The sequence below is a fragment of the Salvelinus namaycush genome, chromosome 40, assembly GCF_016432855.1.
Source record: "Salvelinus namaycush isolate Seneca chromosome 40, SaNama_1.0, whole genome shotgun sequence".
NCBI lineage: Eukaryota > Metazoa > Chordata > Actinopteri > Salmoniformes > Salmonidae > Salvelinus > Salvelinus namaycush.
The window spans coordinates 23,124,351-23,196,439 of NC_052346.1; the positions used below are offsets into that span (position 1 = coordinate 23,124,351).

Below are 72,089 nucleotides of genomic sequence, written 5' to 3' on the forward strand. Positions count from 1 at the left end.
CACAATCAGAGCAGTAGTAATGCTTCCCTCCTGTGTGTATACGTTCATGTGATTTTAAGTGAGCCAATCGGGAATAACGTTTTCCACAGTCAGAGCAGGAGTAAGGCTTCTCTCCTGTATGTATATGTTCATGTGATTTTAAGTGACCCGATCGGGAGAAACTCTTCCCACAATCAGAGCAGGAGTAGGGCTTCTCTCCTGTATGTATTTGTTGGTGTGCTTTTAAGCTGCTCATTTGAGAGAAACTCTCCCCACAGTCAGGGCAGTAGTAAGGCTTGTCTCCTGTGTGTATTTTTAGGTGTATTTTTAGCTTTGATAGAAATGGGAAAATCTCCACACAATGTGGGCAGTGGTGAGACCTCTTAGCTCTGTGATCTTCCTGCTGTTGATCTCTGGATGTAGAGCATGTCTCAAAATGGTCTCCTGTGTGAACAACATCAGAAGAACCAGTCAGTTGGTGTGATATACATGTCAGTCAAATGTATATTATGAAGCCCTTTTTACATGAGTAGTTGTCACAAAGTGCTTAACAGAAACCCAGCCTAAAAACCCCAAAGAGCAAGCAATGCAGATGTAGAAGCACAGTGGCCACGAAAAACTCGCTAGGACGGTAGGAACCAGGCTCTGAGGGGTGGCCAGTCCTCTTCTGGCTGTACCGGGTGACATATGAATTCATGTAAGTCGGCTGTACAATTACAGAACGGGAATAAAACTATTCTAAAAGTGGGTAGGAGTCAAAAACTAAAGAGGCAAAAGTCGTGAAAATTATGAGCTATATCATCCTCCACTCAACATCACAAGGGTTAGTAACAACACAGACTCACTTCATAGAACTTAACTACTTCACTTCTTTAGTCTACACTCTGAGCACTCCAGACAGTCCAGTGAATAAAACACATGCTGACAATACTGGTGTCAAACCATGCAAGTGTCAGTAGCATGAAATAACATCTACCTTCTCATTGAAACAGTTCATCATGAAACAGTTCATCATGAAACAATTCTACTGCAACTTTTCATGCACAGTGGGAAGTTTAGAACCTGCTCTTACCATGAGAAACAGATATCCCAATCTTCTCCTCCTCTTCTTCATCTTTAATGTTGACATTCAGCTCCAGTGTTTGACTGCAGTCCTCCAGCTTCACTGATGCCATTTCTGGATCCTGCAGTGCAAACTGGGCTCCACTGTCACAATCAGGACCCAGTGACTGTAGGTTTCTACTCAGTGTGGAAGGAGAGTGGCAGGATGGGTTTGTCCTCACTGTTGATGTTACCGGCCTCAGACTTAATCTGAGTCGACCTGTAGTAATAAAGACAAACGGACACAAAAGTTATTTTCTTGACAGTTCTGGCACTTTATTCTGTAAAAATATTTTCTCTTTTTTCTTGTTCAGTTATCTCATTTCCGTAGATCAGGTAGCTAATCCTTGACAAAACATTCATTCACATTAGACAAAATACACATATTAAATTGCACAACATAAGTGGACTTAATCTATAGTAGATTTCCTAAATTCACATAAATGCATAAATGACTCAAAAACCATTTAGTACAAGGTTGCAGTATGATTTAGGCAGTACTATGTACTATTTTTATGAATAACCTTGTCTTCACTGTATTATTTCACTCACAAAAACCAATTGTATTTCCCATTCACACCATAGTAAGAATTATCAGGGTTCGTACAGTGGCAAGTCAAATTCAAGGACTTTCAAGTACTTTTTCAAGCGCTAATATTTATTTACTTTATGCCCCGTGTGAAAACCCTGAATTATAGATAAATATAGAAACAACTGAATGTGTCTGAATATTAGTACACATGTAAAAAAAACTGATAATCATTACATTCACCTTTAAGGTCCATGTCTGTCTAATTCTGTACTAAGAAAATAAACCAAGAAATCCCTATTAACTTCTACCACACCCTCCTCTTCCCCAAAAACCCTCCCACACCCCCAATAAACTTTATCAATAGATCCCTTTCTGTGTTTGCAAACATTGGGGTCTATATCATGCTGAGACAATCCACCCCCAGGTTATCCAGCTTATCAAAAACCATACCGACAGTAACATCTGTTACCCCCAACAACTCTGCTGCGGTTGTCGTGGAGAATTGTCTCAGAAATATAATACTCTTACAAGAACTTGTGAATTCAATATAGACTTCCATACAAAGTAACAAAAATGAGCCCTTCCATGGAAGGACCCTATTACAAACATAACAGGGGAGAGCCCCTCCATGGAACAGACTAACTTCTTATATCACAGAGTCCTGCCTTTATAGGACTTTTGTCTTTGCCTAACGTATAGAGTCCCCTCCCTCTATGTGAAAATTGCTTCCCTTGATCTTTCTCCATTATTTTCTTTTCATCTCAGAGCTTGCTTGCTAATGCCCACATCTGCTTTCGGTGAGGTTATAATTATGGTGGGACCCTTTCATGTCCTAAGAATGATATATGTACTATGCCTATAGTCCATCTGTTGGTCATTTGGCTGGCACCCTCCTTTGTGTGTCCCTCTGACTTTGGTATGTCCAGCTGTCCTATGCACTTAAGGCCTTGGCCATTATACTTATGTTTGTTCCACTCCATCTAATCTTTGGTATGCTGCCCTTTCCAGAATAGCAAATGCACTTAGGGTGTCGCCTTCTCCTTCTGATGTCACATGTCTTTGCTCCATAGTATTATATCTGTCCCTATATGTAACAATAACTACCACACGGTTTACAAGATAACTTTAAACCTGGTATTTCTGCTTTACACAATACAAGTTCTTGATAACCTTACCAATGAAAGCTATGAAGTAAATTTTATTCACTATTAAAGTATCCTTTGTCACAGCGTATTTATGGGAGCAAGATTTCTGAACAGCCTCTCGAAACCATGTCAGGACTCGTAGAAAGACAAGTTCTGACAGTTGGTCCTCTTACTACGGGACCAGCCATGGAAGCTCCATCAGTCTGACAGTAGGTCCTCTTACTACGGGACCAGCCATGGAAGCTCCATCAGTCTGACAGTAGGTCCTCTTACTACGGGACCAGCCATGGAAGCTCCATCAGTCTGACAGTAGGTCCTCTTACTACGGGACCAATCATGGAAGCTCCATCAGTCTGACAGTAGGTCCTCTTACTACGGGACCAGCCATGGAAGCTCCATCAGTCTGACAGTAGGTCCTCTTACTACGGGACCAGCCATGGAAGCTCCATCAGTCTGACAGTAGGTCCTCTTACTACGGGACCAACCATGGAAGCTCCATCAGTCTGACAGTAGGTCCTCTTACTACGGGACCAACCATGGAAGCTCCATCAGTCTGCACTGTAGTTCCACCAGTCTGTCTTACAGCCTCTGCATATGATACATCATGAGGGATTCTATATCTCTGAGCATCTCTCTGCACCTGGCATCCACCAAATGCTGCTCTGTGTCCTCCACACAATTGCAACACTTAACCGTCACATTGCTCCAACATTCACCGTAATCATGTTCCCCACCACACTTGGCACATCTTTTCACTCAACAGCTACATGTCCCATTCTTTGGCTTTTAAAAACACTGTGATGATTCACCGTTGCTGCTCCAGTTTCAACTGTTCTGCTATGAAACCCTGACCTGTTCACCGGACATGCTACCTGTCCCAGACCTGTTGTTTTCAACTCTCTAGAGACAGCAGGAGCGGTAGAGAAACTCTCAATGATCGGCTATGAAAAGCCAACTGACATTTACTCCTGAGATGCTGACCTGTTGCACCCTCGACAACCACTGTGATTATTATTATTTGACCCTGCTGGTCATCTATGAACATTTGAACATCTCCACCCAGCACAGCCAGAAGAGGACTGGCCACCCCTCATAGCCTGGTTCCTCTCAAGGTTTCTTCCTAGGTTCTGGCCTTTCTAGGGAGTTGTTCCTAGCCACTGTGCCTCTACACCTGCATTGCTTGCTGTTTGGAGTTTTAGGCTGGGTTTCTGTACAGCACTGTGACATCAGCCAATGTAAGAAGGGCTTTATAAATACATTTGATTGGTTGATTGATGAGGCTGGGTCAAATTCTCTGACATTGAAGCTAAGGAATCCTATTCTGTACTTTTCCAGACAAAACCTTCTCAAACCTCAACAGCACTGATAAGCTTTCACTTCTTTAACCCTCTTTCCTACTTATCAACCTTTAGGCTTCAACCACTCTGTCTCCTTCACATGTTCTTTAACATGATCATCCATGGACATAGATATTGGTACCTCAGATTACTCCCTTCAATTTAGCATAAGCTCCAGGGTCATGCCTTCTGAGCTTCGTCCCATTATGATTTAAGCTCCAGGGTCAAATCTACCATTTTCAATGTTTTATTTCACCTTTATTTAACCAGGTATGCTAGATCAGAACAAGTTCTCATTTACACAGATGAGGCCCAGTTTAACTTCACCTCTTTTTATGGCCTTGGTTTATCAGATAGGGTGTAAATGAGGCCCTGTGGTCTCCTCAAACACCATCCCAACTTTCCACTGTGACACATTATTACTCTAGCTCCCTACCTTGGGCCTCTTTAGAGTTTCTATACTACATGCACCTCTGCTTCCAGTATCATTATCTCTGTTCTTCCTATGTTTTTCCACTACAGACCATTCACATACTTGGCCCTCATCCTCCGTCTCCATATCATCAGAACTGTCCCCCACATTGATCGCATTCCAGCACAGCTGTTGCTTCTCAAACTCTCTCCATTTCCATTGTTTCAGGGGTGTCAAACTCATCCCATTGAGGGACGAGCCTCCCAGGTTTTAGTTTTTTCATTTCAATTATAACCTAGACAATCAGATGAGGGGAGTTCCTTTCTAATTAGTGACCTTAATTAATCAAGTACAAGGGTGGAGCGAAAACCCGCAGACACTTGGTCCTCCATGGAATGAGTTTGATACGTGCTCCGATCCATCCGCATTAATCGACGCCATTCCATGCAGTTGGCCTCTCTCTCCAAATGGTGAAGGAAAACTTCAGTTAGCTTCCCTCTATTTTGACACTCCATCACACAGCCTCATGTCGCCATTTCACCACGAGCAAACTCCTAGAAAGACGACCGAAACCGTTGAAGCCGCCATTTGACTAGCCTCGTCCGAACCATCCTGATCTCGCGAACTTACATTAACGAAACAGTGTATGTAAACTCGCGAGATTAGGACGGTTCGGACGAGGCTATTTCCCAGCTCATAAACAACATTTTACATAAAACCAAGAACATGTAAAAACGAACTCAAATAAGTGGAATCTTTATGAAATTACTTTGACGAAATTATGTACACACACTCAGACAAACCCAAAGTCTACCTAAGTGACTTGTAAAATCGTTTTTAATCACGTTCTTCACTCACTCGGGTTGACCCCAAAATAACACATACAATTAAAACCTTTACCAAACGTGATAATACCTTGACGGATTTGTTACCTAGCATATTATACATTCTTTCGACATTAGAAAGTTTAAACGTGCAATTACATACCTACAATAATACAGTTGAAACGGACACAACCACTAACGACATAACAACACAGTTCTGTCGTTTTCTACCCGGAACTTCCTGTTTCCCCTCTACAACAGCGTCATCTTCTTCTCTGGTATACTGACATTTACACAAATATAACGTGTCTGCCGCCACCTACTGTAAGGTTAGCAAACTGTAGAAAAAGAAACACGTCCAATGCTGCTAAGGGAAGGGGGAACAACGACATCAAAACAAAATACAAAAAGAGATAAATAAAAATATCCCACTCCTTCAGTGACAGTCCTATTCAATTCACATCCCTACACAGTCTCATGGGCCTCGTAGGGAGGAACATCTTCAGTCAGATTCCTATTCAAATCACATCCCTACACAGTCTCATGGGCCTCGTAGGGAAAAACATCTTCAGTCACAGTCCTATTCAATTCACATCCCTACACAGTCTCATGGGCCTCATAGGGAGGAACATCTTCAGTCAGTGTTCCCTGCAATCAGTGGTGTAAAGTACTTAAGTACTACGTAAGTCGTTTTTGGGGGTATCTGTACTTTCCTTTTGATATTTTTGACAACTTCTACTTTTACTCCACTACATTCTTAAAGAAAATAATGTACTTTCTACTCCATACATTTTCCCTGACACCCAAATGTACTTGTTACATTTTGAATGATTAGCAGGACAGGAAAATTGTTCAGTTCACGCATCTGATCTGGCGGACTCACTAAACACAAATGCTTGGTTTGTAAATTATGGGTGTGATCTTAAATTCAATCTGGAGTGCCAGAGTGCGCTTGGGCGTACGTAAATTCAGAGCGTTGTCAGAATGTCAGTTCGTATCGCTCTCGGAGCGTTCAGAGCCACACTGGACGCTCTGGCGGAGGAGTAGGGTTGATTCAAGCGTTCTGACTAGCTTGCTAGCTACTTCCAGTACAAATGAGAGAACTCTGACCATTTCACTCGCCTTAGCAGAGCTGGTTAGGCTGTGTTCATGTTATCCAGAGCATTGGTGACTTTAAATGTGCTGCAGGCAACAATTTAATTACGCTTTTTTTTGCCGACGTTTACTGACACCGGCCGTATTCAAGGGGTGTTGAGCGTTCGTTTGTCATCAATTATTCTTCCCTCTGGCAGCCTCAGACCAGTGCTCTGAAATCGGAGTATATAGCCAGAGCGAATTTAGGAACGCAAACTATGTCTGAGTGTTGGAGTGTGCCCCTTGCATTTAAACTACAATAAAATCGTGCTGTCTGGTTTGCTTAATATAATGAATTTGAAATGATTTGTACTTTTGATACTTAAGTATATTTTAGCAATACCATGTACTTTTGATAATTATGTATATGTTAAACTAAATACTTTTAGACTTTTACTCAAGTAGTATTTTACTGGATAGCTTTCACTTTTACCTTGATAGGAAAGGACTCAAATATCTTTACTTTTATTCAAATATGACAATTGGGTATTTTTCCACCACTGCCTGCAATGCATCCAATGTTAATTCCTGAACTCCCAAAAACCTTTCAGCCGCACGTACAATTCATCTTTACAATCGGTATCCTTCAACTGGTAAACGACGTTATGAATCTCAACAGGCTGCGGGGCATCCACTGCCATAGCTTCCTCAGCACCAATCACTCTTTCAACTATTTCCCGCGCCTCCCAGTAGGAGAACTACTGTACAGTTTCTTAATGTGGATGTTTCCTGATATAATAAAAATGGATACATGCCATTGGTCAGTTCCGGTGTTATGAAACTGATGGAGACTATTTGGTTAAAAAAAATAGAAGTATTTATTTAACTAGGCACATAGCATACATAACAGGTTAGGATAATTAAAGTGGCAGGTTAGGATCATTAAAGGGGCAGGTTAGGATAATTAAAGTGGCAGGCTAGGTGAATTAGCGTGGCAGGTTAGGAGACTGAGGTTAAGGTTTGGAAAAGGGTGAGGGTTAGGGATTTGTTTACCATGCAGGTTTGGAAAACTAACGTGTCAGGTTATGATAATTAAAATGGCGGTTAGGAGACTGAGATTAAGGTTAGGAAAAGGGTTATGGTTTAGCTACAATGCTACATTTGTCAACAGCTGTTGTCCCCAACGCAAAAGAAACGGCCACGGACCAATGGGGAGCATCAATTGGTGTAAACTTGATATCATGAAACACCCGATATCAGAGAACGCCCCTAATTGCGGTCTGCAATTACACCGTTCTCGGATCAAGGGGGCAGGCTTCCAGTCTATAAGCATGCTTTCCACTGTGCTCAGAGGGCATTTTCCGTACTGCAGTTCAGCTGAAGCACGGCCCAATTCCCATTGATGGCCCCATAGCGAAGTTACATTTAAAAAAAAACATTTTTTATCATCAAGTTTGTTAACAAAACATTCATTGAATTATTCAAGTAATTGCCTTGGAGTCTGATTTTTTCCCATCACTCACAGCCAAAGTTAACTATTTTAGATTCATGCAGTGAGGTGGGTGAGCTTATGCCACATGCAGATGCTGAAGGGAAAACACACCTCTTGATCTGGGTGTTTATAATGTAGGTCAAGGTGCAGCCTCGTCTCATAGACTAGATGTAACATAGTAAATATAAATCAGGGACTCTCAAAATAGTGTGAAATGTTACGTTTTTATGGTTACATAAGACAGATGGTTACTTAATAAATGGAACTTGGTGGTGCTGTACTGTAACAGCGAGCTGAGCCAGTTGAAAGTATTGTCACCAGGGATATATTGTTGGTAACTGTGTGTTCCTTTATTAGTTTTGTGTTTTTTATTAATTTATTTCTGGTACCCTCCTACCTGAGAGGCATGAGGCCTGTGTGGCGTTGCACTGTTAAAATCATCCCAGTGTGGAGATGAAACACCTGTGTGTTGCAAAGCCACATGCTCCGTCCTCTCTGCTCTACCTAGGTGTTATAATGTGGGTAATACAGAGATAATACTAATAACGAGATAAAACACCTAGGTAGAGCAGTGGTTGTCTCTATTAGTATTACCAACATTAAAACACCTAGGTAGATCAGTGGTTGTCTCTGTATTAGTATTATCTCTGTTTTACCCACGTTAAAACACCTAGGTAGAGCGGTGGTTAACGTGGGTAAAACAGAGATAATACTAATACAGAGATAACCACTGATCTACCTAGGTGTTTTAATGTTAGTAATACTAATACAGAGATAACCATTGAACATGCATTTTCCATTATGTCATTGTGTTTACCATTTCAGAACCTTACATCTGTAGTTTGAAGCATATACAGGGCATTATATAAGAGCCCTTGACTTTTTCCACAATTTGTTAAGTTACAGACTTATTCGAAAATTGATTAAATGCATTTTTCCCCCTTATCAATATACACACTATACCCCATAATGACAAAGTGAAAACAGGTTTTTAGCAAATATATAAAAATGAACACATTTATTATTTAGACCCTTTGCTCAGACTCGAAATTAAGCTCAAGTGCATCCTGTTTCCATTGATCATCCTTGAGATGTTTCTACAAGTTGACTGGAATCCACCTGTGGTAAATTCAAATGATTGGACATGATTGGAAAAGGATCACACCTGTCTATATAAGGTCCCACAGTTGACAGTGCAAGTCAGAGCAAAAACCAAGCAATGAAATCAAACAAATTGTCCGTCGAGCTTCGAGACAGGTTTGTGGCGAGGCACAGATCTGGGGAAGAAAACTAAAACATTTCTCAAATCTCTGTTGGCTGGGCTCCCCGCTTATGCCGTCAAACTCCTGTCCCACGTTGGGTGCAAACCTTTTAAGGGCTCCCGAGTGCCGCAGTAGTCTAAGGCACTGCATCACTACAGCCCCTGTTCGAATCCAGGCTGAATCACATCCAGCCGTGATTGTGAGTCCCATAGGGAAGAGCACACTTAGCCCAGCATCGTCCGGGTTTGGCTGTCATTTTAAATAACTATTTGTTGTTAACTGACTTGACTAGATAAATAAAAATTAAAAAATTAAAAGTGGGATGCATTGCCAGCAAAGCCACGACACAACAAGACACTAAACAATACATTAATTGCGCTGAAACGGTGCCCACAAACTGTTAGGGCCTACATAAAGCTGTCCCAACAACATTGTCCCAACAACTTACCACTGCTACACCTGGCTATCAACAGAGCCTTGCCTGGCAGCGACAGTTCATTCAGCCTCATTTACTGCCTTTAAAAAAACATGACTGACTTGCTTAAACAAATGTGGTTTCTACTGACAAATGAGATGTACAAACTATGGCATAAGGGGACGACAAGCGGATAAAAGGCAATCTGTAATTTCGATTAAGACATTAATGAGCGAGCTAGGACGTACGTAGTCAATATAACTATTTGTTCAGCCCTTTTGAAATGTACAGCAACAGAATTCAGAACATGGGCTGTTCTTACAGTGTTCTCCCTGTATGCCAAGTCAAAACCGTAGGATAAATAAAGGGGCTGTCACGTTCCTGACCTTATTTCCTTTGTTTTGTCTTTGTTTAGTTGGTCAGGACGTGAGCTGGGTGGGCATTCTATGTTATGTGTTTCTATGTTGGGTTCATTGTTAGTAGCCTGATATGGTTCTCAATCAGGGGCAGGTGTTTTACGTTTCCTCTGATTGAGAACCATATTAAGGTAGGCTGTTCTCACTGTTTTGTTTGTGGGTGATTGTTCCTGTGTCAGTGTTTGTGCCATACGGGACTGTTTTCGTTCGTTCGTTCGTGTGTTCTTTCCTGTTCGTGCGTTCTTGTTTTATGTTCTCAAGTACAGGTCTGTTCACGTCGTTTATTTGTTTTGTAGTTTGTTTAAGAGTTTTTCCGTCTTCGTCTTTCATTAATAAAACAAGTATGTATTCAAACCACGCTGCGTTTTGGTCCGATCCATGCTCCTCTTCAGACGAGGAGGAGGACGAGCGTGACAGGGGCATATAACTAGACAATGAAAACACTTACAATATTCAATGATTACATTTCTCAAAAACAGGTTATAGGCTACATGTGAACCACCAAGTCAGAACAGTGGGCAAAATTAAGAGGTGAAAATAGACCAAATTACAAGGGTGAGGCACATGGGCTACTAACATCTTACTACACAACATACACTTAGTATTACTTTCTTAGCTACAGTATACACATCTCCCTGGCATGTTACATCATTTATGCAGCAGGAGACAAGACATTTTTGGACGCACCTTGTTATGCTGTGCTCACTTGCACAGGAAGGTGGCACGGCAGTCCATCGTGGGCATATTTTGTCATCAAACTTTGTCATCAAAGCCTGGCATTCTCTGGATTTATAGTGTGGCACAAATCAAGCTTCATTGACAGCATGGCCAATGTTGAATGTTTACAGTTTTAAACTAGGAAAAGAGCCCCTTAATCTTAGACTTGGGACCAGACAGCCACTCCACTGAATAGCAGGCTAATGATTGCTTTGCAATGCTTGCAGTTAGCCACTGATTCCTTCCAAACCACTCATTGTTGAATTTGCAATTTCCAACTTGTTGTGTAATGTTTGTCCAATGGCCGATGAGCACCGATACGTTTTATCTATAATTTCTCATTATTTCTCTTCATATGACAAAGATTAAAAAGGATTTGCCAGTAGATTTTCAACTTTATTCCTGATAACTGCTAGCTCAGATTTTAAAAGTATGATGTTGACATGATCAGTCCAATCAAAGCGACTGTAGATATCACATGATTTGACGTTATTTTATCTGTGGACAATGACCTTGAGCCTTCTTGGATGGGCAATTCTAATGTAACTCTATGGCAGCACCCAAGGGGCTTGAATTTTCAATTTCTACCCTTAGACTTGGCAGTGACGTATTGTCCCCATGAATGACAGAACACTGAGCCAATCACGGCGCAAAGCTCCGTATATTCTGCGGGCTTCCTCCATCTCCACAGAAAGCACCTGCATTTTGAAGCTGCCTTACTCAACAAAACAAAAAAGAGACCATGTTTGTATGCAGCTTTATCAATAACTCAATTATATGTGGGGGCTTTTATATTTGTTTGCAAACAGATCATTTTATCCCCTCACATTATCGCTAAAACTGTGGGGCTCAAAACAGGTGGCTCACCTGCACTGAATGATGGGTCGCCACTGAACTTATCTAGAACACTGCAGTCCGTCTGGGTGTTTAACCTTCCCAAGTTCCCCCATGTCACCCTGCTCCTCCGTACATTCCACTGGCTTCCAGTCAAAGCTCACATCCACTACAAGACAATGGTGTTTACTTACGGTGCAGCAAGAAGAACAGCCCCATCTCTACCTTCAGGCTATGCTCAAACTCTATATCCCAACCCGAGCACTCAGTTCTGCCACCTCTGGTCTCATGGCCGTCCCACTGCTACAGGAGGTCAAGCTCCCCCTCAGCCCAGTCAAAGCACTTCTCTGTCCTGGCACCCCAATGGTGGCACCAGCTTCCCTCTGATGCTAGGACAGCAGAGTCCCTGCCCATCTGCCCGAAAAAGTCTGAAACCCTACGTCTTTAAAGAGTATCCCCCCCAAATACAAATAATAATAATGTGACACTGACTAATTGAGGAGAAATCTATTTACTGTGATATGTGGTTGTCTCACCTGGCTATCTTAAGACGAATGTACTTAATGTGCTGGTGACATCACAGGGTCAGAGAGAACTACTGACTGTAGTCATACAAAAACACTCCAGGCACTCAGCCCGTAAGAACCATTCATACTGTCAGATCTAATATGAAGAACTGAATACAACCATAAGAACCATTCATACTGTCAGATCTAATATGAAGAACTGAATACAACCATAAGAACCATTCATACTGTCAGATCTAATATGAAGAACTGAATACTAAAGAGAAGAAGAGGTTGACCAGTACATATTCATGTAACTTTATTTTTCATTGGCAGATCAATAACGTTTTCTTCAATGCAGTTATCCAAACACATTCATGATCAGTAACTAAAATAACTAATCTAGTTTTAAAGACAATTAATAAACACATGTATTCATTTCATAAACTGTGTATCATTAAATAAAGTTGTAAAATAATCCCCCCAAACTAATGGTGAAAAGTGATCATCACACCATCTATATCTGATACATGTTAGGGGCGGAAGGTAGCCTAGTGGTTAGAGCGTTGGGCCAGTAACCAAAAGGTTGCTAGATCAAATCCCTGAGCTGACAAGGTAAAAATCTGTCGTTCTGCCTCTGAACAAGGAAGTTACCCCACTGCTCCTTGGCCATCATTGTAAATAAGAATTTGTTCTTAACCGACTTGCCTAGTTAAATAAAGGTTCAATAAAAAAATAAAGTGTATACTAGCTCCTTCCCACAGAATACTGCAGAGGGACAACCTGGTCTCAGAGCAAAACAGGAGAACAGGAGTAACTTTTAGCTCATTTGATGTTTTAAAACATTTTCCACAGTCAGAGCAGGAGTATGGCTTCTCCCCTGTATTCGTTCATGTGTTTTTAATTGGGACAATTTAGAGAAACTAGTTCCACAGTCAGAGCAGTAATACGGCTTCTCTCCTGTGTGTGTTCTCTGATGAACTCTTAGCTCAGTTGATGTTTTGAAGCATTTTCCACAGTCAGAGCAGACATAAGGCTTCTCTCCTGTGTGTATAAGTTGGTGTGATTTTAAGGTGCCCAGATGAGAGAAACTCGCCCCACAGTCAGAGCAGAAGAAAGGCTTCTCTCCTGTGTGAGTCCTCTGATGAACTTTTAGCTGAGTTGATGTTTTAAAACATTTTACACAGTCAGAGCAGACGTAAGGCTTCTCTCCTGTGTGTGTTCTCTGATGAACTTTTAGCTCATTTGATGTTTTAAAACATTTTCCACAGCCAGAGCAGTAATAAGGCTTCTCTCCTGTGTGTGTTCTCTCATGAACTTTTAGATGAGTTGATGTTGTGAAGCATTTTTTACAGTCAGAGCAGACGTAAGGCTTCTCTCCTGTGTGTGTTCTCTGATGAACTTTTAGCTCATTTGATTTTTTAAAACATTTTCCACAGTCAGAGCAGGAGTAAGGCTTCTCCCCTGTATGTATACGTTCATGTGATTTTAAGTGGGAAAGTTGAGAGAAACTAGTTCCACAGTCAGGGCAGAAGAAAGGCTTCTCTCCTATGTGTGTTCTCTTATGAACCTTTAGCTGAGTTGATGTTTTAAAACATTGTCCACAGTCAGAGCAGTAATAAGGCTTCGCTCCTGTGTGTGTTCTCTGATGAACTTTTAGCTCAGTTGATGTTTTGAAGCATTTTCCACAGTCAGAGCAGGAATAAGGCTTCACTCCTGTGTGTATACGTTGGTGTGTTTTTAAGGTGCCCAGATGACAGAAACTCGCCCCACAGTCAGAGCAGAAGAAAGGCTTCTCACCTGTATGTATTCGTTCATGTGTTTTTAAGTGGGAAAATTTAGAGAAACTAGTTCCACAGTCAGAGCAGTAATACGGCTTCTCTCCTGTGTGTGTTCTCTGATGAACTCTTAGCTCAGTTGATGTTTTGAAGCATTTTCCACAGTCAGAGCAGACGTAAGGCTTCTCTCCGGTGTGTATACGTTGGTGTGTTTTTAAGGTGCCCAGATGAGAGAAACTCACCCCACAGTCAGAGCAGAAGAAAGGCTTCTCTCCTGTGTGTGTTCTCTGATGAACCTTTAGCTGAGTTGATGTTTTAAAACATTGTCCACAGTCAGAGCAGTAATAAGGCTTCTCTCCTGTGTGTGTTGTCTGATGAACTTTTAGCTCATTTGATGTTTTAAAACATTTTCCACAGTCAGAGCAGTAATAAGGCTTCTCTCCTGTGTGTGTTCTCTGATGAACTTTTAGATGAGTTGATGTTGTGAAGCATTTTCCACAGTCAGAGCAGACGTAAGGCTTCTCTCCTGTGTGTGTTCTCTGATGAACTTTTAGCTCATATAATGTTTTAAAACATTTTCCACAGTCAGAGCAGGAGTATGGCTTCTCCCCTGTATGTATACGTTCATGTGATTTTAAGTGGGAAAGTTGAGAGAAACTAGTTCCACAGTCAGGGCAGAAGAAAAGCTTCTCTCCTGTGTGTGTTGTCTGATGAACTTTTAGCTCATTTGATGTTTTAAAACATTTTCCACAGTCAGAGCAGTAAAAAGGCTTCTCTCCTGTGTGTGTTCTCTGATGAACTTTTAGATGAGTTGATGTTGTGAAGCATTTTCCACAGTCAGAGCAGACATAAGGCTTCTCTCCTGTGTGTGTTCTCTGATGAACTTTTAGGTCATATAATGTTTTAAAACATTTTCCACAGTCAGAGCAGGAGTATGGCTTCTCCCCTGTATGTATAAGTTCATGTGATTTTAAGTGGGAACGTTGAGAGAAACTAGTTCCACAGTCAGGGCAGAAGAAAGGCTTCTCTCCTGTATGTATTTTTAGGTGTATTTTTAGCTTTGAAAGAAATGGGAAAATCTCTTCACAATGTGGGCAGTGATGAGACCTCTTAGCTCTCTGATCTTCCTGCTGTTGCTCTCTGGATGTAGAGAATGTCTCAACATGGTATCCTGTGTGAACATCAGAAGAACCAGTCAGTTGGTGTGATATACATGTTAATCAAATGTATTTTATGAAGCCCTTTTTACATCAGTAGTTGTCACAAAGTGCTTAACCTGTCTGGTACAAGTGGGACGCTAGCATCCCACCTCGACAACAGCCAGTGAAATTGCAGGGCGCCAAATTCAAAACAACAGAAATCCCATAATTAAAATTCCTCAAACATACAAGTATTTTACACCATTTTAAAGATAAACTTCTTGTAAATCCAGCCACAGTGTCCGATTTCAAATAGGCTTTACGGCAAAAGCACACCAAACGATTATGTTAGGTCCGCACCTAGTCACAGAAAACCATACAGCCATTTTCCAGCCAAGGAGAGGTCTCATAAAAGTCAGAAATAGCGATTAAATTAATAACCTAACCTTTGATGATCTTCATCATATGGCACTCATAGGACTTCATGTTAAACAATAAATGTGTGTTTTGTTCGATAAAGGTAATCTTTATATCCAAAAACCTAATTTGAAATTGGTGTGTTGTGTTCAGAAATGCATTGTCTCAAACAAACATTTGGTGAAAGTGCAGATAGCCACATCAAATAACAGAAATACTCATCATAAACATTGATAAAAGATACAAGTGTTAAACATACGAATACCAATAAACTTCTCCTTAATGCAACCGCTGTGTCAGATTTCAAAAAGGCTTTACGGCGAAAGCACACTTTGCGATTATGTTAGGTCAGCGACTAGACACAGAAACCCATACAGCCATTTTCCAACCAAGGAGAGAGTCACAAAACGTCAGAAATAGCATTAAAATTAAACACTTACCTTTGATGATCTTCATCTGGTGGCACTCCCAGGTCTCCATGTTAGACAACAAATGTTTGTTTTCTTCAATAATGTTCATCTTTATGTCCAAATACCTCCGTTTTGTTGGTGCGTTTAGTTCAGAAATCCAAAAGGCACAATGCGCTCTCTCAACACCAAGAATAAAAGTCAAAAAAGTACAATAAAAGATAGTAGAAACATGTCAAATGATGTTTAAAATCAATCCTCAGGTTGCTTTTGTCATAAATAATCAATAATATTTCAACCGGACAAAAACTTCGTCAATGGAAAAAGGTAAACAAGAAATGCGCGCTCCCGATCACGTGCTTGGTTCATGGATGGAAATTTCCACTGTCCGCTCATTGAAAGCGGTGTATCTCTTCATTTTTCAGAGTAAAAGCCCGAAACAATGCCTAAAGACTGGTCACATGTTGAGGAAGCCATAGAGATCGTGAACTGGGTCCTAAGTCTTCGTATGGTGGATAGGCTTTCAATGGAAAAACATCCTTTCAAAATAATAGCACTTCCTGGTTGGGTTTTCTTCGGGTTTTCCCCTGCCATATCAGTTCTGTTATACTCACAGACATTATTTTAACAGTTTTGGAAATGTTAGAGTGTTTTCTATCCAAATCTACTAATTATATGCATATCCTCGCTTACGGGCCTGAGTAGCAGGCAGTTTAATTTGGGCACGGTTTTCATCCAAAATTCTAAATGCTGCCCCCTACCCTAGTGAAATTAACAAAAACCCAGCCTAAAATCCCCAAAGAGCAAGCAATGCAGATGTAGAAGCACAGTGGCCACAAAAAAACTCCCTAGAAAGCAGGAACCTAGGAAGAAACTTAGAGAGGAACCAGGCTCAGAGTGGTGACCAGTCCTCTTCAGGCCATACCGGGTGACAGGTAGCCTAGTGGTTAGAGCAACTGAAAGGTTGCAATATCGAATCACCGGGCTGACAAAGTAAAAATCTGTTATTATGCCCCTGAACAAGGCAGTTAACCCACTGTTCCTAGGCCGTCATTGAAAATAAGAATTTGTTCTTAACTGACTTGCCTAGTTAACCTGTTTGGGCGCATGTCCAAACGCTAGCGGGACACCTACGACAACATCCGGTGAAATTGCAGAGCGCGAAATTCAAAATACAAAAATCGTAATATTAAACATTCATGAAAATACAAGTGTCTTACATCATTTAAATGCTTCTTGTTAATCCAACTGCGTTGTCAGATTTCAAAAAGGCTTTACGGAGAAAGCATACCATGCGATTATCTGAGGACAGCGCCCCACGTCAAAATACTTTTTAAACCAGCACAGGCGTCACAAAATCACAGACAGCAATCCACAACGTCTGGATTTTTTTCTGACACTTTTTCTGACACACATATTCTGACCAAATAGCTATTCATAAACATAGCTAAAAAATACATGTTGTATAGGAAATGATAGATACACTAGTTCTTAATGCAATCGCTGTGTTAGAATTCTAAAAATAACTTCATTACGACATAAGGCTTACGTTATGGCGACCGAGTGCCCAAAACCTGGGCGCAAAACTAATAGTACACAGTTCGACAGATATATGAAATAGCATCATAAAATGGGTCCTACTTTTGCTGATCTTCCATCAGAATGTTGTACAAGGTGTCCTTTGTCAAGAACAATCGTTGTTTTGATTTAGAACGTCCTATTTCCCTCTTGAATTAGCAAGTGCACTAGCCAAGTGGCGCGAAGCTCTCCTTTCTGAACAAAGGCACACAACGCAACACGCCTAACGTCCCGAATAAATTTCAAAAATCTAATAAAACTATATTGAAAAAACATACTTTACGATGATATTGTCACATGTATCAAATAAAATCAAAGCCGGAGATAGTAGTCGCCTATAACGACAGCTTTTCAAAAGGCAATCCCCGCTTCCTCCTTGCACCTTCCTGAAAACAGGAAATGGGTGACACGTCATTCCAAGAGGATTTATTCCATCTCAGACCAAGATAAACACTCCATTTCTTCTCTCACTGCCTCTTGACATCCAGGGGAAGGTGTATGATGTGCATGTATACTAATACGTATCATGCCCATTTATAGGCAGGACCTAGAAGAGAGCATCGATTTCAGATTTTCCACTTCCTGGTCAGGAAGTTTGTGCCAAATGAGTTCTGTTTTACTCACAGATATAATTAAAACGGTTTTAGAAACTAGAGAGTGTTTTCTATCCAATAGTAATAATAATATTCATATTGTACGAGCAAGAATTGAGTACGAGGCCGTTTGAAATGGGCACCTTTTATCTGGCTACTCAATACTGCCCCTGCAGCCCAAACAGGTTAAATAAAGGTTAAAATAAAAAATTAATTAAAAAATACACTACCATTAGTGGTGAAATAAATGAATAAATTCTAAAGTTACAAATGTCCTTATTTTTTAAAGAAAAGCACATTGTCCATTTAAATAATGTCAAATTGATCAGAAATACAGTGTAGACACTGGTAATGTTGTAAATGACTATTGTAGCTGGAAACGGCTGAAGATCTCGTACAACGCTGTGAACTACTCTCTTCACAGAACAGCGCAAACAGTCTCTAACCAGAATAGTGTCTAGAAGGCCAGCATCCCGGAGTCACCTCTTCACTGTTGACATCGAGACTGGTGTTTTGCAGGTACTATTTAATGAAACTGCCAGTTGAGGACTTGTGAGACGTCTGTTTCTCAAACTAGACACTCTGAAATACTTGTCCTCTTGCCCAGTTGTGCACCGGGGCCTCCCACTCCTCTATCTATTCTGGTTAGAGCCAGTTTGCGCTGTTCTGTGAAGGGAGTAGTACACAGCGTTGTACGAGATCTTCGGTTTCTTGGCAATTTCTCACATGGAATAGCCTTCATTTCTCAGAACAAGAATAGACTGACGAGTTTCAGAAGAAAGGTCTTTGTTTCTGGCCATTATGAGCCTGTAATCGAACCGACAAATGACCCAGATACTCAACTAGTCTAAAAAAGGACCGTTTTATTGCTTCTTTAATCAGCACCACAGTTTTCAGCTGTGCTAACATAATTGCAAAAGGGTTTTGTAATGATCAATTAGCCTTTTAAAATGATAAACTTGGATTGGCTAACACAACATGCCATTGGATCACAGGAGTGATGGTTGCTGATAATGTGCCTCTGTACACCTATGTAGTTATTCCATATTTAAAAAAAAAAAGAAATTCCAGATACAATAGTCATTTACAACATTAACAATGTCTACACTGTATTAATGGTCAATTTGATGTTATTTTAATGGACAAAGAAAACATACTTTTCTTTCAAAAACAAGGACATTTCTAAGTGACCCTAAACTTTTCAACGGTAGTGTATGTATTAATTTCAGTAGGCTGTATGGGAATGGGAATAAAACTATTCTGAAACTGGGTAGGAGTCAAAAACTAAAAAGAGGCAAAAGTTGTGAAAATGATGAGCTATATCATCCTCCACTCAACATCACAAGGGTGATAGTAGAATTTGTATGTTTAAAGTAATGACTAAAATATTTCACCCTGAAACTGTATCACTGTGTGTGAAATCCATTAGACACATAAGACTATAAGTGGATAATGTGTGCAGCGTAGGCAGGATAGAATTAGAACATTGTGTTCCTTACAGGACATTCTGTCCCCACCCGTGGAGTGGAGAAACTGTTAGGCTTGCAGAAAATTATGAAACATGTTGCAGAATATGATAAACAATGTAAGTGTACAGTGGAACAATACAGCCCGCCTAAAGCGGGGTGGGGTTCTCGACTGATGTGTGTATAAAAGATGGGCTCTGAACTTGAGGGCAGAGCTCTCTGAATAAAGAACTGATCATTTGTATGCTGGGACTCTGTTTATTAAACTTAGAGCCTTACAACCTCTAGGATACAGATGGAGTTATAAAATAGTTCAGTTAGAACATTGGGATAGAAATTCTCATGACAAAGGGTTAGTAACTACACAGACTAATTTCATAGAACTTAAAAACACTGGCAGTTTGTCTACTCCACTTCTTTAGTCTACACTCTGAGCACTCCAGATAGCCCAGCGAATAAAACAAATGCTGGCAATACTGGTGTCATCCATACAAGTCTTAGCAGTCTACAATGCATTCAAAAAGTATTCAGACCCCTTGACTTTTTGTTTTTGTTACATTACAGTAATGTAATGTCTTATTCTAAAATTGATTAAATTGTTTTTTTCCCCTCATCAATCTACACACAATACCCATAATACCCATAATGACAAAGCAAAAACAGGTTTTTAGAAATAACTTAAATATTACATTTACGTAAGTATTCAGACCCTTTACACAATAGTTAGTTGAAGCACCTTTGGCAGCAATTACAGCCTTGAGTCTTGTTGGGTATGAAACTACAAGCTTGGCACACTTGTATTTGGGGAGTTTCTCCCATTCTTCTCTGCAGATCCTCTCAAGCTCTGCCAGGTTGGATGGGGAGCGTCTCTGCAAAGCTATTTTCAGGTCTCTCCAGAGATGTTTGATCGGGTTCAAGTCCGGGCTCTGGCTGGGCCACTCAATGACATTCAGAGACTTGTACCGAAGCCACTCCCACGTTGTCTTGGCTGTGTGCTAAGGGTCGTTGTCCTGTTGGAAGGTGAACCTTCACCCCAGTCTGAGGTCCCGAGCGCTCTCAAGTACGTTTTCATCAAGGATCTCTCTATACTTTGCTAAGTTCATCTGTCCCTTGATCCTGACTAGTCACCCAGTCCCTGCCGCTGAAAAACATCCCCACAGCATGCTGCCGCCACCACCATGCTTCACCGTAGGGATGGTGCAAGGTTTGCTCCAGACATGACGCTTGGCATTCAGGCCAAAGAGTTCAATCTTGGTTTCATCAGACCAGAGAATCTTGTTTCTCATAGTCAGAGTCATTTAGGTGCCTTTTGGCAAACTCCAAGCGGACTGTCATGTGCCTTTTACTGAGGAGTGGCTTCCGTCTGGGCACTCTACAATAAAGGCATGATGAGTGGAGTGCTGCAGAGATAGTTGTCCTTCCGGAAGATTCTCTCATCTCCATAGAGGAACTCTGGAGCTCTGTCAGAGTGACCATCGGGTTCTTGGCCACCTCCCTGACCAATGCCCTTCTCCCCCGATTGCTCAGTTTGGCTGGGCGGCCAGCTCTTCCATTGAAGAATGATGGAGGCCTCTGTGTTCTTGGGGACCTTTAATGCTGCAGAAATGTTTTGGTACCGGTCCCCAGATCTGTGCCAACACAATCCTGTCACGGAGCTCTACGGACAAATCCTTCAACCTCATGACTTGGTTTTTACTCTGACATGCACTGTCAACTGTGGGACCTTACATAGACAGGTGTGTGCCTGTCCAAATCATGTCCAATCAATTGATTTTACCACAGGTGGACTCCAATCAAGTTGTAGAAACATCTCAAGGATTATCTCACAGCAAAGGGTCTGAAAACTTACGTAAATAAGCAATTATTATATTATTTTTTTTACATTTGCAAGAATTTCTAAAAACCTGTTTTGGCTTTGTCATTATGGGGTATTGTTTGTAGATTGACGAGGAAAAACATGTAATCAATTTTAGAAAAAGGCTGTAAAGTACCAAAATGGGAAAAATGGGAAGGGGTCTGACAGTTCCCTTGGAAAGTATTCAGACCCCTTGACTTTTTCCACATTTTGTTATGTTACAGCCTTATTCTAAAATTAAAAAAATATATATCCTCAGCAATCTACACACAATACCCCATAATGACAAAGCGAAAACAGGTTTAGAAATTTTTGCAAATTTATAAAATTTAAAAAAACAAGAGACTCAAAATTGAGTTCAGATGCATCCTTTTTCCATTGATCATCCTTGAGATGTTTCTACAAATTGATAAATAACATATTAAATATACACTACCGTTCAAAAGTTTGGGGTCACTTAGAAATATCCTTGTTTTGAAAGAAAATCACATTGTTTGTAAATTAAAATAACATCAAATTGATCTGAAATACAGTGTAGACATTGTTATTGTTGTAAATTACTATTGTAGCTGGAAACAGCAGATATTTTATGGAATATCTACATAGGCGTACAGAGGCCCATTATCAGCAACCATCACTCCTGTGATCCAATGGCATGTTGTATTAGCTAATCCAAGTTGATAATTTTAAAAGGCTAATTGATCTATAGAAACCCCTTTTGCAATTATGTTAGTACAGCTGAAAACTGTGGTGCTCATTAAAGAAGCAATAAAACTGGCCTTTGCAACTCTGCCTAGAAGGCCAGCATCCCGGAGTCGCCTCTTCACTGTTGTTAGGATTTGTGTTTATTGCACTATAACCCAATGCTATATCACATGTGACTGAATATTAGCAACTGTTGGCCTGGGCGCCTGGGTGTCTGTGTGTGTGTGCTGGAAGTAACAGTTAGCCCCAGATAAGTGTGCTGGGAAGCTGTGGTTAGCCTTGAGCGAGAACAGTGTGCTCTATATGCAGGTGCAAATAGCTCAGACAATGTTGCAGAGCTATCTGATCTCAGTCTCTGGGGTGAGGGAGCGTAATCTACACAGCAACAGCGCCGGGACACCAAAGAGCGCAAAGAGGCTGGGACTAGCCTGAGCGCTGGTGATAGGCTGAGCAGAGTTTAAACCACGCTCAGCCTCTACTGTGATAGACCAACAGACGGGTTGGAACTAGTCTGTCACAGTATAAGAACAGCTGTTTACTTACATCCTGCCAGTTCTCTGTTCTGCCCTGCGAGGTGATACAGAGAACCCGTATATAAGAAAATTGCATTTACCATTTATCGCTTGAGTTTAATAAAAATATTTAAAGTATATTCGGTGACATTTTGTCCTGATACCAGATTTGAATTGACACAAATCCCTTATACTGTTGACGTTGAGACTGGTGTTAAGTGACCCCAAACTTTTGAATTGAGCTCAGGTGCAGCCTATTTCCATTGATCCTCATTGAGATGTTTCTACAACTTGACATATTAAATATTAAATATATATGTATCAGATATAAATCAACAGGATGTGGTAGTCTACTGGTTATGTTCAACACTTCTCCAATCGTTGTTGAGATCTGATATTCTGTGCAGTGCAAAACGAGACGTAGGCCTATATCATATTTCTCAAATCCTTTTCAGGCTAAATTCCAGTCGAACACGGAGAGGACAGTCATGCCTAACTATACTGGGGAAAAATATAAACGTAATATGTAAAGTGTTGGTCCCATGTTTCATGAGCTGAAATAAACAAAATCTCAGAAATGTTCCTACAAACAAAAAGCTTATTTCTCTCAAATTGTGTGCACAAATATGTTTACATCCCTGTTAGTGAGCATTTCTCCTTTGCCAAGATAATCTATCCACCTGACAGGTGTAGCATATCAAGAAGCCGATTAAACGGCATATTCATTACACAGTCGCACCTTGTGCTGGGGACAATAAAAGGACACTTTAAAATGTACAGTTTTGTGACACAACACAACGCCACAGATGTCTCAAGTTTTGAGGGAGTGTGCAATTGGCATGCTGACTGCAGGAATGTCGACCAGAGCTGTTTCCAGGGAATTGAATGTTAACTTCTGAAGGATAGGGGGCAGCATTTGGAATTTTGGATGAAACGCATGCCCAAATTAAACTGCCTGCTACTCAGGCCCAGAAGCTAAGATATGCATATCATTAGTAGATTTGGATAGGAAACACTCTGAAGTTTCCAAAACTGTTTGAATCATGTCTGTGAGTATAACAGAACTTATTTGGCAGGCAAAACACCAAAGACAAACCATTCAGAATTTTCATTTTTGAGGTCACTCTCTTTTCAATGGTTTTCATTGGGAATCCAGATTTCTAAGCAACTTTCTTGGAGTTCCTATCGCTTCCACTGGATGTCAACAGTCTTTAGAAATTGGTTGAGGTTTTTCCTTTGAGAAATGAAGAAGTAGCACTGTTCAGAATGAGGCTAGAGGGAAGTGTAATCTTTGTTAGAGGAGCTTAACCTGAAAGCTCGCTACACATTGTTTTCCCCCGGTATTGAACACAGTATATCCCGTCTTAAACTTGATCGATTATTTACGTAAAAAAATACCTACAGTTGTATTAGGAAAGTAGTCTGAAATGTTTGGACAAAGCTTACAGGTAACTTTTGTAGTCATGTTGCACGAGTTGGAACCGGTGTTTTTCTGGATCAAACGCGCCAAATAAATGGACATTTTGGATATATATCAACGGAATTAATCGAACAAAAGGACCATTTGTGATGTTTATGGGACATATTGGAGTGCCAACAGAAGACGCTCGTCAAAGGTAAGGCATGAATTATATCTTTATTTCTGCGTTTTGTGTCGCGCCTGGAGGGCTGAAATATGATGGTCTGTGTTTGTTTGCTGGGGTGCTATCCTCATATAATAGCATCGTTTGCTTTCGCTGTAAAGCCTTTTTGAAATCTGACACGTTGGCTGGATTCACAACAAGTGTAGCTTTAATTTGGTGTATTGCATGTGTGATTTCATGAAAGTTACATTTTTATAGTAATTTATTTGAATTTGGCGCTCTGCATTTTCACTAGATGTTGGCCAGTTGGGACGCTAGCGTCCCACATATCCTAGAGAGGTTAATTCTTCTACCATAAGCTGCCTCCAACATCGTATTAGAGTATTTGGCAGTACGTCCAACCGGCCTCACAATTGTAGACCACGTGTAATAACGTCAGCCCAGGACCTGAGGTGGGTCTGGCTGCCAAGTGGGTGGGCCTATGCCTTCCAAGGCCCACCCATGGCTGCATCCCTGCCCAGTCATGTGAAATCTACAGGTTAGGGCCTAATTCATTTCAATATATATATATTCTTTTTATTACATTGAACCTTTATTTAACTAGGTAAGTCAGTTAAGAACAATTCTTACTAACAATGACGGCCTTCCGGGTAACAGTGGGTTAACTGCATTGTTCAGGGGCAGAACGACAGATTTTTACCTTGTCAGCTCAGGGATTCGATCCAGCAACCTTTCGGTTACTGGCCCAACGCTATAACCACCAGGCTACCTGCCGCCCCTTATATGAACTGTAACTCAGAAAAATCGTTGAAATTGTTGCATGTTGTGTTAATATTTATGTACAATAAACATTCAAGAAACTGGTGAAGAGCTACAAAAGGAAGTAAATAGCCCTATTAGACTGAAAGATGATGGAATTTCATCAAACTTATGAGCTCCCGAGTGGCACAGCAGTTTAAGGCACTGCATCTCAGTGGTGCTAAAGGCGTCACTACAGACACCCTGGTTAGATTCCAGGCTGTGTCACAACCGGCCGTGATTGGGAGTCCCATAGGGCGGCACACAGTTGACCAATTGTCGTCCGGGTTTGGCCGGTGTAGGCCGTCATTGTAAATAATATTTTTTTTTAACTGACTTGCCTAGTTAAATAAAGGTTAATAATAATAATTGTGAGGCTCTCCATGAGCATTAGCTGCTACTTCACTCAATCCTGTTTTAAAAAGTCTCCCTGTGTGACATTCCTTGAGACCAACCAGAAATGTTTCCTTGGCCAAATATTCCCAGATTTTCATAAAAACAGCATGTTCTCTCGTTTCTGCATCACCAAATGTGATGAGACAAAAGAGTAGGCTAGGTGAGCATCAATCACTAGTTCTGTGCAGCAGACTGCAGGGGTGTAGTGCTGCAAGAGTGATGAGCCGCCACAATGGTGTTTGTTTAGTAAAGTTAGATCAATGTCTTGGACGATCACCTACTGATTAATTAGTAGTCCACATAACGAAATATTATAGCATAACATTACTGTTACAACAAAAACAACACCTCATTTCTTACGAGATTTTAGAATGGTTTGCTGAATCGTCCCAAACTCAACAGCGCGCCATTAGACAGAATGTGCTTTGATTAAAACAAAATACAGGAAGTCTTTATAATTTATCACCATCTGCTCTAATTTGCTAACCAAACAGTAATTCAAGAAGATTTAAATGCATATTCCCATGAAATTGATTGAGATCAAACGATTGGCATGCACACGTAGCTTGGTCATTTCACTGGTAAAACGCGAAGAATTACAATTCAATATTGACAGTGATGATGCCATGGCCTATTTTGAAATGAGGTATGCCTAACTTGGTGATTGAGGGTATTAAACATTTTCAACGTTCTTCAGACAATGTGTGGGCAAAGGCAGGCGTTACAAGTTTTAAAATATTTTGTTTCGCTGTGAAGTCTTGAGTTGTTCAGGGATGTGTGATGTCAGAATTACAGAATTCAACCTAGCAATAGACTGGTCATAACTTATGGAGGTCTAATTTATGAAGATAACTTATAGAGAGAACCAGCTCTTACCATGACTAACAGTTGTCCTAATCTTCTCCTCCTCTTCTTCTTCATCTTTAATGTTGACATTCAGCTCCAGTGTTTGACTGCAGTCCTCCAGCTTCACTGATGTCATCTCTGGATCCTGCGGTGCAAACTGGGCTCCACTGTCACAATCAGGACCCAGTGACTGTAGGTTTCTACTCAGTGTGGAAGAAGAGTAGCAGGCTGGGTTTGTCCTCAATGTTGATGTTACCGGCCTCAGACTCGGTTACCGGCCTCTGAGTCGGCCTGTAGTAATAAAGACAAACGGACATGTTCAATTATCTAATTTCAGTAGATCAGGTAGCTAAATCCTTGACAAAACATTAATTCACATTAGACACAAAGTACACATTTTAAATTGCACAACATAAATGCATAAATGCACTTAATCTATAGTAGATTTCCTAAATTCACATAAATGCATAAATGACTCAAAAACCATTTAGTACAAGATTGCAGTATGATTTAGGCAGTACTATGTACCATTTTTATGAATAACCTTGTCTTCACTGTATTATTTCACTCACAAAAAACAATTGTATTTCCCATTCACACCATAGTAAGAATAATCAGGGATCGTACAGTGGCAAGTCAAATTCAAGGACTTTTTCAGGCCCTAATATTTATTTAATTTAAGCCCCTTGTGCAAACCCTGAATTATAGATAAATATAGAAACTGTATGTGTCTGAATATTAGTACACATGTAAAAAACTGATAATCATTACATTCAGCTTCAAAACTGTAGAGCAACTGAAATGTTCTCTCTCTGATGAGGCACTACCTGCACTGAAGTCCGTTGATGCAGACCTCCTATGGTATCATGGCGGTCCGCAAACAAACATTTAAGGTCCATGTCTGTCTAATTCTGTACTAAGAAAATAAACCAAGAAATCCCTATTAACTTCTACCACACCCTCCCCTTCCCCAAAAAACCCTCCCACACCCCCAATAAACTTGATCAATATAACCCTTTCTGTGTTTGCAAACATTGGGGTCTATATCATGCTGAGACAATCCACCCCCAGGTTATCCAGCTTATCAAAAACCATACCGACAGTAACATCTGTTACCCCCAACAACTCTGCTGCAGTTTACAAGATAACTTTCAACCTGGTATTTCTGCTTTACACAATCCAAGTTGTTGATAACCTTACCAATGAAAGCTATGAAGTACATATTATTCAATATTAAAGTATCCTTTGTCACAGCGCATTTATGGGCGCAAGATTTCTGAACAGGCCTCGAAACCATGTCAGGACTAGTAGAAAGACCAGTTCTGACAGTAGGTCCTCTTCCTACGGGACCAACAATGGAAGCTCCATCAGTCTGACAGTAGGTCCTCTTACTACGGGACCAGCCATGGAAGCTCCATCAGTCTGACAGTAGGTCCTCTTACTACGGGACCAATCATGGAAGCTCCATCAGTCTGACAGTAGGTCCTCTTACTACGGGACCAACCATGGAAGCTCCATCAGTCTGCACTGTAGTTCCACCAGTCTGTCTTACAGCCTCTGCATATGATACATCATGACGGATTCTATATCTCTGAGCATCTCTCTGCACCTGGCATCCACCAAATGCTGCACTGTGTGTCCTCCGCACAATTGCAACAATTAACCATCACATTGCTCCAACATTCCCCGTAATCATGTTCCCCACCACACTTGGCACATCTCTTCACTCAACAGCTACATGTCCCATTCTTTGGCATTTAAAAACACTGTGATGATTGACTGTTGCTGCTCCAGTTTCAACTGTTCTGTTATGGAACCCTGACCTGTTCACCGGACGTGCTACCTGTCCCAGACCTGCTGTTTTCAACTCTCTAGAGACAGCAGGAGCGGTAGAGATACTCTCAATGATCGGCTATGAAAAACCAACTGACATTTACTCCTGAGGTGCTGACCTGTTGCACCCTCGACAACCACTGTGATTATTATTATTTGACCCTGCTGGTCATCTATGAACATTTGAACATCTTGGCCATGTTCTGTTATAATCTCCACCCAGCACAGCCAGAAGAGGACTGGCCACCCCTCATAGCCTGGTTCCTCTCTAGGTTTCTTCCTAGGTTCTGGCCTTTCTAGGGAGTTTTTCCTAGCCACTGTGCTTCTACACCTGCATTGCTTGCTGTTTGGGGTTTTGGGCTGGTTTTCTGTACAGCACTTTGTGACATCAGCCGATGTATGAAGGGATTTATAAATACATTTGATTGGTTGATTGATGAGGCAGGGTTAAATTCTCTGACATTGAAGTTACAGAATCCTATTCTGTACTTTTCCAGACAAAACCTTCTCAAACGTCAACAGCACCGATAAGCTTTCACTTCTTTAACCCTCTTTCCTACTGATCAACCTTTAGGCTTCAACCACTCTGTCTCCTTCACATGTTCTTTAACATGATCATCCATGGACATAGATATTGGGACCTCAGAGATTACTCCCTTCAATTTAGCATAAGCTCCAGGATCATGGCTTCTGAGCTTCATCCCATTATGATTTTCCAATTGAAGAATCTTCCCTTGCTGAACCTGACTAGCACACGATATTAACAATCTACCAAGTTTTATTTCACCTTTATTTAACCAGGTAGGCTAGTTCAGAACAAGTTCTCATTTACACAGATGAGGCCCAGTTTAACTTCACCTCTCTTTTTATGGCCTTGGTTAATCAGATAGGGTGTAAATGAGGCCCTGTGGTCTCCTTAAACACCATCCCAACTTTCCACTGTGACAAATTATTACTCTAGCTCCCTACCTTGGGCCTCTTTAGAGTTTCTATACTACATGCACCACTGCTTCCAGTATCATTATCTCTGTTCTTCCACTACAGACCATTCACATACTAGGCCCTCATCCTCCCGCTCCATATCATCAGAACTGTCCCCCACATTGATCGCATTCCAGCACAGCTGTTGCTTCTCAAACTCTCTCTCCATTTCCATTGTTTCAGGGGTGTCAAACTTATTCCATTGAGGACCGAGCCTCCCAGGTTTTAGTTCTTTCATTTCAATTATAACCTAGACAATCAGATGAGGGGAGTTCCTTTCTAATTAGTGACCTTAATTAATCAAGTACAAGGGTGGAGGGAAAACCCGCAGACACGTGACCCTCCATGGAATGAGTTTGATACGTGCTCCGATTCATCCCCATTAATCGACGCCATTCCATGCAGTTGGCCTCTATCTCCAAATTGTGAAGGATAACTTCCCTCTATTTTGACACTCCACCACACAGCCTCGTGTCGCCCTTTCACAACGAGCAAACTCCTAGAAAGATGACCGAAACCGTTGAAACCGCCATTTGACTAGACTCGTCTGAAACATCCTGATCTCGCGAGCTTACATTAACGAAACAGTGTATGTAAACTCGTGAGATCAGGATGGTTCGGACGAGGCTTTTTACCAGCTCATAAACAACTTTTTACATAAAACCAAGAACATGTAAAAACGAACTCAAATAAGTGGAATCCTTATGAAATGACTTTGACGGAATTATGTACATACACTCAAATAAACCCAAAGTCTATCTAAGTGACTTGTAAAATCGTTTTTAATCACGTTCTTCACTCACTCGGTTAGACCTAAAAATAACACATACAATTAAAACGTTTACCAGACGTGAAAATACCTTGACGGATTTGTTACCTAGCATGTTATATATTCTTTCGAAATTAGAAAGTTTAAACATGCTATTACATACCTACAATGATACATTTGAAACGGACACAACCACTATCGACATAACAGCACAGTTCTGTCGTTTTCCATCCCGTAACTTCCTGTTCCCCACTACCACAACGCAACAGCGTCGTCTTCTTCTCTGGTATACTGACATTTACACAAATATAACGTGTCTGCCACCTACTGTACCGTTAGTAAACTGTAGAAAAATATACACGTCCAATGCGGATAAGAGGGGGGGGGGGGGGGGGCGACGACGACAAGGACATCAAAATAAAATACAAAAATAGATAAATAATAACTTCCCACTCCTTCATTCACAGTACTATTCAAATCACATCCCTACACAGTCTCATGGGCCTCGTAGGGAGGAACATCTTCAGTCACAGTTCTATTCAAATCACATCGCTACACAGTCTCATGGGCCTCGCAGGGAGGAACATCTTCAGTCACAGTCCTATTCAAATCACATCCATACACAGTCTCGTGGGCCTCGTAGGGAGGAACATCTTCAGTCACAGTTCTATTCAAATCACATCGCTACACAGTCTCATGGGCCTCGTAGGGAGGAACATCTTCAGTCACAGTTCTATTCAAATCACATCGCTACACAGTCTCATGGGCCTCGTAGGGAGGAACATCTTCGGTCAGTATTCCCTGCAATCAGTGATGTAAAGTACTTAAGTACAAATATTTTAAGTACTACGTAAGTAGTTTTTTGTGGTATCTGTACGTTAGTTTTGATATTTTTGACAACTTCTACTTTTACTCCACTACATTCCTAAAGAAAATAATGTACTTTCTACTCCATACATTTTCCCTGACACCCAAAAGTACTCGTTAGATTTTGAATGATTAGCAGGACAGGTAAATTGTTCAATTCGCGCATCACTACTGCATCTGATCTGGCGGACTCACTAAACACAAATGCTCTGTTTGTAAATTATGGGTGTGATCTTAAATTCAATCTGGAGTGGCAGAGTGGGCTTGGGCGTTCGTAAATTCAGAGCGTTGTCAGATTGTCAGTTCGTATCGCTCTCGGAGCGTTCAGAGCCACACTGGACGCTCTGGCGGAGGAGTAGGGTTGATTCAAGCGTTCTGACCTCACAACGGCAGCCAAGCATCCAAGCTAATTGGCTAGCTTGCTAGCTACTTCCAGTACAAATGAGAGAACTCTGACCATTTTACTCGCCTTAGCAGAGCTGGTTAGGCTGTGTTCGTGTTATCCAGAGCATTGGTGACTTTAACTGTGCTACAGGCAACAATTTAATTACGCTTTTTTTGCCGACGTTTACTGACACCGGTCGTATTCAAGGGGTGTTGAGCGTTCGTTTATCATCAGTTATTAAGCCCTCTGGCACACTCAGACGAGAGTGCATTGAAATCGGAGTATATAGCCAGAGCGAATTCAGGAACGCACGCTATGTCTGAGTGTTGGAGTGTGCCCCTGACTATCCGTACATTTAAACTACAAGAAAATCGTTCTGTCTGGTTTGCTTAATATAATAAATTATAAATGTTTTGTACTTTTACTTTTGATATGTAAGTATATTTTAGCAATTACATTTACTTTTGATACTTATGTATATGTTAAACTAAATACTTTTAGACTTTTACTCAAGTAGTATTTTACTGTGTGGCTTTTACTTTTACCTTGATAGGAAATGACTCAAGTATCTTTACTTTTACTCAAATTATACAAATGTGTACTTTTTCCACCACTGCCTGCAATGCTTCCAATGTCAATTCCCGAACTCCCAAAAACCTTTCAGCCGCAAATACAATTCATCTTTACAATCGGTATCCTTCAACTGGTGAACGACGTTATGAATCTCAACAGGCTGCGGGGCATCCACTGCCATAGCTTCCTCAGCACCAATCGCTCTTTCAACTATTTCCCGCGCCTCCCAGTAGGAGAACTACTGTACAGTTTCTTGATGTGGATGTTCCCTGATATAAGAAAAATGTATTAATGCCATTGGTCAGAACTGGTGTTATGAAACTGATGGAGAATATTTGTAAAAAAAAATATATATATTTTATTGAAGTAGGCACATAGCATACATAACAGGTTAGGAAAATTAAAGTGGCAGTTAGGTGAATTAGCATGGCAGGTTAGGAGACTGAGGATAAGGTTAGGAAAAGGGTGAGGGTTAGGGATTTGTTTGTCTGCAATTACACCCTTCTCGGATCAAGGGGGCAGGCTTCCAGTCTATAAGCATGCTTTCCACTGTGCTCAGAGGGCATTTTCCGTACTGCAGTTCAGCTGAAGCACGGCCCAATTCCCATTGATGGCCCCATAGCGAAGTCACATTTAAAAAAAAAAAAAAGTTTTTTTATCATCAAGTTTGTTAACAAAACATCTATTGAATTATTCAAGTAATTGCCTTAGACTGATTTTTTCCCATCACTCACAGCCAAAGTTATTAACTATTTTAGATTCATGCAGTGAGGTGGGTGAGCTTATGCCACATGCAGATGTTGAAAGGAAAACACACCTCTTGACCTGCGTGTGCATAATGTAGGTCAAGGAGCAGCCTCATCTCATAGACTAGATGTAGTCTAGTAAATATAAATCCGGGACTCTCAAAATAGTGTGAAATGTTACGTTATTCTGGTTACATAAAACAGATGGTTACTTAATAAATGGAATTTGGTGGTGCTGTATTGTAACAGTGAGCTGAACCAGTTGAAAGTATTGACGCCAGGGATATATTGTTAGTGACTGTGTGTTCCTTTATTAGTTTTGTGTTTTTTATTCATTTATTTCTGGTCCTCTCCTACCTGAGAGGCATGAGGCCTGTGTGGCGTTGCACTGTTAAAATCATCCCAGTGTGGAGATGAAACACCTGTGTGTTACAAAGCCACATGCTCTGTCCTCTCTGCTCTACCTAGGTGTTATAATGTGGATAATACAGAGATAATACTAATACAGAGATAACCACTGCTCTATCTAGGTGTTTTAATGTGGATAATACTAATACAGAGATAACCATTGGACATGCATTTTCCATTATTTCATTGTGTTTATCACTAGTTCCGTAAACGTGTAATATAAAGCATATACAGGGCATTATACAAGACCCCCTGACTTTTTCCACATTTTGATACTTTACAGCCTTATTCGAAAATTAATTAAATGCATTTTTTACCCATCATCAATATACACACAATACCCCATAATGACAAAGCGAATATTTTAGCAAATTTATAAAAATGAATACGTCATTTGCATAAGTATTCAGGCCCTTTGCTCTGAGACTCAAAATTGAGCTCAAGTGCATCCTGTTTCCATTGATCATCCTTGAGATATTTCTATAAGTTGACTGGAATCCACCTGTGGTAAATTCAAATTATTGGACATGATTTGGAAAAGAACACACCTGCCTGTATAAGGTCCCACAGTTGACAGTGCATGTCAGAGCAAAAACCAAGTCATGAGGTGGAAGACATTGTCCATTGAGCTCGAGACAGGTTTGTGGCGAGGCACAGATCTGGAGAAGAATAGCAATACATTTCTCAAATCTCTGTGGGCTGGGCTCCCCGCTTGTGCCGTCAAACTCCTGCCCCACGTTGGGCGCAAACCTTTTAGCGGCTCCCGAGTGGCTCAGCTGTCTAAGAAACTGCATCTCAGTGCAAGAGGCATCACTACAGACCCTGGTTCAAATCCAGGCTGAATCACATTGGCCGTGATTGTGAGTCCCATAGGGAAGCGCAGAATTGGCCCAGCATCGTCCGGGGTTGGCCGTCATTGTAAATAAGAATTTGTTCTTAACTGACTTGCCTGATTAAATTAAAAAGTGGGATGCATGCCAGCAAAGCCACAACAATACATTAATTGCACAATAACGGTGCCCACAAACTGTTAGGTCCCGCATAAAGCTGACCCAACAGCATAGTCCCAACAATTTACCACTGCTACACCTGGCTATCAGCGGAGCCTTGTCTGGCAACGAAACAGTTCATTCAGCCTCATTTACTGCCTTTAAAGAAAACATGGCTGACTTGCTTCAACAAATGTGGTTTCTACTGACAATTGAGATGTACAAACTATGGCATAAGGGGACGACAAGCGGATAAGAGGCAAACCGTAATTTCTATTAAGACATTAAGACGTTCAGCCCTTTTGAAATACACAGCAACAGAATTCAGAACATGGGCCGTTCTTACAGTGTTCTCCCTGTACGCCAAGTTAGAACCGTAGGATAAATAAAGGGGCATATATGCAGACAATTAAAAATCTTACAATATTCAATTATTACATTTCTCAAAAACAGGTTATAGGCTACATGTGAACCACCAAGTCAGAACAGTAGGCAAAATGAAGAGGTGAAAATAGACCAAATTATTAGGGTGAGGCACATCGGCTACTAATGTGCAATTAGCAGGGACAATGGCCAAATAACAAGTATCATATTTCAGGCTCAATGTATAAACAATTTGGACCAATGAGAACTTGCCATGTAGCTATGAGTCCCAGACTGCAATTCCTCCTATTAGCTACAGTATACACATCTCCCTGGCATGTTACATCATTTATGCAACAGCAGACAAGACATTTTTTGACTCACCTTGTTGTGTTGTGCTCACTTGAACAGGAAGGTGGTGCGGCAGTCCATCGTGGGCATATTTTGTCATCAAACTTTGTCATCAAAGTCTGGCATTCTCTGGATTTATGGTGCTTTCAAGACAACTGGCAACTTGAAGAAAAATGGAATCATGATGACGTCAGTAATCTTCAGGTCGTAGCTGTAGAAAGAGGCCCAAGTTCCCAATTTACAATTCCGAGTTGGATGAAAGGTCAAAACGTATTTTCCCAGTCGTAGCTTGTTTTTCCCTGAGTTCCCAGGTGTATTGAACTCACTCAAGTCAGATTTTGCAGTACCGAGTTAAGTTGTTTTGAGCGCGGCACAAATCAAGCTTCATTGCCAGCACGGCCAATGTTGAACGTTTACAATTTTAAACTAGGAAAAGAGACCCTTAATCTTAGACTTGGGACAACACAGTCACTCCACTGATTCCTTCCAAACCATTCACTGTTGAATTTGCAATTTCCAACTTATTGTGTAATGTTTATATCCAATGGTCGATGAGAAGCGATACGTTTTATCTATAATTTCTCATGATTTCTCTTCACATGACAAAGATTAAAAAGGATTTGCCAGCAGATTGTCGACTTGATTCATGATGATGACTGCTAGCTCAGATTTTGAAAGTATGATGTTGACATGATCAGTTCAATCAAAGCGACTGTAGATATAACATGATTTGACGTGATATTATCTGTGGACAATGACCTTGAGCCTTCTTGGATGGGACTTCCAATGTAAGTCTATGGCAGCACCCAAGGGGCTTGAATTTTCAAGTTCTACCCTTAGACTTGGCAGTGACGTATTGTCCCCATGAATGAAAGAACACTGAGCCAATCACGGCACAACGCTCCGTATTTTCTGCTGGCTTGCCCCACCTCCACAGAAGGCAATGAGCTAGGCTGAAAGACCTGCATTTTGGAGAAGCCTTACTCAAGAAAACAAAAAAGAGACCATTTTGTATGCGGCTTAATTAATAACTCAATTATATATATGTTGTTGTTTTTTTACATTGTTTGCAAACAGATCATTTTTTTTACACTTTTTTTAGCGCTAAAACTGTGGGGATCAAAACAGGTGGCTCACCTGCCCTGAATGATGGGTCGCCACTGAACTTATCTAGAACACTGCAGTCCGTCTGGGTGTTTAACCTTCCCAAGTTCCCCCATATCACCCTACGCCTCCGTACATTCCACTGGCTTCCAGCCGAAGCTCACATCCACTACAAGACAATGGTGTTTACTTACGGTGCAGCAAGAGGAACTGCCCCATCTCTACCTTCAGGCTATGCTCAAACCCTGTATCCCAACCCGAGCACTCAGTTCTGCCACCCCTGGTCTCATGGCCGTCCCACTGCTACAGGAGGTCAAGCTCCCTCTCAGCCCAGTCAAAGCACTTCTCTGTCCTGGCACCCCAATGGTGGCACCAGCTTCCCTCTGATGGTAGCACAGCAGAGTCCTTGCCCATCTGCCCGAAAAGGTTGGAAACCCTACGTCTTTAAAGAGTACCCCCCCCCCCCCCCCCCCCCCCCCCCAAATACAAATAATGATAATAATAATGTGACACTGACTAATTGAGGAGAAATGTATTTACTGTGATATGTGGTTGTCTCATCTGGCTATCTTAAGATGAATGTACTTAATGTGCTGGTGACATGACAGGGTCAGAGAGAACTCCTGACTGTAGTCATACAAAAACACTCCAGGCACTCAGCCCATAAGAACCATTCATACTGTCAGATCTAATATGAAGAACTGAATACAACCATAAGAACCATTCATACTGTCAGATCTAATATGAAGAACTGAATACTAAAGAGAAGAGGTTGACCAGTACATATTCATGTAACTTTATTTTTCATTGGCAGATCAATAACGTTTTCTTCAATGCAGTTATCCAAACACATTCATGATCAGTAACTAAAATAACTAATCTAGTTTTAAAGACAATTAATAAACACATGTATTCATTTCATAAACTGTGTATCATTAAATAAAGTTGTAAAACAATCCCCCCAAACTAGTGGTGAAAAGTGATCATCATAGCCTAGTGGTTAGAATGTTGGGCCAGTAACCAAAAGGTTGCTAGATCGAATCCCCGAGTTGACAAGGTAAAAAATCTGTCATTCAGCCTCTGAACAAGGCAGTTAATCCACTGTTCCTAGGCCATCATTATAAATAAGAATTTGTTCTTAACTGACTTGCCTAGTTCAATAAAGGTTGAAAAAAAGTGTCTACTAGCTCATTCCCACAGAATACTGCAGAAGGACAACCTGGTCTCAGAGCAAAATGTATTATATGGTACAAAAATATCCGTGCTATTCCATTTAGTATGTTACATTACATTACCAATATAAGCTGAACTAAAATATAAACGACACATGTAAAGTGTTGGTTTCATAAGCTGAAGTAAAAAATTCCAGAAATGATCCATCTGTACAAAAAGGTTATTTCTCTCAAATGTTGTACACAACTTTGTTAATATCCCTGTTAGTGAGCATTTCAGCCTTTGTCAAGATAATCCATCCACCTGACAGGTGTGGCATATCAAGAAGCTGATAAAACAGCATGATCATTACACAAGTGCACCTTGTTCTGGGAACAATAAAAGGCCACACAATGTCACAGATGTCTCAAGGTTAGGGAATGTGCAATTGTCATTGACTGCAGGAATGAGCTGTTGCAAGAGAACTTCATCTCTACCATAAGTCACCTCTAACGTCCTTTTAGAAAATTTGGCAGTACATCCAACCGGCCTCACAACTGCAGATCACATGTAACTACGGCAGCCCAGGACCTCTTCACCTGCAGGATTGTCTGGGGGGGGGGGGGGGGGCTGAGTAGTATTTCTGTCTGTAATAAAGACCTTTTGTGGAGAAAAACCCATGCTCATTGGCTGGGCCTGGCTCCCAAGTGGGCCTATGCCCTCCCAAGTCCCACCCATGGCTGAGCCCCTGCCCAGTCATGTGAAATCCATAGATTAGGGCCTCAGTAATTTCAATTGACTGATTTCCTTAGACAAACTGTTAGTCTTTGAAATTGTGGCGTTTAGATTGTTGTTCATTATAATACGACTTGTAGGACGTATCGTATGTTAAGAATTACAATTCGTATGTTATTTTACGCATTGCTATTCATACAATATCTTACGAACTTGTAATATGTATGATATGTTACGAATTCCAATTTGTTGTTACTAACGTTAGCTAGGTTAGGGGTGAGGGGTTTAAGGTAGACTTAAATGGGTTTAGGGTAAAGGTTAGCTAACATGCTAAGTAGTTGCATGCTAAGCTAACATGCTAACATAGCAAAAAAGTATTAAGTCATTGCAAAGTTGCTAATAAGCTAAAATGCTAAAGTCCTCCTTGATGAGATTCAAACACGCAGCCTTTGGCTAGACGTTAGAGTTACACGCCCACCCTTCCACAGAGCAGGAGTAAGGTTTCTCCCCTGTGTGTATACATTGGTGTGTTAAGTTGCTATGGTGAGAGAAACTCACCCAAATGTCAGAGAAGACGTAAGCAGGCTTCTCTCATGTGTGTGTTCTCTGATGAACTTTTAGCTCAGTTGCTGTTTTGAAGCATTTTACACAGGCAGAGCAGGAGTATGGCTTCTCTCCTTCATGTATATGTTGATGTCTTTTTAAGGTATCCAGTCGAGAGAAACTTACCCCACAGTCAGAACAGGAGTAAGGCTTTTCTCCTGTATGTGTTCTCTGATGAACTTTTAGATCAGTTGATGTTTTGAAATATTTTACACAGTCAGAGCAGGAGTAAGGCCTCTCTCCTGTGTGTGTTCTCTGATGAACTTTTAGATGAGTTGATGTTTTAAAACATTTTACACAGTCAGGGCAGAAGAAAGGCTTCTCTCCTGTGTGTGTTCTCTGATGAACTTTAAGCTCATTTGATGTTTTAAAACATTTTCCACAGTCAGAACAGTAATAAGGCCTCTCTCCTGTATGTGTTCTCTGATGAACTTTTAGATGAGTTGATGTTGTGAAGCATTTTCCACAGTCAGAGCAGACGTAAGGCTTCTCTCCTGTGTGTGTTCTCTGATGAACTTTTAGCTCATTTGATGTTTTTAAACATTTTCCACAGTATGAGCAGGAATAAGGCTTCTCTCCTGTGTGTGTTCTCTGATGAACCTTTAGCTCATTTGATGTTTTTAAACATTTTCCACAGTATGAGCAGGAATAAGGCTTCTCTCCTGTGTGTGTTCTCTGATGAACTTTTAACTCAGTTGATGTTTTGAAGCAAATTACACAGTCAGAGCAAACGTAAGGCTTCTCTCCTGTGTGTGTTCTCTGATGAACTTTTAGCTCAGATGATGTTTTGAAATATTTTACACAGTCAGAGCAGGAGTAAGGCTTCTCTCCTGTATGTATACGTTCATGTGAATTTAAGTTTGAAAGTTGAGAGAAACTAGTTCCACAGTCAGGGCAGAAGAAAGGCTTCTCTCCTGTGTGTGTTCTCTGATGAACTTTTAGCTCATTTGATGTTTTGAAATATTTGACACAGTCAGAGCAGGAGTAAGGCTTCTCTCCTGTATGTATAAGTTCATGTGAATTTAAGTGGGAAAGTTGAGAGAAACTAGTTCCACAGTCAGAGCAGTAATACGGCTTCTCTCCTGTGTGTGTTCTCCGATGAACTTTTAGCTCAGTTGATGTTTTGAAGCATTTTCCACAGTCAGAGCAGACGTAAGGCTTCTCTCCTGTGTGTGTTCTCTGATGAACTTTTAGCTCATTTGATGTTTTGAAATATTTGACACAGTCAGAGCAGGAGTAAGGCTTCTCTCCTGTATGTATACGTTCATGTGAATTTAAGTGGGAAAGTTGAGAGAAACTAGTTCCACAGTCAGAGCAGTAATACGGCTTCTCTCCTGTGTGTGTTCTCCGATGAACTTTTAGCTCAGTTGATGTTTTGAAGCATTTTCCACAGTCAGAGCAGACGTAAGGCTTATCTCCTGTGTGTATACGTTGGTGTGTTTTCAAGGTGCCCAGATTAGAGAAACTCGCCCCACAGTCAGAGCAGGAGTAGGGCTTCTCTCCTGTGTGTATACGTTGGTGTGTTTTTAAGGTGCCCAGATTAGAGAAACTAGTTCCACAGTCAGAGCAGTAATACGGCTTCTCTCCTGTGTGAGTCTTCTGATGAACTTTTAGCTGAGTTGATGTTTTAAAACGTTTTCCACAGTCAGAGCAGTAATAAGGCTTCTCTCCTGTGTGAGTCTTCTGATGAACTTTTAGATGAGTTGATGTTTTGAAGCATTTTCCACAGTCAGAGCAGGAGTACGGCTTCTCTCCTGTGTGTATTTTTAGATGTATTTTTAGCTTTGATAGAAATGGGAAAATCTCTTCACAATGTGGGCAGTGATGAGACCTCTTATCTCTCTGATCTTCCTGAGGTTGCTCTCTGGATGTAGAGAATGGCTCAACATGGTAACCTGTGTGAACATCAGAAGAACCATTCAGTTGGTGTGATATACATGTCAATCAAATGTATTTTATGAAGCCCTTTTAACATCAGTAGTTGTCACAAAGTGCTGAACAGAAACCCAGCCTAAAATCCCCAAAGAGCAAGCAATGCAGATGTAGAAGCACAGTGGCCACAAAAAAACTCCCTAGAAAGCAGGAACCTAGGAAGAAACCTAGAGAGGAACTAGGCTGAGTGGTGACCAGTCCTCTTCTGGCCATACCGGGTGACAGGTAGCCTAGTGGTTAGATCAACCGAAAGGTTGCAATATCGAATCCCTGAGCTGACAAGGTAAAAATCTGTCGTTCTGCCCCTGAACAACCCACTGTTCCTAGGCTGTCATTGAAAATAAGAATTTGTTCTTAACTGACTTGCCTAGTTAACCTTTTACGGGGGCAGCCCGACACCGGTACACTTATGACAACATCCAGCTCAAAGTGCAGGGCGCGAAATTCAAAATCTATTTTTTTTTTAAATATTTAACTTTCACACATTAACAAGTCCAAGACACCAGATGAAAGGTGCACATCTTGTGAATCAAGCCAACATGTCCGATTTTTAAAATGTTTTACAGGGAAGACAAAATATGTAAATCTATTAGCTAACCACGTTAGCAAAAGACACAACTTTTCTAACTCCATCAGGTGCTATCACAAATTCGACCAAATAAAGATATAAATAGCCACTAACCAAGAAACAAATTCATCAGATGACAGTCTGATAACATATTTATTGTATAGCATATGTTTTGTTCGAAAAATTTGCATATTTCATGTATAAACCATAGTTTACATTTCAGGTACAATCCGAAATTGCACCGAAAGCAGCCATAATATTTACAGACACCAACGTCAAATAGCTAATTACTCATCATAAAACATTTCTGAAAAATACATAGTCTGCAGCAATTGAAAGACAGGCATCTTGTGATTCCAAACAATATTTCCGATTTATTAAATGTTTTACAGCGAAAACAAAATGTATCGCTATATTAGCGTAGCTACAATAGACAGAAATAATTGGGCGCCCACGGCCAGTTCACATGCACGACAGATATATGAAATAACATCATAAAATGGGTCTTACTTTTGCTGATCTTTCATCAGAATGTTGAAGAACGTGTCCTCTGTCCAGATGAGTCGTTGTTTCGATTCAGAATGGCAAATTTCCCTCTTCAATTAGCATTGGCACTAGCCGAGTGGCATAAATTTCTCCAACGTAAACACAGTCAGAGGACGGAACACGGCAAAACTCCCGAATAAAGTTTCAATAATCTGATTAAACTATATTGAAAAAACATACATTACGATGATATGGTCACATGTATCAAAAAAATTTCGAGCCGGAGACGTTAGCCGTTCGTTACCAAGGCAAAACAGAAGTCAATCCCACTTCCTTCAGAGTACCGGAAGTGGACGGTCACGTCAAAGAAATAGTTTTTTTTCCACCACAGACCAAGAGGAGCACAAAAATTTCTTCTCTGACATCCTCTTTACACCAATAGGAAGGCGTATAGAGTGTCAGCAGACTCCTAAGTGTTAAGACCATGTATAGGCATCAAGTTGAAAAGAGCATCGATTTCTGACATTTCACTTCCTGGTCAGGAAAAGTGCTGCAGAAGGACTTCTGTTTCACTCAGAGAAATAATTCCAACTCTTTTAGAAACTAGAAAGTGTTTTCTATCCAAAAAGAATAATAATATTGATATTGTACGAGCAAGATTTGAGTAGGAGGCCGTTTGAAATGGGCATGATTTCACTGGCTACTCAACACTTTGCCTTGCAGCCATAAGAAGTTTTAACCTGTTTGGGCGCATGTCCAAACGCTAGTGGGACACCTACGACAACATCCGGTGAAATTGCAGAGTGCGAAATTCAAAATACAAAAATCGTAATATTAAACATTCATGAAAATGCAAGTGTCTTACATCATTTAAAAGCTTCGTGTTAATCTAACTGCGTTGTCAGATTTCAAAAATGCTTTACGGAGAAAGCATACCATGCGATTATCTGAGGACAGCGCCCCACAGTAAAATACTTTTTAAACCAGCACAGGCGTGACAAAATCACAGACAGCAATTAAATAAATCACTTACCTTTGAAGATCTTCCTCTGATTGCAATCCCAAGGGTCCCAGCTACACAATGAATGGTCGTTTTGTTCGATAAAGTCCTTCATTATATCACAAAAATGTCAGTTTAGATGGTGCGCTTGATTCAGTAATTCACTCGTTCAACATGCACACAGACGAATCCAAAAGGTTACCAGTAAAGTTCGTCCAAACAAGTCAAACGATGTTTCGAATTAATCCTCAGGTATTCTAATATCTAAATAAACAATAATATTTAAGACGGAGAATAGTGTGTTCAATAGCGAAGATAAATAACGAAGAGCGCACTCTCGTTGATGCACGCAACATGACTACTTTTCTAATGGGGGACACCTTGGGAAAAACTACAAATACTTGTTCATTTTTCAAAAAACAAGCCTGAAACCATTTCTAAAGACTGGTGACACCTAGTGGAAGCCATAGAAACTGCAATATGGGTCCTATCTATTTGTATATCCCATAGGCAAGCATTGAAAATACATGTGACCTCAAAAAAAAAACAATTCGTATGGAATTTCCTCAAGGTTTTCGCCTGCCATATCAGTTCTGTTATACTCACAGACATTACTTTAACAGTTTTAGAAACTTCAGAGTGTTTTCTATCCAATGCTATCTAGTATATGCATATCCTAGCTTCTGGGCAGTTTACAGGCAGCTTACTTTGGGCACGTCAGTCATCCGAAATTCCGGACAATAACCAGTATGCTAAGGAAGTTAAATAAAGGTTAAAAAATAATAATAATAATAAATACACCAACATTAGTGGTGAAATAAATGAATAAATTATAAAGTTTGGGGTCACTTACAAATGTCCTTGTTCTTGAAAGAAAAGCACATTTTTTGTCCATTCAAATAATGTCAAATTGATCAGAAATACAGTGTAGACATTGTTAATGACTATTGTAGCTAGAAACGGCTGAAAATCGACTGTTTTATTGCTTCTTTAACTTCTAGTTCCTCCCAAACCCGGATCCGGGAGCACCCCCGTCAGTAAAAAAGCTGACTAGCATAGCCTAGCATAGCGTCACAAGTAAATACTAGCATCTAAATATCATTAAATCACAAGTCCAAGACACCAGATGAAAGATACACATCTTGTGAATCCAGCCATCATTTCTGATTTTTAAAATGTTTTACAGGGAAGACACAATATGTAAATCTATTAGCTAACCACGTTAGCAAAAGACACCACTTTTCTTACTCCACCATTTTTTTACTGCATCAGTAGCTATCACAAATTCGACCAAATAAAGATATAAATAGCCACTAACCAAGAAACAACTTCATCAGATGACAGTCTGATAACATATTTATTGTATAGCATATGTTTTGTTAGAAAAATGTGCATATTTCAGGTATAAATCATAGTTTACCATTGCAGCCACCATCACAACTCACCAAAGCAACTAGAATAAATACACGAGACCATCGTGTATTACCTAATTACTCATCATAAAACATTTCTTAAAAATACACAGCGTACAGCAAATGAAAGACACAGATCTTGTGAATCCAGCCAATATTTCAGATTTTCTAAGTGTTTTACAGCGAAAACACAATATAGCGTTATATTAGCTTACCACAATAGCAAACATCACAACAGCATTGATTCAAGCCAAAAATAGCGATAACGTATAAACCACCAAAATATATTAATTTTTTCACTAACCTTCTCAGAATTCTTCAGATGACAGTCCTATAACATCATATTACACAATGCATATAGAGTTTGTTCAAAAATGTGCATATTTAGCGGCACAAATCGTGGTTATACAATGTGATTAGTGGCCAAAACTTCAAGCAATCTGTCCGGCGCCATCTTGAAGAGGCACCTAATCTAATCGAAAACTATTCATAAACTTGACAAAAAAATACAAGTTGGACAGCAAATGAAAGACAAATTAGTTCTTAATGCAATCGCTGTGTTACATTTTTTAAATTAACATTACTTCAGCATACAGCGTGCACTAAAGCGAGACCGCACCGAAATTCATGCCGGAATTATTATTTGACATTTGTCAACATAAATACGAATTAACAACATAAAGATTGCTTACTATTTGCCGAGCTTCCATCAGAATCTTGGGCAAGGTGTCCTTTCTCCAGAACAATCGTCTTTTGGTTGAAAGATGTCCTCTTCTCATGTGGCAATAGCAGCTAACGATAGCCACCCACTGGAGAGGTGTCCAACTTGTGAAAGCGCGTCACAAAGAAATCCAGGAAAATCGCAATAAACTGATATAAACTGCTATAAGTCGGTTTAAATTAACTACCTTATGATGTCTTTAACACCTATAACGAATAAAAACATGACCGGAGATATAGAACTGCTAAAACGAAAGCGTTTGCAGGACGCCATTGTGATGTCCCCTTGCGCCAGATGCCCCGTTGAAAAGGCTACTTCCGTTCCTTTATAGTGGCCCAGATTGCGCAATCCACTCCATTCAAATTCTCCCCGCTTACTGACATCTAGAGGAAGGCGTATGCAGTGCATGTAGCCCGATGGCTTACATGGGGACTTATAAACTGACCTCAGAACAGGGACCTCGATTTCTGAAATCTCACTCCCTGACAGGAAATGTGCTGCAGAATGAGTTCTGTTTCACTCAGAGAAATAATTCAAACGGTTTTAGAAACTAGAGAGTGTTTTCTATCCAATAATAATAATAATATGCATATTGTACGAGCAAGAATTGAGTACGAGGCAGTTTAATTTGGGAACGTAAATATTACAAAGTCCCAACAGCACCCCCCAGTTTTCAGCTGTGCTAACATAATTGCAAAAAGGGTTTTGTAATGATCAATTAGCCTTTTAAAATGATAAACTTGGATTAGCTAACACAACATGCCATTGGATCACAGGAATTATGTTTTCTGATAATGGGCCTCTGTACGCCTATGTAGATATTCCATTTTAAAAAAATCATCAGTTTCCAGCTACAATAGTCATTTACAACATTAACAACGTCTACACTGTATTAATGGTCAATTTGATGTTAGTTTAACCTTTCTAGGACACATGTTCCCTAGCGGAACTCCTCGACATCATTTCGCTGAAAAGGCAGCGCGGAAATTCAAAAATATTTTTTTGAAATATGTAACTTTCACACATTAACAAGTCCAATACAGCAAATGAAAGATAAACATCTTGTTAATCTACCCATCGTGTCCGCGAAAACACAATATATGATTATGTTAGATCACCGCCAAGTCCAAAAAACACACAGCTATTTTCCCAGCCAAAGATAGGAGTCACAAAAAGCAGAAATAGAGATAAAATGAATCACTAACTTTTGATGATCTTCAGATGACACTCATAGGACATCATGTTACACAATACATGTATGTTTTGTTCGATGATGTGCGTATTTATATCCAAAAATCTCAGTTTATATTGGCGCCATGTTCAGAAATGCCTCCAAAATATCCGGAGAAATTGCAGAGAGCCACATCAAATAACAGAAATACTCATCATAAACCTTGATGAAAGATACATGTTTTACATAGAATTAAAGATACACTTGTTCTTCATGCAACCGCTGTGTCAGATTTCAAAAAAACTTTACGGAAAAAGCACACCATGCAATAATCTGAGACGGCACTCAGATATGAACAACATTTCTCCGCCATGTTGGAGTCAACAGAAATATGAAATTACATGATAAATATTCCCTTACCTTTGATCTGGGTTTAGCAAGACATGATGATCTTCATCAGAATGCACTCCCAGGAATTCTAGTTCCACAATAAATTGTTGTTTTGTTCAAAAATGTCCATTATTTATGTCCAAGTAGCTACTTTTGTTAGCGAGTTTAGTACACACATCCAAACGCTTGTGCAGGTCCAGGCGAACGTCGGACGAAAACTTCAAAAAGTTATATTACAGGTCGAATATACTTGTCAAACTTACTATAGAATCAATCTTCAGGATGTTGTTATCCTAAATATTCAATAACGTTCCAAAGGGAGAATTCCGTTGTGTCTGTAGAAATAATGGAACGCAAGTCGATATCATTTGGAATGCGCATGACCAGGACTTGGCTCTCTGCCAGACCACTGACTCAAACAGTTCCCATCCGGCTCAACATCACAGTAAAAGCTTCATTCAACTTTCTACAGACTGTTGACATCTAGTGGAAGGCGTAGGAAGTGCAAACAGATCCATATCCCACTAGGATTTCAATAGGCGATGAGTTGAAAATCGACCAGCCTCAGAATTCCCACTTCCTGTTTGGGATTTTGCCTGCCATATGAGTTCTGTTATACTCACAGACATCATTCAAACTGTTTTAGAAACGTCAGAGTGTTTTCTATCCAACAGTAATAATAATATGCATATATTAGCATCTGGGACAGAGTAGGAGGCAGTTCACTTTGGGCACGCTATTCATCCAAAGTGAAAACGCTGCCCCCTATCTCTAAAAAGTTAATTGACAAAAAAAACTTACTTCTCTTTCAAAAACAACGACATTTCTAAGTGACCCTAAACTTTTCAACGGCAGTGTATGTATTCATGTCAATAGGCTGTATGGGAATGGGAATAAAACTATTCTGAAACTGGGTAGGAGTCAAAAACTAAAAAGAGGCAAAAGTCGTAAAAATGATGAGCTATACCATCCTCCACTCAACATCACAAGGGTGATAGTAGAATTTGTATGTTTAAAGTAATGACTAAAATATTTCACCCTGAAACTGTATCACTGTGTGTGAAATCCATTAGACACATAAGACTATAAGTGGATAATGTGTGCAGCGTAAGCAGGATAGAATTAGAACATTGTGTTCCTTACAGGACATTCTGTCCCCACCCGTGGAGTGGAGAAACTGTTAGGCTTGCAGAAAATTATGAAACATGTTGCAGAATATGATAAACAATGTATGTGTACAGTGGAACAATACAGCCCGCCTAAAGCGGGGTGGGGTTCTCGTCTGATTTGTGTATAAAAGATGGGCTCTGAACTTGAGGGCAGAGCTCTCTGAATAAAGCAGGGGGGCCGCACAGCCCTCCATGTGCTCGCCAGAGGTAGCCTGACTGCCATTAGGTACCGAGATGAGATCCTCAGACCCCTTGTGAGACCATATGCTGACACATGCACATTTGTGGCCTGCTGGAGGTAATTTTGCAGGGCTCTGGCAGTGCACCTCCTTGCACAAAGGCGGAGGTAGCGGTCCTGCTGCTGGGTTGTTGCCCTCCTACGGCCTCCTCCATGTCTCCTGATGTACTGGCCTGTCTCCTGGTAGCGCCTCCATGTTCTGGACACTACGCTGACAGACACAGCAAACCTTCTTGTCACAGCTCGCATTGATGTGCCATCCTGGATGAGCTGCACTACCTGAGACACTTGTGTGGGTTGTAGACTTCGTCTCATGCTACCACTAGAGTGAGAGCACCGCCAGCATTCAAAAGTGACCAAAACATCAGCCAGGAAGCATAGGAACTGAGAAGTGGTCTGTGGTCACCACTTGCAGAATCAATCCTTTATTGGGGTGTCTTGCTAATTGCCTATAATTTCCACCTTTTGTCTATTCCATTTGCACAACAGCATGTGAAATTTATTGTCAATCAGTGTTGCTTCCTAAGTGGACAGTTTGATTTCACAGAAGTGTGACTGACTTGGAGTTACATTGTGTTGTTTAAGTGTTCCCTTTATTTTTTTGAGCAGTGTATTAAATGGGTAGAAGTGTTCCCAACTTACTTGGCGGACATGATGACGGTAGCTAAAGTATTGGGTCAAGATATTATCCCTAGATTTGGTTTACTAGAATCTATTTCTTTAGACAATGGATTACAGTTTTTGCTAATCAGGTAAAAGATAGTATAGGCCAGAAATTGAACATTAAATAGGAAAAGAAATACGGTTCATATTAACAACAATCGGCAGGATTAATTGAACACAGGAGCGATATGGTTAACTTTCTTGGGATAGGGGGCAGCATTTTCACTTTTGGATGAATAGCGTGCCCAGAGTGAACTGCCTCCTACTCTGTCCCAGATGCTAATATATGCATATTACTATTACTATTGGATAGAAAACACTCTGAAGTTTCTAAAACTGTTTGAATGATGTCTGTGAGTATAACAGAACTCGTATGGCAGGCGAAATCCTGAGAAAAAATCCAAACAGGAAGTGGGATATCTGAGGCTGGTCGATTTTCATCTCATAGCCTATTGAAAACACAGTAAGATATGGATCTGTTTGCACTTCCTACGCCTTCCACTAGATGTCAACCGTCTGTAGAACGTTGAATGAAGCTTCTACTGTGATGTTGAGCCGGATGGTAGCTGTTTGAGTCAGTGGTCTGGCAGAGAGCCAAGTCCTGTACGCATTTCACATGGTAGTGACTTGCGGTCCATTACTTCTACAGACACAAAGGAATTCTCCGGTTGGATCGTTATTGAAGATTTATGATAACAACATCCTAAAGATTGATTCTATAGTTAGTTTGACAAGTTTATTCGACCTGTAATATAACTTTTTGAAATTTTTGTCCGAAGTTATGCGGGGACCTGCACGAGCGTTTGGATATGTGTACTAAACGCGCTAAAAAAGTAGCTACTTGGACATTATCGAACAAAACAACAATTTGTGGAACTAGGATTCCTGGGAGTGCATTCTGATGAAGATCATCAAAGGTAAGGAAATATTTATATTGTAATTTCTGATTTATGTTGACTCCAACATGACGGATAAAAAACATTTTTTTCTGAGCGCTGTCTCAGATTATTGCATGGTTTGCTTTTTCCGTTAAAAAAATGTGAAATCTGACAGCGGTTGCATTAAGGAGAGGTATATCTATAATTCCATGTGTATAACTTGTATTATCATCTACATTTATGATGAGTATTTCTGTTGTTTGATGTGGCTCTCTGCAATTTCTCAGGATATTTTGGAGGAATTTCTGAACATGGCGCAAATGTATACTGAGATTTTTGGATATAAATATGCACATTATCAAACAAAACATACATGTATTGTGTAACATGATGTCCTATGAGAATCATATGATGAAGATCATCAAAGGTTAGTGTAGTAACCTGGTATATTTATGTTTACCAATAGATGGCAGTATTGACTCAAGACGGGGTTTTGCTTCTCGCTATCCGTAGCTATTTCCTATGTCTGCCTATATAACTATGATTAAGAAAGCTTCAGTTAGTTTAAGCCAGGTGCATAAGAGAATGTAAATCTAAGTTACCATTAAATACTAAACCGTACTTAAGTCTCATGAGTCGTAACTCTAAGAAGCCTTTTAGGATACTACATATTTGGCGATGAGGATAACTATGGAGAACTGCGGTGGATTTTTTTTGCCACGAAGTTAACGGAGTCGACGCGGGAGGTGAGACTCAAGTGAGCGGTGGAAGACTCTGAAGGATTGATTCCCTGGATACGGGTAGGACAAATTATTGACTGTGTGAGGGGAGAAAGAATTGGAAAAGATGGCTTTGGCAACAATAGGCTCGCTACCACCATTTGATCCTAAAAATCAGGAATAGGAGGAGTACTGTGAAATAATGGAACATTTATTTGCTGCTAATGAAATAACTGATGCCGCTAAACAGAAATCCATACTCATAAGCGGTCGGTGCACAGACGTACAGCTTAATGAGAAACCTGTTGAGCCCAGATAAACCAGGAGAAAAGTCATTCATAGATTTAGTCGAGCTATTAAAAATTCACTTTAACCCCAAACCCAGTGAGATAGTACAAAGATTCAAGTTTGATTCACGCATGAGAAAACCTAACGAATCAGTGGGGGAATATGTGGCTGAGTTGAGAAAACTAGCATTGGACTGTAACTATGGGAATACATTATCGCAAATGCTACGCGATCGGCTGGTGTGTGGGATTAATGATGACAGGATACAAATACGATTGTTATCAGAGCCTAATCTCACGTTTGAGAATGCACTTAAACTGGCTCAGGCCATGGAGTCCGCAAATAGAAATACACTGGATTTGCAGGCAAGGGGCGCAACTGCGTGCCATACAATAAAAGAGAGCAGCACTGAGCGCGTAGAATTTCAAAGAACAGAAAGCCGTGGGGCAGCAGCCAATAGAGACTGTTATCGTTGCAAAGGCAAACACGCAGCGTTTGACTGTAAATTCAAACACGAAAAGTGTTATGCATGTGGGATAATAGGCCACATTGCGAGGGCGTGCCACAATAAAAAAAAGCCACGGGATGCAGAAAAGAGGACGGACAGAAAACCGAATACCTCCGGACGCTCTAGCTACCGCTCTAATCAAGTGATAGAAAGTGAAAGTGAGTGCGCAGACGCAGAGCAAGCATTCTCAATGTACAGTGTACAGGGGGTGAATATGAAGAAGGTGGAGCCTTTCATTGTGGAAATGGGAATAAATGGATTGCAGGTACCGTTTGAACTAGACACAGGATGTAGTGTCACACTGATGAACAGTGTGAGACACCCCCATTAAACTCAAAACGTACACAGGGGAGAAGATCACTGTGATTGGAGTTGCTGATGTTCAAGTGGAATATCATGGACAAAAGAAAAATCTGCCTCTCTTAGTAGTGGAAGGTACTGGCCCCAGCTTACTAGGAAGAGGGTGGTTGGAGGAAATCAAATTGTACTGGGATGAAATCAAACATGTCACCACAGAGACATTGACACTACAGCGGGTGCTTTCAAAGCATGAGTGTGTTTTCATAGAAGAGCTCGGGACATTAAAAGGGGTCCAAGCTACCATTCATGTTGCTGCTGATGCTACTCCCAGATTCTATAGGCCAAGATCAGTTCCATATGCCATGAAGCCTAAAGTGGATGTGGAAATTGACAGACTCTTAGCAGAGGATATAATTGTACCTGTCAAGTTTTCTGAGTGGGCAGCACCAGTTGTTCCCATACTAAAACCAGATGGTTCAATCAGATTATGCGGTGACTATAAGCTGACTGTAAATAGAGTTTCCTCTCTGGAGCAGTACCCCATACCCAAAGTGGAGGATTTGCTTTCAACGTTAACCGGAGGGCAACAGTTTACAAAACTGGACATGAGTCACGCATATCAGCAAGTGCTAATGGATAAAGCTTCACAGAAGTACCTGACCATAAACACCCACAGAGAGATGTTTACCTATAAACGCTTACCTTTCGGGGTGTCTTCTGCACCAGCTATCTTCCAAAGAACTATGGAGGGAATTCTGCAGGGGATACCCAAGGTAGCAGTTTACCTCGACGACATTCTTGTCACGGGAGTCACGAAGGAGGAACATCTCAGAAACTTAGATGAAGTTTTGAGGAGGATGGAGGACGCCGGTCTCCGGCTGAAGAGGAGCAAGTGTACACTGTTAGCTGATGAAGTACAGTACCTGGGTCACAAGGTGGATGCCAAGGGGTTACACACTGTCAAAGCTAAAGTGAGGGCTGTTGTGGAAGCTCCAGCTCCGACAAACGTTACAGAGCTGAAAGCCTATCTAGGCTTACTGAACTATTACAATCGCTTCCTCCCGAGCCTCTCTACCCTCTTAGCTCCTCTACATCAACTGCTAAGGAAGGATGTGGCCTGGAAATGGTCAGAAAGACAGGAAGAAGCTTTTGCAAAGTCAAAGGTGTTACTGCAATCAGCTGAAGTGCTAGTGCACTACTCAGCAGACAGAGATCTCATCTTATCGTGTGATGCCTCAGCGTATGGTGTGGGGGCGGTGCTATCCCACCGGATGGAGAATGGTGCCGAGAAACCTATCGGGTTCATGTCAAGAACGTTGTCGCCAGCGGAGAAAAGTACTCTCAGCTGGACAAGGAAGGACTGGCTGTCATATTCGGAATACAGAGATTCCACAAGTACTTGTATGGGAGAACATTCACTATTGTGACCGATCATAAGCCTCTGATCTCTCTGTTCCATGAACAAAAGCCAGTACCACAAATGGTCTCTCCAAGAGTTCAACGTTGGAATGTGTGGCTCAGGGCCTACGAGTACAGAATCATTTACAAACCAGGTAGATACCATGGGAATGCTAATGCTCTGAGTAGGCTGCCCGTTCCAGAAATCATCATTCAGGAAGAAGAAAATGACCAGGTTTTGATGATCGATGTGTTGGATGATGCACCGGTGAACACAGCACAAATTAGGCAATGGACTTCAAAGGATGTGACGTTATCACAAGTGCATGAATTTATCCTGAAAGGATGGCCTACAGTGACAGAGCCTCAGATCATGCCTTACTACACTCGCCGCTTGGCATTGAGTGTTCGAGATGGATGTGTTCTGTGGGGTTCAAGAGTAGTTATCCCACCACAAGGGCAGGGGTTGCTACTGAAGTTGTTGCATCAGTCGCATCCAGGTATGTCGAGAATGAAATGCCTAGCGAGGTCATATGTCTGGTGGCCAAAGATGGACCACGATGTGGAAAATGAGGTTAGCCGGTGTGAAGATTGTCAGAGTAACAGGAAGTCACCCCCCACCGCGCCATTACATCCATGGGAATGGCCAGAAAAACCATGGACACGACTACATGTGGACTACGCTGGACCTTTCCTAGGAAAAATGTTCCTTGTGCTGATTGATTCTCATTCAAAGTGGATGGATGTTTACCCCATGAACACGTCAACATCGTACGCTACGATTGAGAAGTTGAGACAAAGCTTCAGTGTTATGGGATTGCCTCAAATGTTGGTTAGTGACAATGCTACTTGTTTTACAAGCACTGAATTCACAATTTCATGAAACAAAATGGAATTCAGCATGTAACGTCGGCCCCTTTTCACCCATCTTCAAACGGATTAGCAGAACGTGCGGTTCAGACCTTGAAGGAGGGGATGAGGAAGATGCAAGGGCCCAGCATTGAAACAAAGGTGTCAAGATTCTTGTTTAGCTACAGGATTACTCCTCAAGCTACGACTGGGTTGTCACCTGCAGAAAAGTTGATGTCAAGGAGGTTAAGGTCAACCTTGGATCTCATCAGACCAGACCTGAAAATGAAAATACAACAAAAGCAATGGAATCAAAAATGGAATCATGACACCCGAGCCAAACTCAGAAGTTTCTCACCTGGAGATGATGTCTATACAAGAAACTATGGGTTTGGTCCTAAATGGATTCCAGCTACCATTGAGGATTGCTCAGGACCAGTATCTTATACTGTGATCATCGGAAGTGGACAAAGACTAAGGAGACACGTGGATCAGATCCGAGCTCGAATTCCAGTTCCATCCGGAGATCTGGATCAATTCTTAAACGAGCAGGACAGGACATTGGAACGTTCCCAAGAGTTGCAGTTGGACAAACCACCTGAGACCAACAATGCTCAACTTCCTGAGACCACCAGTCCGGGACGACCTCCTCCTGTGAAGTCTCCACAAAAGGACTTTCTTTCACCATCAAGGGGTGAAGATCAGGAGGCACCAGCTACACCACCTCTGAGACGCTCTATTAGAGAGAGACGTCCGCCAGACTTTTTCAGATCCAAAAGGAGATCCTTTTTGAAAAAAATGTAAATAAGAATATAGCATAGCTCAGAAATGAATTACATTGGGTTATTAGCTTTAACGGGGGGGAATGTAGTAACCTGGTATATTTATGTTTACCAATAGATGGCAGTATTGACTCAAGACGGGGGTTTGCTTCCCGCTATCCGTAGCTATTTCCTATGTCTGCCTATATAACTATGATTAAGAAAGCTTCAGGTAGTTTAAGCCAGGTGCATAAGAGAATGTAAATCTAAGTTACCATTAAATACAAAACCGTACTTAAGTCTCACGAGTCGTAACTCTAAGAAGCCTTTAAGGATACTACAGTTAGTGATTCATTTTATCTCTATTTGGGCTTTTTGTGACTCCTATCTTTGGCTGGAAAAATGGCTGTTTTTCTGTGACTTGGCTCAGACCTAACATAATCGTTTGGTGTGCTTTCGTCGTAAAGCCTATTTGAATTCTGCCATGTTGGCTAGATTCACAACAAGTGTAGCTTTAATTTGGTATCTTTCATGTGTGATTTAATGAAAGTTTGATTTTTATAGTAATTTATTTGAATTTGGCGCTCTGCATTTTCACTGGCATTTGACCAAGTGGGACGCTTGCGTCCCGCCTATCCCAGAGAAGTTAAGGAAAACACACATGAGCACAGGTATAAATTGGTTACAATGCTTATCAATAGTATTAATGACTATTAGGATAACCCCAGATAAAAATGGACTGTCCCCATTCGAGAAAGTGTTTGGTAGATTATATAGAATCCCCGAACTGGGGAGACCAGAATAAGCCGATATAGAAGTAGAGCATACCCTAGTAGAACACATGAGGAGATTATTTGTTAACCACACCCGTATGTCAAAGCTTTTGTGTCCCACAGGTAAATTACAGAAGGTGATTCACTCAATCCAACCAGGAGACTGGGTGTGGATCCAATCCCTGAGGAGAAAAGACTGGAAGAAGCCCCGTTGGGAAGGCCCATACCAGGTTTTGTTGGTAACCGCTTTTGCCATTAGAATAGCTGAGAGAGCCACTTGGGTCTACGTTACCCACTGCGAAAAGGTAGGAACACATACAAACACCGGTGAAAACACACAGAGTTAGGGAGCAGAACCAAGTGCAAATAGGGACCGGGATTTACCTCCCTGACGAAGATTCCCTATCCTGACCTATCATCACTGTGTGCGCTCATAGAGGTGTGGGTATGGGGTGGTTCTTAGCAGATCAACCAAGGGCAGGAGAGGGTTGGCGGTTTTTGGGAAAGACCCTGAGCTGCATCATAGTCTTGGTAATTTTCCTGATATATCCAGATCCACCACCTCCCGGCACCAATTATACTACGTCCCAACAATTGCTAAGAAGTAAAAGACTAACGACCCAACATACCGACCGTCAAGGACAAGTGACCTACAAAATAGGAATCAGAGAGGGGCAGAATGTAGGTGATTTTAATGGCTGTAAAACGGTAGTTAATGTGACTGCACAGGAGAAAATTCTGAACCTCACAGCCCCTATAACGGATGTATGGTGGGCTTGTAACAGCAAAGGACGTATCTGACAGATACTACCAAAAGGGTGGGTAGGTACTTGTGCCCCGGTGTTATTTGTCCAACCAGTTAGAATTAGTCATCAGAGGCCAGTTATAGGAGGCCAAAGTAGATACAGGAGGAGTTTTGACCAGGATGGGAGTAGCCCTGTCTAGATGGATGCTATTGGCATCCCCAGGGGAGTTCAAGATGAATACAAAGCTATGAATCAAATAGGTGAAGGATTTACCACCACGTTCTTTTGGTGGGTGACGATAAACAAACATGTGGATTGGGTCAATTATATATATTATAATCAACAACGATTTGTTAACCAGACTAGAGATGCGGTGAGGGGAATCTCAACTCAGCTATCCACCACCTCCCTCATGACTTGACAAAATAGGTTGGCTCTCGATATGTTACTGGCAGAAAAGGGCGGGGTATGTAGAATGGTGGGTGTTCATTGCTGTACTTTCATTCCAAATAATACAGCACCAGATGGAAGTGTCACAAAGGCACTGGCAGGGTTGACTGCTTTAAGTGATGAATGGGCTGAGAACTCAGGGGTGAACACATCTGTGACAGGGTGGTTTGATGAAATGTTTGGAAAATGGAAAACCATAGTAGCTACCATCTTGGGGGCTGCTATTGTTTGTATGGGTATGCTCGTATTATGTGGTTGTTGTTTTATTCCTTGTGTCCGAGGCTTGGTGAGCAAGGCGTTGGAGAATGCTGTGAGAATCCAGCAGATGGTGAGGTATGGACCAATTCCTAACTCAGACCAATGGAATGAAGAATACATGCCTCCAGGACTGGCGGACGATGATGACCAATTAGATCCTGATGATCTGCAATTGGATAAAAAATGTCTTAGTTCTTACGTGTGAAGGTTATAGTGAAAATCTTAAAAATGAAGAGCTATAACTGGAAGTAGTGATAGAACTAACCCCTGACATTGAGAAACCAGTACTGTAAATCTATTTATCTTGTTTGTAATATTTAGTCAAAGGGTGAATTGATAGAAGAATTTGTATGTTTAAAGTAATGACTAAGATATTTCACCCTGAAACTGTATCACTGTGTGTGAAATCCATTAGACACATAAGACTATAAGTGGATAATGTGTGTAGCGTAGGCAGGATAGAATTAGAACATTGTGTTCCTTACAGGACATTCTGTCCCCACCCGTGGAGTGGAGAAACTGTTAGGCTTGCAGAAAATTATGAAACATTGTTACGGGATTTTTGTGTTTAATGACTAAAATATGTATACATTTGACTTAGAATTATAAATAAACAGAATACTACTATGTTACTGTATGGATGAATTAATCTTATTATATAATCATAATGCTGAATATAATGTGTTCCTTATTAGAAAGAATGGAGTTGTCTTCAGACAGGCTGGAATGATGTGTTCCTTACAGGACATTCTGTCTCCACCCAGGGAGGGGAGAGACCTTGGGCCGGTTGTAGATTGTTTAACAGGTGGCAGACAACGTAATGAGGCTGTGAACTGTATTGCCATTGTATCCGAGAGGAGGAAGGACATTTTAAAACCTATGACGTCATTATTATTATATAACCTGATGTAAATTGTACTATGATCAGTACTCTCGAGAATAAACGCTATTGATTGATTGATTTTGAGACTGGTTTCTGTCAATTTAATGCTGATAAGTATCTTACAAATTCTTATGTATGGGCAGTGTTTTAATTGAATTGGTTGATAAACATATAGGAATTAAATTATTTGAACAAACATGTTGCAGAATATGATAAACAATGTATGTGTACAGTGGAACAATACGGCCCGCCTAAAGCGGGGTGGGGTTCTCGACTGATGTGTGTATAAAAGAAGGGCTCGGAACTTGAGAGGGCAGAGCTCTCTGAATAAACAACTGATCATGTGCATGCTGGGACTCTGTTTATTAAACTTAGAGCCTTACAACCTCGAGGACACAGATGAGGTTGTAAAATAGTTCAGTTAGAATATTGGGATAGAAATTCTCATGACAAAGGGTTAGTAACTACACAGACTCATTTCATAGAACTTTAAAACACTGGCAGTTTGTCTACTCCACTTCTTTAGTCTACACTCTGAGCACTCCAGATAGCCCAGTGAATAAAACAAATGCTGGCAATACTGGTGTCATCCATACAAGTCTCACTAGCATGGAATAACGTCTACAATGCATTCAAAAAGTATTCAGGCCCCTTGACTTTTTGTTTTTGTTACATTACAGTATGGTTCTAATTCTCATCAATCTACACACAATACCCATAATGACAAAGCAAAAACAGTTTTTTAGAAATAACTGAAATATTACATTTACGTAAGTATTCAGACCCTTTACACAATAGTTAGTTGAAGCACCTTTGGCAGCGATTACAGCCTTGAGTCTTGTTGGGTATGAAGCTACAAGCTTGGCACACTCGTACTTGGGGAGTTTCTCCCATTCTTCTCTGCAGATCCTCTCAAGCTCTGCCAGGTTGGATGGGGAGCGTCTCTGCAAAGCTATTTTCAGGTCTCTCCAGAGATGTTTGATCGGGTTCAAGTCCGGGCTCTGGCTGGGCCACTCAATGACATTCAGAGACTTGTACCGAAGCCACTCCCACGTTGTCTTGGCTGTGTGCTTAGGGTCGTTGTCCTGTTGGAAGGTGAACCTTCACCCCAGTCTGAGGTCCCGAGCGCTCTCAAGTACGTTTTCATCAAGGATCTCTCTATACTTTTCTACGTTCATCTGTCCCTTGATCCTGACTAGTCACCCAGTTCCTGCCGCTGAAAAACATCCTCACAGCATGCTGCTGCTGCCACCATGCTTCACCGTAGGGGTGGTGCCAGGTTTGCTCCAGACATGACGCTTGGCATTCAGGCCAAAGAATTGAATCTTGTTTTCATCAGACCAGAGAATCTTGTTTCTCATGGTCAGAGTCCTTTAGGTGCCTTTTGGCAAACTCCAAGCGGACTGTCATGTGCCATTAACTGAGGAGTGGCTTCCGTCTGGGCACTCTACCATAAAGGCCTGATTAGTGGAGTCCTGCAGAGATGGTTGTCCTTCTGGCCAGCTCTAGGAAGAGTCTTGGTGGTTCCAAACTTCTTCCATTGAAGAATGATGGAGGCCTCTGTGTTCTTGGGGACCTTTAATGCTGGAAAAATGTTTTGGTACCTTTCCCCAGATCTGTGCCGACAGAATCCTGTCTCGGAGCTCTACGGACAAATCCTTCCACCTCATGGCTTGGTTTTTGCTCTGACATGCACTGTCAACTGTGGGACCTTACATAGACAGGTGTGTGCCTGTCCAAATCATGTCCAATCAATTGAATTTACCACAGGTGGACTCCAATCAAGTTGTAGAAACATCTCAAGGATTATCTCATAGCAAAGGGTCTGAAAACTTAAAAAACATAAACAAGCAATTATTATATATTTTTTTACATTTGCAAGAATTTCTAAAAACCTGTTTTCGATTTGTCATTATGGGGTATTGTGCGTAGATTGATGAGGAAAAACATGTAATCAATTTTAGAATAAGGCTGTAACGTACCAAAATGGGAAAAATGGGAAGGGGTCTGACAGTGCCCTCGGAAAGAATTCAGACCCCTTGACTTTTTCCACATTTTGTTATGTTACAGCCTTATTCTAATATTAAATAAAAAAAATATCCTATCCAAAACAGAAAAACAAGAGACTCAAAATTGAGTTCAGATGCATCCTGTTTCCATTGATCATCCTTGAGATGTTTCTACAACTTGATATATAAAAAATATTAAATATCCACTACTGTTCAAAAGTTTGGGGTCACTTAGAAATGTCCTTGTTTTGAAAGAAAAGCACATTGTTTGTAAATTAAAATAACATCAAATTGATCAGAAATACAGTGTAGACATTGTTATTGTTGTAAATGACTATTGTAGCTGGAAACGGCAGATATTTTATGGAATATCTACATAGGCGTACAGAGGCCCATTATCAGCAACCATCACTCCTGTGATCCAATGGCATGTTGTGTTAGCTAATCCAAGTTTATCATTAGAAAACCATTTTGCAATTATGCACCTTGTGCTGGGGACAATAAAAGGACACTTTAAAATGTACAGTTTTGTCACACAACGCCACAGATGTCTCAAGTTTTGAGGGAGCGTGCAATTGGCATGCTGACTGCAGGAATGTCGACCAGAGCTGTTGCCAAAGAATTGAATGTTCAGTTCTCTACCATAAGCTGCCTCCAGCGTCGGATACAAGTATTTGGCAGTACGTCCAAACGGCCTCACAATCGTAGACCACGTGGAACAACGTCAGCCCAGGACCTGAGGTGGGTCTGGCTGCCAAGTGGGTGGGCCTATGCCTTCCAAGGCACACCCATGGCTGCACCCCTGCCCAGTCATGTGAAATCTACAGGTTAGGGCCTAATTCATTTCAATTGACTGATGTCCTTATTATATATATATATTAGAAATTACATTTAACCTTTATTTAACTAGGTAAGTCAGTTAAAAACAAATCTTACTAACAATGACGGCCTTCCGTGTAACATTGGGTTAACTGCCTTGTTCAGGGGCAGAACGACAGATTTTTACCTTGTCAGCTCAGGGATTTGATCCAGCAACCTATCGGTTACTGGCCCAACGCTATAACCACCAGGCTACCTGCCGCCCCTTATATGAACTGTAACTCAGAAAAATCGTTGAAATTGTTGCATGTTGTGTTTATATTTATGTACAATAAACATACAAGAAGCTGGTGAAGAGCTACAAAAGGAAGTAAATATCCCTATTAGACTGAAAGATGATGGAATTTCATCAAACTTATGAGCTCCCGAGTGGCGCAGCTGTCTAAGGCACTGCATCTCAGTGCTAGAGGCGTCACTACAGACACCCTGGTTAGATTCCAGGTTGTGTCACAACCGGCCGTGATTGGGAGTCCCATAGGGCGGCACACAATTGGCCAAGTGTCCTCCGGGTTTGGCCGGTGTAGGCCGTCATTGTAAATAATAATTTGTTCTTAACTGACTTGCCTAGTTAAATAAAGGTTAATAATAATCATTGTGAGGCTCTCCATGAGCATTAGCTGCTACTTCACTCAATCCTGTTTTAAAAAGTCTCCCTGTGTCACATTCCTTGAGACCAACCAGAAATGTTTCCTTGGCCAAATATTCCCAGATTTCCATAAAAACAGCCAAACATGTTCTCTCGTTTCTGCATCACCAAATGTTGTGCGAGGCAAAAGAGTAGGCTAGGTGAGCATCAATCACTAGTTCGGTGCAGCAGACTGCAGGGGTGTAGTGCTGCAAGAGCGATGAGCCGCCACAATGGTGTTTGTTTAGTAAAGGTAGATCAATGTCTTGGACGATCACCTAATGATTAATTAGTAGTCCACATAACCAAATATTATAGCATAACATTACTGTTACAACAAAAACAACACCTAATTTCTTACGAGATTTTAGGATGGTTTGCTGAATTGTCCCAAACTCAACAGCGTGCGCCATTAGGCAGAATGTGCTTTGATTAAAACAAAATACAGGAAGTCTACAAATTTTACACCATCTGCTCTAATTTGCTAACCAAACAGTAATTCAAGAAGATTTAAATGCATATTCCCATGAAATTGATTGAGATCGAACGATTGGCATGCAGAAACAGCTTGGTCATTTCACTGGTAAAACGCAAAGAATTATAATTCAATATTGACAGTGATGATGTCATGGCCTATTTTGAAATGAGGTATGCCTAACTTGGTGATTGAGGGTATTAAACATTTTCAACGTTCTTGAGACAATGTGTGGGCAAAGGCAGGCATTACAAGTTTTACAAAGTTTTGCCTCGCTGTGAAGTCTTGAGTTGTTCAGGGATGTGTGATGTCAGTATTACAGAATTCAACCTAGCAATAGACTGGTCATAACTTATGGAGGTCTAATTTATGAAGATAACTTAGAGAAAACCTGCTCTTACCATGACTAACAGTTGTCCCAATCTTCTCCTCCTCTTCTTCATCTTTAATGTTGACATTCAGCTCCAGTGTTTGACTGCAGTCCTCCAGCTTCACTGATACCATCTCTGGATCCTGCAGTGCAAACTGGGCTCCACTGTCACAATCAGGACCCAGTGACTGTAGGTTTGGACTCAGTGTGGAAGGAGAGTGGCAGGCTGGGTTTGTCCTCACTGTTGATGTTACCGGCCTCAGACTTAATCTGAGTCGGCCTGTAGTAATAAAGAAAAACGGACACAAAAGTTGTTTTCTTGACAGTTCTGGCACTTTATTCTGTAAAAATATTTTCTCTTTTTTCTTGTTCAATTATCTAATTTCAGTAGATCAGGTAGCTAAACATTGACAAAACATTCATTCACATTAGACAAAGTACACATTTTAAATTGCACAACATAAATGCACTTAATCTATAGTCGATTTCCTAAATTGACATAAATGACTCAAAAACCATTTAGTACAAGGTTGCAGAATGTTGTAGGCAGTACTATGTAAACATTTTATGAATAACCTTGTCTTCACTGAATTATTTAAATCACAAAAAAAACAATTATATTTCCCATTCACACCATAGTAAGAATTATCAGGGATCGTACAGTGGCAAGTCAAATTCAAGGACTTTCAAGTACTTTTTCAAGCGCTAATATTTATTTACTTTAAGCCCCTTGTGCAAACCCTGAATTATAGATAAATATAGAAACAGCTGAATGTGTCTGAATATTAGTACACATGTAAAAAACTGATAATCATTACATTCAGCTTCAAAACTGTAGAGCAACTGAAATGTTCTCTCTCTGATGAGGCACTACCTGCACTGAAGTCCGTTGATGCAGACCTCCTATGGTATCATGGTGGTCCACAAACAAACATTTAAGGTCCATGTCTGTCTAATTCTGTACTAAGAAAATAAACCAAGAAATCCCTATTAACTTCTACCACACCCTCCCCTTCCACAAAAACCCTCCCACACCCCCAATAAACTTTATAAATAGATCCCTTTCTGTGTTTGCAAACATTGGGGTCTATATCATGCTGAGACAATCCACCCCCAGGTTATCCAGCTTATCAAAAACCATACCGACAGTAACATCTGTTATATGTACTTTACTTTTGATATTTTTGACAACTTCTACTTTTACTCCACTACATTCCTAAAGAAAATAAGGTACTTTCTACTCCATACATTTCCCTGACACCCAAAAGTACTCGTTACATTTTGAATGATTAGCAGGTCAGGAAAAAAAATTCAATTCACGCATCCCTACCGCATCTGATCTGGCGGACTCACTAAACATAGATACTTTGTTTGTAAATGATGGGTGTGATCTTAAATTCAATCTGGAGTGCCAGAGTGTGCTTGGGCGTTCTTAAATTCAGAGCGTTGTCAGATTGTCAGTTCGTTTCGCTCTCGGAGCGTTCAGAGCCACACTGGCGGAGGAGTAGGGTTGATTCAAGCGTTCTGACCTCACAACTATAAAACGCCGTTTGGGACTTTGCGTGTCAAAAAGATCAACAGTTAAATAACACTATTTGACGTGTCAAATAACACTAGTTGACGCGTCAAATAACAATATGTAAACTATATGCAAATGTTGGCCAATCACTATATGAAAAACTTCTCATTCATCATCACCAACAAACGTCTAAGTCATGTCGAACCTTGAAAACATGAGAGACCGCTTTTTGAGTTCAGCCAAGTGCAGCCACCTTTACAACCACCCCAGGTAGGACCATCGGGTAGGATTAATTCTGGTAGGTTAGGTAATACCTGGCAAAATTCAACATTAACCTGCACAACTACCTAGTAACGTTAGCTTGCTAATGATTGCAACAGCTACCGTGGGGTGCGCGAGTATGGGCGGTGTCGATTATGGCGAGTGTCATTAGTGTAACTTTTATAACGTTTGCGCATGTCAGATTTCAATCGTTCAGGAGACGGAATAATGCTGGAGTCCAAAGGCGGCAAACCGGGAGAAGCAGGTGGATAACTATGAGGGTTTGTCTGATCGCTGAGTCTACCATCCGGCAGCTGAACAGGATAGGTATATTTTCCCTATATCCATGCAGTACATGAGGACACAGTGCGATGTACAGTGCTTGCTTTGTAAGTAAGCTAGGTGTGAATCTATTTTGTGATTAAACATAGACTTATTGTAGGTTATTTTACTGATTTAAAGATCATGGACTATTTTATATTAGGATACGTTGTATTAGATTGAAATAACGTTTCCACATCTCAGTATCTTTAGAGTAGCCTGTGAGGCAGATCAAAGTACAGTATGGTCAGGAGGAGAGCAGCTTCTTGAAGGTTTTGGGGGAAACATTTCCCCAGATTAATCCAAATGTAGAGGCCTTTAAGACAGATAGGAGGAGGCTCGTTCCCCTACAAAAAAAGGATTGTTGTCAAGACAATGGAGGACAGAGATGGTGTGGTTGAATTGGTGGCTCAACAATTTGTCCAAGGGAGCATGCAGGTGGCATTGGAGCAGTAAGTCAACTCTGTCATAAATCTCTGAAGTACTTGTCAATACCTCCTCTAACATAAGTATTTTTAATCAGTCCACCCCCCTAAATCAATACACATCACTATATTGTCCTTAACACTTATTTTAAATATACATACTGTCTCTAAACAAAACAGGTTCAAATATCGTCTCAACTCTCTTGGGCTGCTCGAAGCATTGGGGAACCACCCGGACAGCTTCCGAGCACTTTTTGTGGACTCCATAAAACCTCCCACTGCCAGGGACCTGTTTAAAGTAACCTATTCCATACCTGGCCGCAACCGGCGGTGTTTGGAGAACAACACCATCTGCCACTGGTTCAACTGGCTGGCTGAGGTGCAAGGTAAAATAGTAAATTGTTCAAGTTTATTGGTAACTGCTGTCACGACTTCCGCCGAAGTCGGGCCCTCTCCTTGTTCGGGCGGCGTTCGGCGGTCGACGTCACCGGCTTTCTAGCCATCGCCGCTCCATTTTTTATTTATCCATTTGTTTTGTCTTGTTCTCTGCACACCTGGTTTTCATTCCCCAATCACACTACATGTATTTATTCCTTTGTTCCCCCTCATGTCTTTGTGTGAGATTGTTTTGTGTTACGTGTCTATGTTGACGGGCTTTACTGGTATGTGTTTATTCCGTGTTTTATTTCACGAGGTATGTTTTTTGTGTTTATACAATATTATTGTGATGTTTGCTCGTTTGCACTTTTGCATTGGCTGGAGGTTTCCGTCTGTTGGTTTCTCCTGCCTAAATAAAGTGTGCGCCTGTTCACAACTCTCTGCTCTCCTGCACCTGACTCCAGTACGCACGCCATTGACAACTGCATATTATTCCATTTTGTGATTTAAATATGTATTTTAAATGTTTTACTGTGTACTCCTCAGATGGAGAATGTCCTCCTCTAACAGTGGCGATGGTGTTGGAGTTTGCTACTGGGGCAACGGTGGTGCCACCCCTTGGGTTTGAGGACACCTCGACCATCGAAATCCTCCACACAGCGCGAGGGCATCTCGCTGGGCAGCAGAAGAAAAAGTATCCAGAGGCAAACGCGTGTGCTGTGACACTAAGGCTCCCTCTTCATAGCACCTACAATGCCTTTAGGGAATTCATGACCTCCGGTATTGTGAATTCCCCACATTTCGGTGTTGCATAAAAACATTTTTACGATACATAATTGTATCTAGTAGCACTAAATTACAGTAGCAATTGAGTGTTTGAAAATGTAACTGCACATCAACATTTAAGCATTTATCTACTTACATCTGTATTGTTTGTACAGTGCATTCGGAACATATTCAGACCCCTTGACTTTTCCCACATTTTATTACGTTACAGCCTTCTTCAAAAAATGGATACAATAATTTTTTCCCCTCATCAATCTACACACAATACCCCATAATGTCAAAGAAAAAACAGGTTGACATTTTTGCAAATGTATAAAAAAAAAAAAAGTAAATATTACATTTATGACCCTTTACTCAGTCCTTTGCTGAAGCATCTTTGGCAGCGATTACATCATAGAGTCTTCTTGGGTATGACGCTACATTTTTATTTATTTAATACATTTTAGAATAAGGCTCTAATGTAACAAAATGTGGTGAAAGTCAAGGGGTCTGAATACTTTCCAAATGCACTGTATTTCCATATTGGCTGTTATTGTTCACTTAATGATCATTTAAAATTTAATTATACAATCCATATTGCTTGTCTTGGTGTTAAGGTTTAGTTTTTTTTAGAAACACTTTACTGACACTTCACTAATAACCAATATCCGTTGCTGATATTGACTGAAGTACTGCTGCCATATTGCAGCCAACTCATCAATTTCTGATCATTTGATGTCCTACATTAAGAACAAATTAAGTTCAGCCATTATCATTTAATTAGAACTACATAAAATAAGGCTTCCCATCCACTGCCTTAAAACTTCTTATGGCTGCAGCCCGGTGTCGGTACACTTATGACAACAGCCAGCTCAAGTGCAGGGCGCGAAATTCAAAATATATATTTTTTAAATATTTAACTTTCACACATTAACAAGTCCAATACAGCATATGAAAAGGTACACATCTTGTGAATCCAGCCAACATGTCCGATTTTTAAAATGTTTTACAGCGAAACCACCACGTATATTTATGTTAGCTCACCACCAAATACAAAAAAGGACAGACATTTTTCACAGCACAGGTAGCATGCACAAAGCCAACCTAACTAACCAAGAACCAACCAAACTAACCAACAAACAACTTCATCAGATGACAGTCTTATAACATGTTATTCAATAAATCTATGTTTTGTTCGAAAAATGTGCATATTTCAGGTATAAATCATAGTTTACATTGCAGCTACAATCAGAAATTGCACCGAAGAAAAATACATAGTGTACAGCAAATGAAAGACAGGCATCTTGTGATTCCAGCCAATATTTCCGATTTATTAAGTGTTTTACAGCGAAAACACAATATAGCATTATATTAGCTTACCACAATAGCCAGAAACACAAGCCATTTCCCAGTAGCAAAAGTTAGCGATCGTAACAAACCAGTAAAAGATATATAATTTGACTAACCTTGATATTCTTCATCAGATGACAGTCCTATAACATCAGGTTATACATACACTTATGTTTTGTTCGAAAATGTGCATATTTAGAGCTGAAATCAGTGGTTACCCATTATGCTAACGTAGCTACTATTTCCCACAACGTTCGGATATTTTACTGACACTTTTTCTGACACACATATTCTGACCAAATAGCTATTCATAAACATAACTAAAAAATACATGTTGTATAGGAAATGATAGATACACTAGTTCTTAATGCAATCGCCGTGTTAGAATTCTAAAAATAACTTCATTACCACATAAGGCTTACGTTATGTCGACCGAGTGCCCAAAACCTGGGCGCAAAACTAATAGTACACAGTTCGAGAGATATATGAAATAACATCATAAAATGGGTCCTACTTTTGCTGATCTTCCATCAGAATGTTGTACAAGGTGTCCTTTGTCAAGAACAATCGTTGTTTGGATTTAGAACGTCCTTTTCCCTCTTGAATTAGCAAGCGCACTAGCCAAGTGGCGCGAAGCTCTCCTTTCTGAACAAAGGCACACAACGCAACATGCCTAACGTCCCGAATAAATTTCAAAAATCTAATAAAACTATATTGAAAAAACATACTTTACGATGATATTGTCACATGTATCAAATAAAATCAAAGCCGGAGATAGTAGTCGCCTATAACGAAAGCTATTCAGAAGGCAAATCCAGGTCCAACCTCGCGCCTTCCTGAAAACAGGAAATGGGTGACACGTCATTCCAAGAGGACGTATTCCATCTCAGACCAAGATAAACACTCCATTTCTTCTCTCACTGCATCTTGACATCCAGGGGAAGGTGTATGACGTGCATGTATACTAATAGGTATCATGCCCATTTATAGGCAGGACCTAGAAGAGAGCATCGATTTCAGATTTTCCACTTCCTGGTCAGGAAGTTTGTGCCAAATGAGTTCTGTTTTACTCACAGATATAATTCAAACGGTTTTAGAAACTAGAGAGTGTTTTCTATCCAATAGTAATAATAATATGCATATTGTACGAGCAAGAATTGAGTACGAGGCCGTTTGAAATGGGCACCTTTTATCTGGCTACTCAATACTGCCCCTGCAGCCCAAACAGGTTAAGTGACAGCTCCACTTCTGGGAACTGCACCTTTGTAGTGACTTATCGGATTTCAAATGCATTGATCTAAGAACTAGATCCATTAGTCCTAGACTCTCCAACCTTGTTCCTGGAGAGCTACCCTCCTGTAGATGTTCAATCCAACCTCAGTTTTAACTAACCTCATTAACTTATTAAGCAGGTAATTATTAAAATCAGGTGCACTAGATTAGGGTCGGAGTGAACCTACAAGACAGTAGCTCTCCAGGAACAAGGTTAGGAGCCCTGCACTAGTCCATCTTCAACCACATCATTTGAGCTGTCACAATGTTATGTTACTAACTGTAATAGGTTGCTGTTAATCACAAGTATATCAAATGTAACGGGGGCAAACCACTATCTTCATAGTTCATTTTTTTAAACTATAGGGCGTTCTCCACACAATTATTTACTTTAACAATTTATAAAAGTCCCGATTGGGCATTATAAAAATGTAAGTTCTGTTTTAATAATGTCCATTCAGAATGTTCTGTTGTCCTCCCACAGCAGGCACGCTCTGAAGGCTCCAATCCAGTGCTTGCAGTAGGCCTCTCCTGGGTGGTGTTGTACTGAGTGGAAGACAAATATTGTGTCAGCTGATGGAATTCTGTACTAAAGCGCCATAGAGCAAAATGCAATAACCATAGGCTGTATATCTTAACAGTACCTGACTCTCTCCAAATATAACCAAACAGAATCGTACTGGAATGGGGAAGTACTTAACTTTTGTTAAGGCCATCTGTGTCTAAACTCTGGTCCCCATCCGTTTAGAGTTGAAAATGTCTATCGTACCTTTCTAGAGACCAAATCATACAGTGTGTGAAAGAGGGGGAATGTTACTATTATACATTTATTACTACTATTATAAAAATGAACTGATTCAAAGGAACGAGTGGTGCTGAAGATATAGCGTCCAATCCCTCATCCCAGTAGGGGAGTATCAGGGGTGTATGTAGTAAGTCAGGTTGGAGTAGGAACGAGTGGCGCTGAAGATATAACAGCCATAACCCTCTGTAGATTGTCAACTCCCAGGCTGCCTCTGGGGCTTTCCAATGGAATTATTGTCTGCAATAGTTCCATCTGTGTGTTGCTGATGGTGAACTGGATTTGTGGCACAGTCACCCATTCCGACCAATAAAGAGCTGCGGCGCCAGTGGTTGGGGGAGCTGAGGTGGTGGCTTGAGAGCTGATGGTGGTTGAATTTGGGGCAAACAAATCCCTTACTGCTTTCAGATTGGCCCTCTGCATTGCCAGGGAACCCGAGATGAACAACTGCAGAGGTGACTGCCGTTGTTCAGTCCTCAGCCCATGGTGGTTCCACTGACTGGCAAACACAGCAAGATCTCTGTTCACCCATTGCAGGAACACAAAGTGCAGTGCCCACAGGTGCACCTCATTGTTGATGTCGATGATCTGCTCCGTCTCCAAGAAGGTGAACAGGCCATGGTAAACGTTGGAAACTCCATGCCAGACGTCCCCCCACTGCCGCTCTATCCTCTGGTTGTGAGTGCTCCTTCCTCTGAGGGCACTTCCCCTCTCACCACCCCTGAACTGCTCCATGAAGGCACAGATACGGTTGTTTTCACCACCCGGTCACATCTCACCCGGGATGGTACTCCGTAGCTGGTGATGGCTGCTTTGAATGACTCCATGACTGTGGCACTCCTGTTGTTGTCAGAGGCCTTCAGAAACACATGTCTGCTGTAACCATCCACAGCACCATGGATAACAATCCTCCACCTAAAAAACATGATACGTTTGTTTTACAAAACCATTTTTTTCTCTTATAGTGACACCATTCTGTGTTTATTGATATCAGCTCTTTGATCCTCTCATCCAGCTGAGCGTCTGACAACAGTGAGTAGGACCTGAAAAGCTGAAAATGACTAAATACAAAAATAACACAGAAAGATACATCAATCAGGAATGTGATCAAATCTAAAGAGGATGTAGAGATCTCCCTCTTGTGTTACAATTGCTTTATTCAATTACGATAACTTACCTCGTGCGCCGCTTGACCACAGAGTGCGACACATTGAGAACATCTGCCATTTGTCTGATGGTCATATGACAATCTATGAGGAACTCAAGCTGCTCCTTGGTGATGTGGTACCGCCTTCCCTCCAAAAGGCGCTTGATAGGATACTGAAATAAAAAATACAATAGATAATTACAAAATACAATCCTAAAAACTTCAGGTTAAAAGACTATAAGATCACCATATAGAATTTAGAAACAGCATTATCTGCCAACCAACTGTTTTTTTCATTGATTGACTTGACACAGGAGACTTAACACAGGACAAGTAAAATGATACAATCTCAGCCTTTGCCACACATGCCGTAAAAAAAAAAATTATACAAATGTAACAACTTGCCATTTGTGCCCCAGACTATCCGTAAATTTAAAATACAAGGAAATCGTGCTGTCTGGTTTGCTTAATATAATTTATTTGAAATTATTTATACTTTTACTTTTGATACTTAAGCATATTTTAGCAATTACATTTACTTTTGATACTTATGTATATGTTAAACTAAATACTTTTAGACTTTTACTCAAGTAGTATTTTACTGGGTGGCTTTCACTTTTACCTTGATAGGAACGGACTCAAGTATCTTTACTTTTACTCAAGTATGACAATTGGGTACTTTTTACACCACTGCCCGCAATGCTTCCAATGTTAATTCCTGAACTCCCATAAACCTTTCAGCCGCACGTACAATTAATCTTTACAATCGGTATCCTTCAACTGGTGAACGACGTTATGAATCTCAACAGGCTGCGGGGCATCCACTGCCATAGCTTCCTCAGCACAAATCGCTCTTTAATAAACTATTTCCCGCGCCTCCCAGTAGAACTACTGTACAGTTTCTTTATGTGGATGTTCCCTGATACGAGAAAAATGTATACATGCCATTGGTCAGTTAAGGTGTTATGAAACTGATGCAGACTATTTGTTAAAAAAAAAAAAAAAAAGTATTTATTTAACTAGGCACAAAGCATACATAACAGGTTAGGATAATTAAAGTGGCAGGTTAGGAGACTGAGGTTAAGGTTAGGAAAAGGGTGAGGGTTAGGGATATGTTACCCATGCAGGTTTGGAAAACTAACATGGCAGGTTATGATGATTTTATTTTATTTATTTTATTTTACCGTTATTTTACCAGGTAAGTTGACTGAGAACACGTTCTCATTTGCAGCAACGACCTGGGGAATAGTTACAGGGGAGAGGAGGGGGATGAATGAGCCAATTGTAAACTGGGGATTATTAGGTGACCATGATGGTTTGAGGGCCAGATTGGGAATTTAGCCAGGACACCGGGGTTAACACCCCTACTCTTACGATAAGTGCCATGGGATCTTTAATGACCTCAGAGAGACAGGACACCCGTTTTACGTCCCATCCGAAAGACGGCACCCTACACAGGGCAGTGTCCCCAATCACTGCCCTGGGGCATTGGGATATTTTTTTTTTTTAGACCAGAGGAAAGAGTGCCTCCTACTGGCCCTCCAACACCACTTCCAGCAGCATCTGGTCTCCCATCCAGGGACTGACCAGGACCAACCCTGCTTAGCTTCAGAAGCAAGCCAGCAGTGGTATGCACGTGATTAACGTGGTTGTTAGGAGACTGAGATTAAGGTTAGGAAAAGGGTTATGGTTTATGCTACAGTTGTCAACAACTGTTGTCCCCAACGCAAAAGAAACAGTCACGGACCAATGGGGAGCATCAATTGGTGTAAACTTGATATCATGAAACACCCGATATCAGAGAACGCCCCTAATTGCGGTCTGCAATTACACCCTTCTCGGATCAAGGGGTCAGGCTTCCAGTCTATAAGCATGCTTTCCACTGTGCTCAGAGGGCATTTTCGGTACTGCAGTTCAGCTGAAGCACGACCCAATTCCCATTGAAGGCCCCATAGCGAAGTCACATAAAAAAATTCAAAAATGATCATAAAGTTTATAAACAAAACATCTATTGAATTATTCAAGTAATTGCCTTAAGAGTCAGATTTTTTCCCATCACTCACAGCCAAAGTTATTAACCATTTTAGATTCATGCAGTGAGGTGGGTGAGCTTATGCCACATGCAGATGCTGAAGGGAAAACACACCTCTTGATCTGCATGTGCATAATGTAGGTCAAGGTGCAGCCTTGTCTCATAGACTAGACGTAACATAGTAAATATAAATCCGGGACTCTCAAAATATTATGGTATGTTACGTTTTCATGGTTACATAAGACAGATGGTTACTTAATAAATGGAATTTGGTGGTGCTGTACTGTAACAGCGAGCTGAACCAGTTGAAACTATTGACGCCAGGGATATATTGTTGGTGACTGTGTGTTCCTTTATTAGTTTTGTGTTTTTTATTCATTTATTTCTGGTACTCTCCTACCTGAGCGGCATGAGGCCTGTGTGGCGTTGCACTGTTAAAATCCTCCCAGTGTGGAGATGAAACACCTGTGTGTTACAAAGCCGCATGCTCTGTCCTCTCTTCTCTACCTAGGTGTTTTAATGTGGGTAATACAGAGATAATACTAACACAGAGATAACCCCTGCTCTATCTAGGTGTTTTAATGTGGGTAATACAGAGATTATACTAATACCGTATTATTAGTAGTAATAATAATACTAATAATACTAAACTGCCTGCTACTCAGGCCCAGAAGCTAGGATTTACATATAATTGTAGATTTGGATAGACAACACTCTAAAGTTTCCAAAACTGTTAAAATAATGTCTGTGAGTATAACAGAACTGATTTGGCAGGTGAAAACCTAAGAAAAATCCATCCAGGAAGTGGGATTTTTTTATGTTTGTAGTTTTCTATTGAATGCCATTACAGTATCCATTGATTTAGGACTCAAATTCCACTTCCTATGGCTTCCACTAGACGTCAACAGTCTTTAGAAATT

The 72,089-nt window shown here is 40.8% G+C and overlaps 2 protein-coding genes across 2 annotated transcripts; both read right to left on the bottom strand.

Annotated features, from left to right (window-relative positions):
• Positions 1 to 7,508: 7,508 nt before the first annotated feature.
• On the bottom strand, positions 7,509 to 14,486 carry LOC120033498 (gastrula zinc finger protein XlCGF17.1-like; the record flags this gene model as incomplete). The annotated part of the gene is made up of 3 exons (XM_038979865.1): positions 7,509 to 7,516; positions 12,980 to 13,510; positions 13,847 to 14,486. Coding segments are annotated over 3 exons (1,179 nt in total), but the record flags the coding sequence as incomplete, so codon positions are not given.
• Positions 14,487 to 37,348: 22,862 nt separating this feature from the next.
• LOC120033103 (zinc finger protein 135-like) lies at positions 37,349 to 39,670 on the bottom strand (the record flags this gene model as incomplete). Its single annotated transcript, XM_038979357.1, has 2 exons — positions 37,349 to 38,578; positions 39,083 to 39,670. Coding segments are annotated over 2 exons (1,200 nt in total), but the record flags the coding sequence as incomplete, so codon positions are not given.
• Positions 39,671 to 72,089: the final 32,419 nt, after the last annotated feature.